Source organism: Rhinolophus ferrumequinum, chromosome 3 (genome assembly GCF_004115265.2).
Source record: "Rhinolophus ferrumequinum isolate MPI-CBG mRhiFer1 chromosome 3, mRhiFer1_v1.p, whole genome shotgun sequence".
NCBI classification, from domain to species: Eukaryota; Metazoa; Chordata; class Mammalia; order Chiroptera; family Rhinolophidae; genus Rhinolophus; species Rhinolophus ferrumequinum.
Window position 1 is genome coordinate 507,986 of NC_046286.1, and position 72,089 is coordinate 580,074.

General features: G+C 40.5%; 2 protein-coding genes and 2 pseudogenes across 3 annotated transcripts; all 4 read right to left on the minus strand.

Moving 5' to 3' along the window:
- Positions 1-344: 344 nt before the first annotated feature.
- On the minus strand, positions 345-20,201 carry LOC117018408 (zinc finger protein 311). The gene is made up of 9 exons (XM_033099348.1): positions 20,170-20,201; positions 17,733-17,812; positions 16,390-16,577; positions 10,584-10,719; positions 5,128-5,216; positions 4,762-4,859; positions 4,002-4,071; positions 1,138-1,284; positions 345-1,070 (listed from the first exon to the last, which is right to left on the minus strand). Exons 1-9 carry the CDS (start codon positions 20,199-20,201, stop codon positions 345-347), a joined length of 1,566 nt encoding a protein of 521 aa, XP_032955239.1.
- Positions 20,202-31,684: 11,483 nt separating this feature from the next.
- Positions 31,685-33,789, minus strand: UBD (ubiquitin D). The gene is made up of 2 exons (XM_033102422.1): positions 33,635-33,789; positions 31,685-32,301 (listed from the first exon to the last, which is right to left on the minus strand). The coding sequence occupies exons 1-2, from the start codon at positions 33,650-33,652 to the stop codon at positions 31,831-31,833; spliced, it is 489 nt and encodes a 162-aa protein (XP_032958313.1). The 5' UTR covers positions 33,653-33,789; the 3' UTR covers positions 31,685-31,830.
- A 4,376-nt stretch (positions 33,790-38,165) lies between these two features.
- On the minus strand, positions 38,166-40,246 carry LOC117018430 (60S ribosomal protein L37-like; annotated as a pseudogene).
- Positions 40,247-45,086: 4,840 nt separating this feature from the next.
- Positions 45,087-46,634, minus strand: LOC117020160 (tubulin beta chain-like; annotated as a pseudogene). The gene has a single exon (XR_004422634.1). The product of XR_004422634.1 is annotated as a tubulin beta chain-like (transcript).
- Positions 46,635-72,089: the final 25,455 nt, after the last annotated feature.

Here is a 72,089-nt window from a genome sequence, read left to right on the forward strand (position 1 = left end):
AGAAGGAGAAATGAGACAGTGTAAATACCAGAATCATTACTCTCAGGTGTTGGTGGCCACAAAATTGAAAAGGTCTAATGAAAAGGTCTGAGAAATAGTTACTGGAGAGAGGGATTTCCCAGTCTTATCAAGTTTGTGGATTCCCCATATTCTATGTTTTCTTTTCTTATGTCCAGTAAGAGTTGAGCTCACTCTGAAGGCTTTCCCACACTGCTCACATTCATAAGGTTTCTCCCCAGTGTGAACTCGCTTATATCCAGTTAGAGCTGAGCACTGACTGAAAGACGTGCCACACTCACTGCAGGTGTAGGGCTTTTCACCAGTGTGGGTTCTTTGGTGGATGGTCAGGCGTGCTGATCTTGGAAAGTTTTCCCACAATCCCCACACCGATAGGGCTTCTTCCCCATGTGTTCTCGTTCATGAGCCCTGAGTTTACAGTTGTAACGGAAGGCTTTCCCACACTCTTTACACTTGTAAGGCTTCTCTTCCATGTGGATCCTTCTATGTTTGCTGAGCTCTACCTTGCTGCTAAAGGCTTCCCCACACTGAGGACACCCATAGCACTTCTCCTGAGAGTGGATTCTTTGGTGTTTGCTTAGGTCTGAGCTCCGGCTGAAGGCCCTCCCACACTCAGTGCACTCATAAGACCGCTCCCCAGTGTGGATTCTTGTGTGCTTGGTGAGGTCTGAACTCCTACTGAAGGCCTTCCCACACTCCTCACATTCATACGGCTTCTCCCCCGTGTGCATAACCTGATGCACGCCGAGGCATGTCCTGGTTTTGAAGTCCTTCCCACAGTCCCTGCACTTGTGAGGCCTCTCCCCACTGTGGGAGATTCTGTGTCGGCAAAGAGCTGATCTACTACTGAAGGCCTTCCCACACTGGGTACAGTTAAAGGGTTTCTCCCCCGTGTGGAGTATCTGGTGCACAGAAAGCTGACTTTTGGTCTTCAGTGCTTTCCCACACTCATTACACACATAGGCCTTCTCACTGGAGTGAATTCGTTCATGGACAATTAGGTCGGAATGACAACGGAAGTTTCTGCCATATTTGGCACATTCACTGAGCTTCTGCTCTGTGAAAGCTCTAATTATGTGGTATACCTTTTGAGTTTGGATTGAAGTTTTTTCTAAGTACCTTCTTGTTCTTTACTTTCTTGGTCACTTTCTCGAAGGTCACTTTCTCACAGCTTTCTTTCTCTTCTCTCAGTTTCTCCCTCATAGGCATTTGCCACTGATTATCAAATTTGACATCTTGTACAGAAACTTCTCTAACCTCAGGAACCTGGGAAACAACTTTTAGGAGACTTTTAAATTTCACCCAGCAGACTTCTCCATTTTCAAAAACCTTCTGTTCTGAACTTGCCTTCTCATTCTCAGGCCATGTCTTGTCAATTGATACTTAAACAAGAAAATAGAAAATAAAAATGTCAGACGTGCAGAGGAAAGGAAATAAGTGAGACGGGAGAGGTGAAGCAGCCTGGAGTAAATGACTTTCCCATGCTGGAGAAATTGCTAACATTACGGCAAACATCAGGATAGGTTGAAGTAATGAAAAGTACTAAGATATTTCCAACTCAGTAAACTTTGTAAGTCTTTACAAATGTACTTGTCCTCTAGAATCTCCTAGTTAGGTGAATGGCAACTTCATACACCCAGTCACTTAAGACAGGAAGCTGGAAATCATCTTCAATTCCTTCTCATAGTTACTCAACTAACATTTTACAAATTCTACTGTGAAATGCGCTGCAGAGGGGTGCTGGAGTACCAGTGAAGTCCCCTTTTAGGGACCCATCTGCTTCGCTCCCCAGAGTGGGCCCAGGACAGCCACACTTCTGCAGTGGAACTCTGCCATCTAGTTAGCGCAGATTAGATATGGGTAACACCTGACCAGAACCAGGTCAGGTTCTCTCTTCTTGGAATTTGGGCTCACAATGTGAGAGCAGGTTAGGCTGGGTTCTTAAGATAGCTAGATCTCCAGCACTTCCATCTGAGACAGGTAGTGGTGGGTGACATACTGTATGGGGGAAGGAATGTTCCGCCATCTGGACTCAGAAGCAAAAGTCAATCTGCCAAGAAAGAATAATGAAGCAGACCTGCCCAGTAGCAGAGAAGACAGCTCCAGAGGAGGACGTGGTGCCATTCCAGTCCCTCCCTGAGCCTGACGTACACCAGCCCTTAGGCTCCATGACATACCCTGACGAAATAAATTCTTGTTCTTTGGCTTACGCTAGCTTGAGTTAATTTCTGCTATTGGCAATCAGAGTCCATATCAGTCTCTTATCTCTTAACCCTATCCCTCCTCTTCATTTCCACTGCCAGTGCATTCTCCGTAACTTCAGTACCCCTCAAATGTCCTTTAGTCTGGCTCCCCTTGAATCCATCCTCTATGCTGCTTCCAGATTATTCTTTCTAAAAATCAAATCTAATAATGTCACTCTCTAGCTTAAAATACTTCCATGGTACTCCATAGTTAACCAACAGACAGGAAGTAAAGCACACATTCAAGAGCCCCAGTTCTGCAGTAGGACGGTCTGGGTTTGAATCTTAGCTCTGACACTGAATAGTGTGCCAACTTGGCAGGATGCCACCACTGTCTCTGTGCCTCCGTAGCTTTATCTATAATGGAATATAGACCACCGGTGATAATTAAATGAGTCAATGTATGTGAAGCACTTGCAACACTGAAGTACTTAATCAGTTTTAGCTATTATTATAAGAATAATGTTTAAGGTCGGTAGTTTATAAAAAAACTCCTTCAGTCATGATCTTGCCTCTGTCTACTGCTCCTATACTTTCCCCACTGGTTACCCCAAGTCCTTTGTTCTGGTCACACTGAAATATTCATATTCACAGTTCATATTCTTTTACTTCTCAATACTCTCTTACATGTTATTCCCTCTACCTGGGCTGCCCCTCCCCTAAATCATCTTATTTATGCCACATGACTTAGTTCAGTTGTTATTCCTTCTGTAGTCTTGTGGTCCCCAGGTCAGATTTAGATGCTTCTCTTCTATGTTTGTATATACGAGTATATATCTCTATAGTACAGCATACTGTACTCTATAATCACTTATTTACTTACCTGACTTCCACCTAGAAAATAAGCTTCTAAAGGGCAGAGCCCATGTCTTATCTGACTCTATATCTTTAATACCTTGCACAGTGTTGTTGCTTCGTATACAACAGTTGCTCAATAAATGTTTGTTGGATGGGAGGAAAGGAGGAAGGAAGGAAGGGTAGGTATCGTGATAGGGTAGCTGGAGTTGGCCTATAAACAAAGGACAAATATTTTGAAGGACAAATAGAGCCAACAGTTGTTGAATGAAGCACTGGTAATCTTTCATGACTGACTAGACAAGATGGCCAGGAAGAATGGAAAAAGAAAGTGAGAAAAAGGTAGAACCAGATATAGCAATAGGGAGAGCTTAGTGAAAAGACAGCCCTGTGGGGAGAGATGAGTTTGACTTTAGGTATGTTACTTTCTAGATGACAATGGGATATCCAAATAAAACCCAGGAATTAGAAACATGAGACTGCTGCACAGGAAAGAGGTAAAGGTTAACATTATCAATGTGGCGGGTATCTACATCAGAGCTAAAAGTTGAAGGCATGAGAAAAACTAACTTTTCAATAAGAGAGAATAGAGAAAGACAAGGGTCAAAGGCCTAGGACTCTAAATGGCAAAGGTCCTGAAACAAAAATGGAGGCAAAAAAAGCAATGTTCTCTGACCATCTGAGTGACTGACACACAGAAGGGAGATGAATTCTCTGAGCTTTTTGTGAGGACCAAATTGCAAAAAGCCTATTAGGTTGCAAAGACCCAATTAGATAGTGACAGAATAATTATCCAAACAGTTTGCTGTTTGTTTTCTCCTCAAGATGTCCTAAATGAATTTCCTTCTGGGCCCTTCAGGATGGATGCCCCACCACTGAGAATATTAGATAACCATTTTGTCACATGGAACATAAGAGGGGACTGAAAGCTTCTCTAACACTCACCTGGGCAGGAGCAGCTCGGGAACTCCCTGTCCTATGTGTCCTCAGCACAGGGCTCTGCCCCTCGCTCCAGCTAGGAGATTAAAGGAGGTTTGGGCAATGGGAATCCTGGCTGTAGAGAAGGAATAAGACAGTGTATAGAGCCACACAGAACTGTCCTATCACTGGCCTTGACCCCTCTGTTTGCACACGGAAACAAGAAGGAAATGTCCATTTGGGTAGAGAAAAGGGTTTAGGGACTTTCTGAGAAGTCTTAGAAGGGCAAAGAAGGAGATTCTGGGAAAAGGTCACTTGGTTGTATGTCCCTGTTCTTGTTGGGAGGATGGGAGTGAGCAGCGGGCTGGTGTCTGTTATGGGCTGCCAGGAACGAGTTCACAACTAGGAGCTGAAAACTGAACACCTACAGGAAAACAAGGCTCAAGGAGGAAGAAGCCAGGGAGAACGGGAGCTAAGTAACTTTTTACCCAGGAGGAGTCTCATTCCAAAGAATCAGAAGATAGCAGCTCGGTTAGCCAGATGGAGGCAAATCAAAACTCTGGTTTTGGGGGGAAGTTCTGACGATAAAGAATGAGGGCTATGGCTTTCAATATGAGACCCTATATAATCAATAAATAAAAGCAATTAAGAGAGAAAGGAAAGGAGAAAGTACTAAGCCAAGTCAGGGGAGCCCATACCAAGCGAGGCCATGTTTCCGTAATTTTCCAACATTACATCTTTATATAGGTGCCTCTGTGCGGGGTCAGGCTCTGCCACTTCCCGTTACTGAAGCTCACAGCTACATCCTCGAATGTCACTGGCTCCTGAAACAGTATGTTCCTGCCGTTCTGCAGAAAACCCCATAGTTCTCCCAGGAAACAGAGGCTGAAGAAAGGAATTCGTAGGGAAACAGTTGACAGACATGAAAGGTGGGCACCATTTGGTATATATTTGGGGATGAGGTGAAAGAGAGCACAGGCTTTCAATAGCAAAAAATAATGAAACAGGAAATGACCTACAAATGATTTGTCACCCAACAAAATGTTCCTGATGAGAAGGAGCACCTGGATTTGGGAGGGAATGCCATGAAAATAAGGCCATATTTAGAAGGCAGGACCTATTTTCAGGAAGGATGGAGGGGGCCTTCGCTCACATGGGCCTGGCTCATCGGTGTGACAGTTACTCCTGGCAGGTTTCCTCGGCTTCCATCTTCGGCAAAGGCAGGGTATCGAGTTGGTAGAGCTGAGAGAAGAGAAATAAGCCAGGAGTCAATTCAGCACAGTATTGATGAAACCTGCTTTTATCCTCTCTTCCCCAAATGTAGAAGCTTCTGAAGCCCTCACTTGGGGTTAAATCTACTGTTACAGTATCCTCCTCCTCCTCCATTATTCTCTAGTCCCAGTTTCCAGTTTGGGCATATGCTCTGGCCAGCAGCCAAGCCTCCTGGTAAGTGCATGCTTCCTGTCTCTCTCCTACTGCAGCCTTTCTCTGGTCGGTCTTCATCCTACATCCTTCATCCTCTTATCCCACCCCTCAAAGGTCCCTATCACTGACTTCCACCTTGTATGATAACATGTCTCCCTGTACTTGAAGGTTTAAGTCATTTCCTCCAGAAAGACTTGGGGTGGGGATGGGGGGAAAGGAAAGCAGGGAACGTGAGAAAAGAACTATCCAGGGATAGTCCCAAAGCTTATTTTTTTAGGTAACTTAATGGCTGGTCTGCTTCCAGTTAGTTTATTAGAAAAAGTCATTTTCCTTGTTCTCATTGGAGAATTACTTTCCCTTTTTGATCTGAGTCTTGCCCTATTAATTCCCTAGTATTAAGCCATCCTCCACATACCAATGTAGTATAACACCGACAGCTTTTCAAAATGCAAACTAAACTTTCTCAGAGTATATAAGTGTCTGGGTATCATTCACATGGGCCAGGCAAGAAGTACTGTTTCATATTACTAATTAATGGGGCCCTATTTATTTGATGCAGGCCAGCTCAATCTTTCTGTACCTTCAAGTTTACGGTGAAGCTTCAAGTTTATCTTTCTTGATAGTTCATCAACATATCCCCTAGTCCAAGTCTGAAAGATTTCTTTCTGGTCTGAAGATACCAGCAGGGTCAGTCACCTATTGGTAAGACTCTAGATTCACCCCTTGGTCTCAGGCTCCCAAAACTATCACTTCAACTTTACCAAAACCCCAATTTAGGAGGAAACTGGCTTCTTCCCACAGAAATCTCCCAAGAAGACTATTTTTTGATCTAGACTACCCTTAGCTTTTGACCAAGACCAAGGCTGTGTTTCAATCATTGTGGATTCCATACAGTTTTTCCACTGCCTTACTCTGTTTCAAAAAGTTCCATAACTCACCTGGACAGCACAGGGCTCAGAGAAGATACGTGTTTTGCTCTGTAATGTTACATAACAGTTCTTTCCCTTATAACATCAACAAACTTAAACATCCCAATTGGTGTTTTTTTCTCAATCAACATTTTATTACGGGCATTTAAAAATATACAGCAAAGTTGAAAGAACTATACAGTACACAACTATACACTAACCACTTACATTCCACAATTAACATTTTGTAATATTTGCTTTATCATATCTGCCCACCTAACGACATGTCTCCGTCCATTAGTCCTTTTCATTTTTGTTGTCTTCCAAAATAAAGTGAAGACATCAGCACATTTCACCCCTAGATGCTTCATCATAATATCGTTAACTAGTGTCAGTATTTGTTTACATTCTTGTTTTTGGAATAAAATTTACATACAGTAAAATGTATAAGTCTTAAATGTACCATTGGATAAATTTGGACAAAGCATAACCCTATTTAACCTCAAACCCTCCAAATACATCCCAGTTGGATTTTTACCATATCCTCTTCACAAATTTGGAAGATTTTGTCAACTCACAAAGGTTTCTTTTTTCTTTTTTTTTTAAAAGTTCACTACATGAATAAATGGTTTTAATTGTGGTAAAAAACACATAAAATTTACTATCTTAACCATTTTCAAGTGTACAGTTCAATAGTGTTAAAAATACTCACAATGTTGGGTATTAGAGCTTCAGAGCTTTTTCATCTTGCAAAACTGAAACTCTATACCCATCATACAACAACTCCCCAGCCCCTGGCAACCACCATAGTGTTTCTTAAGCTTTATATTTTAGCTTCAGAATTTGAAAGGTCAGTTTCTGCACTCAAGTTAAAAATGAACTTGGGAGACAGGCTACATGCTCAAATAATAACATGAAATTGTATTAGTCAACTCAGGCCACCGTAACAAAATACCACAGACTGGGTGGGTAAAACACCAGAGATTAATTTCTTACAGTTCTGGGAGCTGGAAGTCTGAGATCAGGGTTCTGGTACGAGCTCTCTTCCTGGCTTGACTTCGCTCTTTGTTCTCACATTGGGGAGAGTGAGAGCTCTATCTGTCTCTTCCTCTTCTGCTAAGAACACTAATCTCATCACGGGGATCCTACCTTATAATTTTGTCTAAACCTAATTACTTCTCAAAGGCCCCAAAGAAAGGCTCTAAATATCATCACACTGAAGGTTAGGGCTGCAACATATGAATTTTGATGGGACACAAACATTCAGTCTATAACAAAACTATTTGTAAAAGCAGTGTATAAATATTATCTGGAACAAGATTAATTCATTTATATTACATATTATGTAATTATAAACTTTATGGTCCTGAAAATCACCTATGGGAAGATAATTCAAAGTCTTTTGAGAGAAGAGCACCGGGAGACTCAGGTCAGATGTGAACCATAAGAGTATATATATTTTTATATTTAAAAAAATGAAATAAAATGAACATCCAATTTAAATAACATTCAGTATTTTCTACCTCTCCTAAATTTGTAATAAATATGTTCTAGATCATTAATTTTCATTTGATTCCTTATACAGTAGAAATTTCAGGATTTCTCCTCTGGAAGTTCCAATGATATACTTAGAAATACATTTTCTTTTTCTTTTAATTTGCAGGTAAAATCTACTAAAAAGCCTGCTTTTGGGATGCCAATGTGCCTAGTCCTCTCTCCAAAAGTCTATGCCTTTCATTCTGATTTTATGACTCCAGAATTGCTTATACCACCGCCTGGATCCCACCTTCACCAGCCACCTCCATACAAATCTTATCACTTCTTTCTTCACATATGCCCTGCCACCAAAGAGCATTCCTAAAGCCGACCCTCACATTTCCCTATCTTTTTATTTTTATTTTTAAGTTTCATGACAAAACTTTTGCTCCTTTTTTAACCACTGCTTTATCTTCTATTTCTCAGGTATCTATACTACAATTTTAAAACCTCAGGGTTCCAAAAAGGTTTACATAAATAAAATTAGACACATACTCAAATTTTACATGCTGGTAAAATTGTGGTAGGATAGGAGTTACTGAATTACATCATAAGTAAATACATATGCAAACTATTTATCATATATATGAAATTGTGCATATAATAACTGATGAATGCATTCAATTTCTTTAATAAATTGCTTTGTAGAATCTTTTATGAATCTTTATTTTTTCCAAATTTGATGTAAAATGAGGGCAGAAACTGAGTAATTTAGTTCTTCTATACTGATCCGAGCCTAGTATAGAAATAACAGAAGATTCAACAATAAGCCGACTGCCAGGCCCCGGGAAGCAGCCCCCACCCATTCTGTGTTCCTGTTCCATTCTTAGCTGCCACGACTCCTCACATAACCTGTGTGCCTCACCTTTTTCCCACAGAAGATGGATGTCAGGGGTCCAAAGCAGCTGGCCCAGTGGTCCTGGACTCCCGTTTGACACAACCTATTGCAGAGCACAGAATAAGTTCAGTGAGGTTACAGAAGGAAAGAAGGAAAATATATGGGGAGCTGCAGCCAACTATAGAGTGTCCATGGAAATCAACTCCCAGAAATAGCTCAGGGGAAGAGAAAATCAAGGACTCAGTCCCTGACATACTTTATGAAAAACAGAAATGGTATCCAATTACTTTCTATAACTAAAAGGTCTTAATATCACCAGGCCATCCAGGAAAAATAACATCCAGAAAAACAAGACTTCCACAAGGTCAGTCCAGGCCCACCAGCTCTCTCCCTTTCCTCTTTTCCTGGACTCATCTCTCTTCTTCCTCCTTGTGATATACTGCAGGTCCTCTTCTTACCTGCTGCATCTTTTTATCCAGCTTTCTTTTATGGTCTTCCACCACTGTCCTGGTTTCTTCTCTGCTGGTTGGATCTAGTCCCCAATGTCAGTTCTGGCTTTGCCTAGACAAAAAAAATTTGAAGCGGCTCTTGTGGATGCCAGCCTCCTTTGGGGAACACAAGCCAAAGGGCCACTGCTGACCCACAGGGTGGCTTGGCTATTTGGCTTGATATCTCCAACATTGTCCTGGATTTGGGGTTCAGTAGCAGCATTAAGCTAACTATGATCTCACACCTTGTTTTCTTGCATATTCAACTAAGTGGACCAAAACAAAAAAAAAACAAACAAAAAAAATCACTGAGGATGTGAGGCATCTATGGGAGAGAAGGGAGCACTGGAAGACAAATTGAAAATGTTAATATATCCAGAATACAACCTCCAATGCCACCATCCCGGTTCAAACCACCATCACCTGCCCTCCCCATCCCCCTTATCGCTGTAGCCTTCTAACTCATCTCTCTGCTTCTATCCTTACCTTTCGTCTGTCTCTTCTCAATACAGCAGAGTAGTTCATTTAAAACTTAAGTTGGGCCATTTCATTGCTTTGCTTAAAACCCTCCAGTGGTTCCATCTTAATCAAAATAAACAATGGTATACAAGGCCCTATAGAATGTACCCATAACTTCTAACCATCTATGTTGCTTATTCAAAACAAAAGCTGCAGTCCTTACAGGGGCATACATGTCTATAGGACGTGCCTATTGCCTCTCCTACTATACCCCTCCTCCCCCCCCACCCCCCACCCCCGCATCCTCTTCAGTCACACAAAGCTTTCTCTTCCCACCTTAGGCACATTTCCATCTCAGGGCCTTTGCACTGGCTGTTCCCTCCACCTCAAGCTATCCTCATGGTAAAATAACTTGTTGCCTTCAAGTGTTTGCTTGTATGTCATCTTCCCAAGGAGACCTACTCTATTTTAAATAGTTGCCCTATTTAAAATTGCAACCTACCCTTCCTTCCAATCCCGATATTCTTCACCTGGCTTTACATTTCCTCTATTTTTTCCTATATCTCTGTATCACTTTCCAACAAGGTGCATAAGGTACTCCTACATTACGTCTATTGTTTGTCCATCGTCGGTCTTCCACTCACTAAAACGTTGGCTTCTAGGCTCTTGAGGATTTTTGCCTATTTTTACACTGCCGCATCCCCAACATCTAAAACAGTGCCTGCACTGTTAGGCGCTCCGTTAGGAACTGGCTGGATGCATGAATACACGGTTGGATGCCGAAGAGAAAAATAAACGAAAAGGAATGGATGAGTGGGTGAAGAGTCGCCGGGAGCAAGAAGAGCAGGAGGGGGTCGAGAACACCAGACGGCCGGCCCTGTCGGGGAGGAGCACCTAGAAATGACAAAGGAGAGAAATCTAGGCGGGCTCCACTTCCCGGTGCGCCAACAGTCACTTCCGGAGACCGTCCAGGACGCGCCTCGCCTCCGGCCGGAGTTCCCGAGATGCGCCCCCGCTTCAGCTTCCAGGAGTTTGCGCAGGTTGTGAGGCGTAGAGGGCGGCTGTGGCGGAAACTGCTCACGGAGGGATGTCTTGATTGGAATGGACAGAAATTTTGTGATGTAAATGCTGGGGTGGCAAAAAAATGTATTCGCATGACTTGTACTCATCTTTTGTTATCGGTATATATTGAGTCTTATAATTTTAATATACTTTTTACCTTTCTTAAAATGTGTATACATTTGTTGTCACCGTCTGTATATGAATAAGCTACTTTTAAATATTAACTAAACACAAAATAATTAAATGCTTTTCTAATTAAAAAATTCATTATAAAAAATGTAAGCCTCACAAAAGCTGAGAGAAGAGTATAATGAGCCCCCATATACTCATCACTTGGACTTAACAATAAATAAGATTCTGCCACATTTGTTTCATGTTGCCTCCCTTTTTCTTCCTGAAATATTGTAAACTAAAAGCCAAATGTTATTTCAATTTTATGCTCTTCAGAATGCATCTCTTAAAAAATACGGAAAATTTCTAACAGAAACATGCCATTATCCCATCTAAAAAATTAAAATAATTCCTGGTTACCATCTAACACATAGAGTTCATACTCAAGTGGACTCAAAATATAAAATAAGCTTCTTTTTTTGAATCAAGATCTAGCGTCTGTGTGCTTTATTTGGTCATTTCTCTTCATGTTCTTCAAATGTGGAATTGTTCATCCTTATCCCCCACTGAATAAATTGGGTCATTTTTCCTGAATGTTCCATATGCTGGATTTGTCTATTTGTGTCCTCATTTATTTTTATTTTATTTTTTGTATTAGTTTCAAGTGCACAAAACAACATAATTATTAGACAATTACACCCCTCCCAAAATGATAACCCCCCTCCAAGTCTACTACCCATCTGACATCATATATAGCTATTACTATACCACTGACCATATTCCCGATGCTGTACTTTACATCATATATATATATATATATATATATATATAAAATATATATTTATATGTTATATTATAAAATACATAGATAATAAATATATAATATATATTATATATTTATATATATATTTGCTTAAAACCCTCCATTAGCTTCAGGCGTACTGTCCAGTGGCCAGGCATCTACACAATCTATGAAGTGATCCCCCTGATAAGTCATGTGTTCATCCAACACCCTATGTAATCTGTACAACACTATTGATTATATTCCGCATACTGTATTTCACATCCCTGTGACCATTTTGTGTATTTGTGTCCTCATTTAATTTGTTTCTCTAGCCTGTATTTTCTGTTAACTAGATGTTAGCTCTTCAGGTTTGATTAAAGTTTGGTTTACCTTTATAGGTAAGAATTCTTAGGTGGTGCTATGTGCTTCTTTTTGCTTTATATCTGAAAGCATACAATGTCTAATTGGTTCACTCTTTGTGATGCTAACATTGATCGATGAGTTCAGCACTTGATAGTTGAATCCCTCCCTGTGAAGTTCCCCATCAATCTTTATTTTGGTGGTTTCATCCACTGATGATCTTTGCCTGAATCAACCATTTCATTAGAGGTTGCAAAATCGTGATTTTTCTAATTCAATAATATTTTTCACATTTATGAGCTAGAATTCCTTTGTAAAGAAGGATTTTCTTTCATCAATCTATCTATTCAGGGTTATTTGGTTACCCTGAAATATAGTCCATACAAGAAAGACAATAAATGCTTACATTTCAAATTTAATCATCAATATTCAGAGTAAGTAGTTATGCCCTAGGTACTGTGACTAATGATGTGTTAGCCATCCAAAGTTCATAGCCTGTGTAGCACCCTTCCATATTATACCAGGGTTGGTTTATGTGAGCAATTGAATATGGCAGAAGTGATGTTATGTTACTTCTAATACTAAATATTAGGTTATAAAAGAAACTGTGGCTTCTATCTTGGTCTCGTTTTCTCTCCCTCTCTCTCAGATCACTCACTCTGGGGGAAGCCAGCTGCCATGTTGTAAGGAGTTGCCCATATGAAGAGGAACTGAGGCCTCCTGCCAAAAGCCATATAAGTGAGTAGAAGTGGATCTTCCAGCACTCAGTCAAAACTTCAGATGACTACAGCCCAGATCAATGTCCTGGCTGAAACTTTACATTAGCACCAGAATCAATAACTAAGCTGCTCTCAGATTCCTGATCTGCAGAAACTGTGCAAGTTAATAAATATTTGATGTTTGATTCTGAGGTAAAGAGTGAAGATAGGGAAAATACAAACAAGTCACTTTAACCAAGCTGTTGAATTATTATTAACATTATGAAGGTTGAGGCATAAGGAAATAATTGTTTTTCTTGTCTTAACTAGCCTGGGAACTTAAGCTTTTGAACTATCCAGCCCTATGTAAATTCCTGGACATTTATTTACCTACAGACAAACCTCTGACTAACCCCTAAAGGACTGGGGACGTGACCAAACCTCCTAGTGCCTATCCTCCAGACCACCATCATCCAGACCACCTGACTGATAACCATCCTGGACCAATCCTAGGGCTAAGAATGCAGGACTGATTATTCTCAAGAATGTACTTTTTTTTAACTTTTCTTTCTTCTTTGGAACACTTCTGGGTTTTGCCTAGCTATGTTTCCAGTTTGCAACCTCTAAGACCCATGAATAAATCTTTGTCGTTTATTTCTAGCCAGAGCCTCTAGACTCTTTTTGAATTGATTCGACAATTCTAAATTTGGGGGTAATTTGTTACACAACAATTGATAACTAATATTTTTTCTTTTCTCCTTTTGATCATCATTATGAACTCATAGATTTTAAATAAACATTCAAGGAGTTGTAAACAATTACAGTCATTATTATTAGGTTGGTGCAAAAGTAATTGTGGTTTAAAAGGATAAAAATAATTGTAAAAACTGCAATTACTTTTGCACCAACCTAATACTATTATTGGTTTGTTTGTTTGTTTGTTTGTTTGTTTTTGATGCTGAAATGATTCTTTCATTGGCGACTAGAAGTACCTTTATTTTGTCTCCTGTGTCCTTTGCATCTAGCTATAAGAGTCTAATGGCTTTTGGTTTTCTGCAGGACAAGATGTTTCAGGTTCATTTTGTTTATTTCCTGATCCATTTCTCCAATGAAATCAGGCATTTTTCCAAGGAGTTTTGGTTCCTTTCAGTGAGGAGAATGATTGCATATCTTTGTGAATGGTCATGGTTAACCTCTTTTAAATTTATCAAAATAAAATCAAATTTACTTAATTATGAGATTGAATCCAGACTATCCCACTTAATACCTGTGTGCTTGACCCCCTAAGCAAGGTATACCTCATGCCCCAGTTGTTTTATCTGCAAAATGGGTCCAGGGGAAATACTTAATTTTCAGTATTGTTATGAGGATTAAATGAGATAATACATAGAAATCATTTAGCACCTTCCCTGACATCAAAGACAAAGGAGGTAGAAAGTACTTGGCACATCAGTTATAAAGTGTTGTTATGGAAATTGCACCAATCTTACATTCAGAAGACCTGATTCCTGGCTTTGCCACTCACTAGGTTGATATTTTGGGCAGATCACTTAACTCCTTTGGATCTGTAAAATGGTGACAATAAATCCTTCACTCACAAGCTCATTGTGAGGATGAAAACACAATATATTGTATACAAAAGTGCCTGCTGGCTCATAATCATTGCTAATGAATGATCATTATACACAAAATTCCTTCAATCCTCCAATTTAATAAAAATTTATCTTCCTCTTCTAAAGGAAATTTGAGTTTGATTAGACTGATCCCTGAGGATACTAAGTCCCTAATTCTGTAATAGAGTTCAGTGAATACAGTGCAAAGGCACTGTGCAAGGGGCTGCAGAAAAGAGGCTATGCATGGTCACCTGCCACCCAGGCTGAGTGGGTAGAGTCTTTCTTCCTGATATCACTCTACCTAACAATTCTAATGTCCAATTCACATATATTCATAGGGTACATTTATGAGAGACTTTGCTATAAACTTTGCTGAGATTAACATACTTTACTTCCACAGCAGACCCTTAATATACTACTTTAATAATCCAGTCCAATTGAAATGTGATTTATTTACACTATTTTTGATTAACCCCAATTGCTTATAAATGAGCACCTAAAACAATTAATTCTGGAATTTTGCCAGGGATCCACATTAAGCTCTTCAACCTGTTAATTCCACCATTCACCTTTTTTACTTTTTGAAAATTTGGATATTTACCAGTCTTCGGCATCGATCTCACTCCTTAAAAGTGGACTTCAAGGGTCTTGCAGCCAATCTCTCTGGCATTCAGAATCCTTCAAGCGATTTTATCTGGGTATGAAGACTCGCACTCACTTAAGGTAAGTAGTTATTCTTTCACCATTTCCTTATATGTCCTGAAATTTAATTTCCTCACGTTAATGTTGGTTCTACCATTCCCAACTGAAGGTCATGATCCTTGATGGAGAAGTCAAAGCCTGAGTGGTATTAAGTAGTCCTACAGCCCCTCTGCCATCTGTTGAAATTACCAAATTCATCTCTGGGGCTTTTGAAAAAAAAAAAAAGCAACATTTCAGGTATACAAAGGAATAATAAAAAAGAACACTTGACATCCAGTTTAAGACATAAATATTACAGATACAATTAAATCCCCTTGTCTATTCCTTCCTTTCCTCTCAGGTTAACTATGATGTTGATATTGATGTTATTATTCCCATGCGAGTTTATATACTTGAGTACATATATAGGTAGCCACAAATAGTATATAGTATAATTTACATGTTTTACTAATTTTATCCAAATTGTTTCACTCTACATATCTTTAAAGTTTGAAAGGCTTGGTTTAAGTTTAATATTTTTTGGCACAAATGCTTCATAGGGGTTACTATGTACTTTATACTCGACTTTATGATTTTAAGATTTATCCTTAATGAAAAATGTAGTCCTAGCTCATTCATTTTCATTGTTACAGGGTGTTTTTTCATTTTCCTTCCAATAATCTTCTTAATTATCTTGATTATTTTTCCAGTTCCAGTCAGAACTTTACTAAACATTTGTTTTTTGTCTTTGACTTTATGGATTTTACTTTGTTTATATTGGCTGCCTTTTGGAAATAAGTTTCTTGGCGTTTTCCCTTCTAAAAAGATAATACCCTATAATTTGATGCTAGAGGGTTCATATTTTAGTGAAGGAAAGAACAACCTAAAAAGTACTTCCTTAAACTTTTAAATATATATTATGTGCTTAACTTTATTACTTATATATTTGAATATTTTCATTCAAGTTTCTGATGGTAGTGATTATATTGAAATATAACATAATTAAAATATATTATAGAAAATACCATATATTGGAAATATAACATTTTAGACAATACAGCATACATTATATATAATACATGCTCACGGGACTTCATAATCCTAAAAATCATAACGAAATTAAATGTATGTGACCCATAGTTCTCTTTTAAATAAAGCTACTTATAAGAGGCAAATGCTGATATTAGTCAGAGATGTTTTGCAGCAATTTTTTTTCAGACCCATTTAAATTCATTCATTTAACGAGTGTTTCTTCAGTAACTGTTCTAAGAGCTTGGGATACATGAATGAACAAAACAGTTCAAGATCTCTGCCCCGTGGAGCTTGCATTCAAGTAATCATGACTAACTCGTGCTTCCATTTTCTTTGTTATCTCTCTTCATATACTGAAGATAAAATTTCATATTCAAGCTAACATGTTCTCCAACACTCCCAAACTCGCTAAGCTCCGACTCCCGGCCAGCTCTCAGGGTTTGCACAGTCCTCCCAGAAGGGTGAGCAGCGCGTTCCCATGGAGACGGGGAATGGAAAGGCGCTGTGTGCGTTGTGGGGCTCTGTCTCCGGTCTTTGAGTCGCGGCTGGGATTTCTTCCATTTCGCTGGGGCCGCGGAACGGGGGCGCGCCTTCGGTCCCCTTCCGCCCTACAGCAAGGAAGGCAGGACTAGCTGAGGCCGTGGGGCATGGTTGTGAGACCGTCCGGGTCCTGGTGGGAGCCCCTGTCGGCCTTTGCGGGAGAAGCAGGGCCTGCGGCAGTGGGTACAGTGGGATCCAGCCTGCATAAGCATCTTTTTTTTTTTTTAATCTCTCCAAGTCTGTTTTTCTTTCTTCCCCTTGCTTCTTCTTTAAGTCATCCTTCAATATTAAAAATTTAAAATTGTATTTGGCAAACAGTTGACTGTAGTGGTCAGGCTTCATTCTCAGTGCTTTATTATTATTATTATTATTATTGGGGAAGGGGAACAGGACTTTACTGGGGAACAGTGTGTACTTCCAGGCCTTTTTTTCCAAGTCAAGTTGTCCTTTCAATCTTAGTTGTGGAGGGTGCTGTTCAGCTTCAAGTTGTTGTCCTTTCAGTCTTAGTTGTGGAGGGCGCAGCTCAGTTCCAGGTCCAGTTGCCCTTTTTCTAGTTGCAGGGGGCGCAGCCCACCATCCCTTACAGGAGTCGAACCAGCAACCTTGTGGTTGAGAGCCCACTGGTACATGTGGGAATCCAACCGGCAGCCTTCGGAGTCAGGAGAATGGAGCTCTAACCGCCTGAGCCACTGGGCCGGCCCCTCTCAGTAATTTTTATGTATTAACTCATTTAATTCTCAGACAACCCAGTGAGGTAGGTACTATTACTAACCTAATTTGTAGAGAGGCAATTTGAATCCTAGCGAGAATAATAAACTTGCCCATGGTCACATAGCTATTACGTTGAGGATAGGAAGCCCAAGCTGTCTGGTGCCAGCATCTGTGCTCTTACCGACAACACCAGACTATTCTTACCAACCCTAAAATTCTGATCAGAGCTTTCACTTTCTTCCTCTGTGCCAATAGGTTTTCTCTTCTGGCTGCTCTGTTCTTCTGTGATTTTTAATTGTTGATGTCGTACTGCTCCCATTCATGGCCTCCTGCCCTCCTCCTCCTCCCACTCCTTTGGGCTCCCCCTCCTCTCCCTGCCCTTTGCTTGCAGACCAATACCTGAAATGCAGAGTGGAGCCCCTGCACTTTACTGGTCTCTAAAGCCATACTGCTAATGGGCAAAAAAATAAATAAATAAAAAAGACGGAGCAGATACTTGAAATGTCAGTCACCTCGAAGAATGCTGTGGTGCTCACAGCATTTGGCTCCCTTGAGGAGGCCTGTTCTCAGCAGCAGGACCGGGATGTCCCACCTGGAGAGAGACAGGACTGGGTGAGAGTACATGACTCACCTAGCACAGATGAAGAGCAAAATCTAGGTGGAGAACAGGTAAGAGGAGGCAATGTCTCTACTGGCCAGGGGAGAGAAACAATGAAATGTGGTTTTCTTAAGGGCTAAGAAAGGTAGTGCTACCATAGGCAGAAAGAACAGAGCCGCAGGAGGGAGGGGAGGGGGAGAAAGAAAAGATGAGAGGGGAAACAAAGAAGAGAGGAGATAGGATCGTTCCTAAGAAAAGGTGCAGCTACAACTAATTGTAATGGATTATAACACTGTTAGCATTTTGGGGAGGGAAATATCTCCACCCCCTGTGCCGCTATGACAGTCCCTTCAAGGGGAATCCCACCCCCCCACGGGAAGGAGTGCTCATCAACAGTAGGGATGCCCTGGGAACACCTGCAATACCACCCCTGAATATTTTACACCCTCATCCAAATATAATCCTCAATTTCTTTGTTCTTCTGGGCAGTTGCCTTTTTCCTGGCTTTCCCACTCTCATATCATCTTGAATAAATAAATTATCTTTTCTCTTTTAATAAAATCCTCAGTTTGCTTGGCTTTACTTGTATGTATTAATATTTTGGTACATCCTGGAATTTCTTCTCATGACATTTACCAAGAACCCTTTCGATCTCCGGTATCCGTAGTGGCAAAACTCCTCAATTGATATACTTCCTTAACCTCTTTGATACTCACTATGTTAATAGTCTTTATAGTTGCATGCTTTTATAGGAAGTGATATATGAATCCTCTGTCTTTATCTAAAATTAAATGAGAATTTAATTTTTCCCTTTGTCTGCAGTTCAGTGAGATTGCTCCTTCATAACTTTTCTTGGATTTAAATTTTAATATCTGAATAATTCCTTTTTTTGTCCCTTTTGATGACCTTCCTACATCTAGTTTCCATCCAGTTCCCAGGAAGGATAGAACTTGGCATGTGAGAAGATTTTGGCGTCAGCCCTTGATTCACCAGTTATCCAACACTGGCCCATAGTTGGTTCATTCAGCCTGAAAATGCCATCCCCTTTTCCTGGGTCCTACAAAAAACAGGTGGGGAACTGCTAATCATCCTTCTACTTATGAAGAGAGTTCTGGCAGTCCAGTAGAAAATGAGCTGGAGCATGTCTTCCAAAGGATGATATCAAGAACTGATCATTTTTAATGTTATACATATGAATATTTTAAAAATAGACCTAAGTGAACATTGGGCTGTGCTCCAAGTGACTGAAAGCCACTCCTTAGCTTTTCCTGAAGTAGCTCCACTCTACTGTGGCTCTGGAGACTGGCCATCTTATTCCCTAGTGTGGGAGTCAGCAAACTATGGCCTGTAGGCTAAAGGGGACTCACCACCTTTCTTTGTATGAGAACTAAGAGCGGTTTTCACATGTCTGAAAAAAATCAAAAAAATTATAATATCTTGTGATGTGAAAAAGTGCAAATTATAAAATTTCTAATTTCAGTGTCCATAAATTTTGTTGGAACACAGACATGCTCATTTCGTTTTTTCTTTTTTCTTTTACTGGGGAATATTGGGGAAGAGAGTGTGTGGGGACAGAGCCCCAAAAAGCAGTTTCCAGGCTCTCGGCCTCACATAGAAAGGTGCTGGCTCAGGTAGTAAATGGCCATCGACTGTGATCAAATGGCCATCAGCTGTGACTAGTTGGCCGTCAGCTGTAACCAGTGAGCCATTGGCCACTAATATAACTGCCGTGGCTAGGCTGGCAGAAAAATGGGGGCTAGCAAGAAGATGGTGGCTGAGCCTGCAAGCGGCGCAGTGAGGGTTGAGAATTGTGTTGCTCCTGATTCCTGTGTCTCCAACCCAGCTGCCAGTGAGAGTATAGTGGTGTGACACCCCTACCTATGGTTCCATGGGTGTTCCTTTTTGGCCTCACCATATCCTGCATTCTTATGTGGGGAGCGGGACCAGAGACCCCGCAGGACACCCCGCACGACAGTGTGTTTTTCCAGGACCCATCAGCTCCAAGTCAAGTTGTTGTTTTCAATCTAGTTGTGGAGGGCACAGCTCACTGGTGCAGGTGGGACTCCAACTGGCGACCTTGGTATTATGAGTACTGCGCTCTAACCAACTGAGCCGACCAGCTTCCCCACCCATGCTCATTTCTTTATGTATTGCTTTCAGGCTACAATAGCAGAGCTGAGTAGAGACTGTAATGGCCTGTAAAGCTGTACACATTTATTATCTGGCCCTTTATAGAAAATGTTTGCAGACCATCCTCACCCTAGGATAATCCATAGCCCATTCTTAGAAGTTGCTATGGAGCTTGAATTCTCCGGTCTCAGCTGTTCCAGGTTGCATAACTCTGTTCTTACCATCTCCCACTCTCAAAGCTCTCTCTGGACATGGTGATCAATCAAGAAGGGGACAAGGAGGCCAGTTTCTAAGGCTATAGCTTGGGGCAGTGCTTAAGGTCTTCCTGGCTCAAAACCTACAAGTCCTCAGAACTTGCTTGCATCCAAAACCTGTATCTACTCATGTATCATAAGAAAGCTCTCGATGGGTCTGCAGACTGTTTTCCTACCTACAGCAAACAGCAGAAACTCTCTTCCCAGGTCATCCTCATGCTGACAGTTCTCTCCACAGGCGGCTTGAGAAGGCTTGTGTCTTACCTGGCTTGACAGATTAATTTAGACAGGGGTCGCCTACTTAGGACTCTGGAGCAGGGCTGTAATGGAGAAAACCTAAGCCTCTGGGTGAAGAACAAGAGAGACATGTTGTCTCATCTTCTACTAGGGGCTTCCATTAATGGGACATAGGGTGAGAACAGAAATGAGAAGGAGGAATGAGGAGAGGTGAAGAGCTACATGGAACTTCATGTGTGATCATAGTGTATCCTCATAACAGTGCTTAAGATACCAAAGTTCAGAGAGGTGAAGTCAATTTTACTTGTGTGAACCATAGTTCATATAGTTCTAGAGGCAGAGCCAAACCTGAACTCCTATTTCTCTGCTTCCAAGGTTTATGCTCTCTTTACTGATTTCATAGTATTTGGTATTTGCAGAGGGTGAGCTGTTCACCACTGTTTTAGGTCTTTTTCTTCCCAATTTATAGTTGAATTTGGGAAACAACCCTCAGCTGGTGATATGTATTATTTGGAAAACGTGCAGACAGATTAAGAAAAGTTAAATGTTTCTCCATGAGTTGAGTAACAGGAAAAGTGTAATCTGAATGGGAATACCAAAAATACTGAGTGAGAATACCAAAAACGACCATGATTTGATGGAGTCACCCCAGGCGGATGAGTTAGAGTGGAGAAAATGTGTGTGTGTGTGTGTGTGTGAAGGGGTGAGGGTGTTGTGGGGAAGAGAGGGATGAGAGGTTTGAGAATATGCTATAATAGAAAAATCAGATTTGAACTACCTCAGGGCAACGGGCATGGATTTTTTACTAACCTTTGGTAATGAGGGCCTGCTTACTCTACTTTTAATGAAGGAATTAGCTATATAGAAGCCTGTGAGACACTGAGATTGAAAAATGCTTAGCAAGTTTTCCTATTTCTCCCTTTCATTCAGTGAGAGAAATGGAACATAGTGACACGCATAGAAGAACAGTTGTACCTAAAAACTTTTAGCTCTTCACTGTTGCAAGACACTAGTTTTAAAGATCAGCCTGTGGCTTATTGAGAAGAACTGAACCTAGCATAGATGTTTGAGGGCTGAGCCAATAAATAGATGCCATGGTTTCCCTGTTGAAGATAAATCAGGCTGAGCTGTAGTGAAGGCCATGGGAGGATAGTCGGCTGGAGGCGTATCACCTTGGCAATCTCAGACTTTTTGTGGCATTGCACATTTTGAATACTGGTACTGTAAACCAATGGTCATTAGTGCCAATTCAATGCCAACAGGAAAACCCAATTTGGGATGTAGTGAAGAAACTATTCATGCAAACAGCTCAAATATGATACATGCTGTGAGAAGAGCATGGCTGTGGAACAGCACTGCTGTGAGGCGGCCTTGGGCAAGGTGGCCCTCAGGTGAGGCCCCTCTCCTGCTAGACAGCTCTGATCTGGTCTGGTCTGCTTTACTCTGAAGCAGTCGGTGAGACATCTTCAGTGTTACAGCTCCAACCAGGGCTGAAATGTAGTCTTTGGTAGAAAAGGAAAGTGTGCTCTCTGAGCCAGAGGGAAACTGACTTATATAGAAGCCACCCCTCTCCCTCAATCCCTGATTGGTCCACCCTCATTCAAATGAGGACTCCAAATACTCACAGTGATGATGCTAATGAGGCTTTAGCTGCACAGCTCTGATTGTTTGGGGAAAGTCTCAGCCCCATTGGTTGAAATACAATTTTTAGGAACTCCTTTATAAGGGCTGGCTCAAATGGCAGGAACATAGTGCAGGCAGGCAGTTCAGTGTAGGAAGCAGGCAGATAAATGCAAGCTTCTCCCTGAAGCAAGGCTTAGGTGAGAAGTCCCCGTTTAGAAATGGCTACAAAGTGTGCTCTCTCTCTCTCTCTCTCTCTCTCTCTCTCTCTCTCTCTCTCTCTCTCTAATCTGAGCTCAGTTAGCCACCAGGAACCAGGAGTCCTTGGTAGGTATGTTTTCTCAGGGTCCACTGTACTTTTTGTGGTGCTCTTGAAGGGACAATAAATATCCAATGTTTTATTTTCTGTTTAAGCCAAGTTCAGCAATAAATTAAAAAGATCATACACCATGATAAAGTGATATTTATTCCTGGGATGCAAGGTTGGTTCAATATCCACCAATCAATTAACATGATACCCCACATAAACAAAAAGAAGGATAAAAATCATATGATTATACCAACTGATGCAGAAAATCATTTGACAAAATTCAGCAGCCATTTATGATAACAACTGGCAGTATAGTGGGAATAGAGGAAACATACCTCAACATAATAAAAGCTATATGTGACAAACTCACAGCTGACATCCTACTCAATAGAAGCAAGCTAAAAATGTTTTTTTTAATACAAGCAACAAGACAAGCATGTCCACTTTCACCACTTTTATTCAACACACTATTGGAAGTTCTAGTCACAGCAATCAGACAGGAAAAATATATGTAAGGCATCAAAATTGGAAAGGAGGACTAATATCCTGGCTCTGTGAGCATGATCAAGCTTCTTCTGGCAAAACACTGCAAGCGAACATTGCCTGACGGCCACTCCCTCCAAAATATCTCATCCCTCTTCAGGTCTTGGTTAGAATAGGCCAGCTGTCCAAAGACATTTTTGAATCAATCAGAGAAAATTGAGGATGTCACAAAAATGGCGGCATGAGGTGAGCCTCTGTAAATCTCCCCTGGAATTTACAACAAATTGAACAACTGTAACTCCACGACGGACTTCTACTTCCTGTGCAGCAGACAGGCAAGACTCGGAGGCTCACTATTGAAATCACCTAAAGGTGGGCAAATTGTGCGAGCAGAGGAGGAGGGAAGGGGCCGCGCAGGCGCAGGACGCAGATCTAGCTCGGTGTTTTGAGCTCATGGCATCCTGGAACTACACTTTTCTAGGATGAGTTTACAAATTTAATTGTCAGAACTCACACATGCAAAAAAGGAAACTAGGCCACTTTCTTACTTCATTACAAGAATAAACTCAAAATGGATTAAAGACTTAAATGTAAGACCTGAAACCAGAAAGTTCCTAGAAGGATAAAGTCTCAGACATTACCCTTAGTAATTTTTTTATTGATATATTTCCTCAGGCAATGGAAACAAAAGAAAACATAAACAAATGGGACTCCATCAAACTAAAAAGTTTTTGCACAGCAAAAGAAACCATCAACAAATCAAAAAGACATCCTACTGAATGGGAGATATTCACCAATGATATATCCAATAAGTGTTTAATATCTAAAGTTTATAAAGAACTCACACAACTTAACACTAAAAAAACTAACAATCCAATTTAGAAATGGATAGAGGACTTGAACAGACATTTATCCAAAGAGGACATACAGATGGCCAATAGACATATGAAATTTGCAACAATATGTATGAATCTTTTAATTATTATGCTAAGTGAAATAAGTCAGACAGGAAAAGTCGAGAACCATATGACTTCACTAATAATGTGGGATATAAAACTGAAAGCAACAAAGGAACAAGACAAACAAAGAGACACATGAAAAAATGCTCAGTGTCATTAATCATCAGAGAACTGCAAATTAAAACCACAATGAGATATCACCTCACACCTGTCAGAATGGCTATTATCAATAAATTTACAAACAAATGTTGCCAAGGATGTGGAGAAAAGGGAAACTTCATACACTGTTGGTGGGATTGCAAATTGGTGCAGCTGCTATAGAAAAACAGTATGGAGGTTCCTCAAAAAATTAAGAACAGGACAGAGGGGTGGTTCAGTTGGTTAGAGTGTGAGCTCTGGGCAACGGGGCTGCCGGTTTGATTCCCATATGGGCCAGGGAGCTGCGCCTTCCGCCACTAGAATGAAGTCAATTAGCGGCCACTCAGCTCCCAGGTGGCCAGATGGCTCAGTTGATTGGAGTGTGTCCTCTCAATCACAAGGTTGCCGGTTCGACTCCTCCAGGGGATGGTGGACTGCATCCCTGCAACTAACAACGGCAAGTGGACCTGGACTTGAGCTGTGCCCTCCACAACTAAGATTGAAAGGACAACAACTTGACTTGGAAAAGTCCCGGAAGTATACACTGTTCCCCAATAAAGTCCTGTTCCCCTTCCCCAATAAAAATTTTAAAAAAATCTTAAAAAAAAAATTAAGACTAGAACTATCTTATGACCCAGCAATTCCACTTCCGGGTATCGATCCAAAGAAATCCAAAACACTAATTTGAAAAGATATATGTACCCCTGTGTTCATTGCAGCATTATTCACAATAGCCAAGATATGGAAGCAACCTGTGTTCATCAACAGACGACTGGATAAAGATGTGGTACATATACAAGTATACAGTGGAATATTACTTGGTCATAAAAAAAGAAATCTTACCATTTGTGACTACATGGATAGACCTGGAAGGTATTACATAAGTGAAACAAGTCAGACAAAGACAAATACCATATAATCTCACTTATATATGAAATCTAAAGAACAAAATAAACAAATGAAATAGAAGCAGACTCATAGATTCAGGGAACAAGGTGATGGTTTCCAGATGGGATAGGTGTTGGGGGGTGGGGTGAAGCAGGTGAAGGGATTAAGAAGTACAAATTTGAGTTACAAAATAGTTATGGGGATGTAAAGTAAAGCACAGGGAATATAGTCAATAATATGATAATAACTATGTATAGTGCCAGGTGGGTACTAGACTCGTCAGGGGGATCACTTCTTAAATTATATAAATGTCTAACCATTATGCTGCATGCCTGAAATTGATACAAAATAATATTGAATGTCAACTGTGATTGAAAAATTTTAAAAAGAGTGAAAAAAAGGTGAAGGGGAATAAGTGGCCCAAATTTCCAGGTATAAAACAAATAAGTCATGGAGATGTAATGTACAGCATGGGGAATATTGTCAATAAAATTGTGATAGTGTGGTATGATGTCAGATGGGTTGCTGGACTTATCAAGGTGATCACTTCTTTAGGCATATAAATGTTGAATCACTATAGTATACACCTGAAACTAATGTAATATTGTATATTATCTATGTTTTAATAAAAATCTTTTTACAGAATGTACTCCACACAAAAACAAGCAAATTAAAATAAGTATATGAAAGAGTTCTTACAGAGATAGAATTGACCAGATATATACGAGAGAGATGATGAAAAGAAAATTTAGAGAAATAGTTCGTAAGTAAAGAAGTGTACAACAGTACTGTTTTATAATGAGAAAAATATGTCTGTGAACACATTAGTGTAAATCTTTCGACTGTTTTCTGAAGATGTATCTCTTACTCTGAGACTGTATTGCTTCCTACTTTTCTCATGAACTTTCTTGTTAACACATGTTGAGTCAATGTTATAATTTCACGTGTTTGAGTGGTTTTTTTTTGATGCTATTACTCAGTAAAATAAGAAACCTTCAGTCCTATATTGGTTTCCAAATTGATTTTGCAGATTTTATTAGCCTGAGTAACCTAGAAGTCTGAGGACTACTGATTTACGCGACTTGAATCTGGGAATCAGAAATGTTAAATACTGGAAGTGGATTTGGGAGAGCATGATTGGTTTAAAAGCAATAAATTTGAGGTGTAGGTATAATATATATCCAAGTGGAGATGTCCAGTGAATTTGAAATGTGGGTTAGACACACAAGTGAAGGTGATCAGCAGACAGCTGGATCATTGAAGAGAATACTACCCTTTTGGAGACATAGATTAAGGAATTATGCATGAGTAGGGATTGGGAGCCTTCAGGGTGCTATGAAAATAACAGTAGAATGAGAAAATAAAAATACAGGGTGATTAAGTTTTGCAACAGAAAGAGCAAAAGGAGCCAAAGCAGGAGTCCATCCTGGGTAGTTGTCTTTGACTGCTCCCTGTGTATTTCTAAGGCCAAGGAGACTCTCCAAAGTACAGTGCTACAAAGCCTGGCGCCGGACCACTGCCAACTTGTCTCCTGTGGCTTCCCAGGTTTCTGTTAAAATTGTACTCCTTTTTCTCTTTTCTTCCTAGCCTAGTCCCTTTTGATTTATGACTGATTTGGGCAGTTTTCTTAATTTTAGATTTGTCATCTCCCCAAAACATTGCTTCCTAAATCATACCTTTGTCTCTAGGCAAAACCTGTAGTTTGTTTACATCTATTCTTAGAGCCCTAAATTTCTGGGACACCACACTCTGGCCCAGACCCCAACATCTCAAGTTCCACTCCTCAGAGATGCTGGAGTGAGGTGGGAGTAGGTAGGTGAATTGAACATAAAAAATATGATGGAAGCAGTACCAAGTCCAGACCCTACCTAGTAGATAAGTAGTCCTGCATGAATTACAGAAACAGGAGGACAATCAGAATAGACCAAATGATCATAGCAAAGAGAAGAAAAACAGTCAAGGAAGCATTAAAGGCAAAGTGAATTTTGTTAGCATGTGAAAAAAAACACAAAAGAAACCAAAAGAAGAGATATAGGAGGCCTATTGGGAAAAAGAATAAGAATTTTATTAACAAAAGCAAATTTTTCCAGAAACATTTTATGTAAATTAGGTCACTAGCTACATTTAATTAAGTTATAGAGAAAGAAGAAAATGAAGCATTTCATCAAAAAATAAGACAACTGAGATCTAGTATTAGTAATTATGTTTTTTTCCCAACACCACACAGCTATTGTACAAGAGTATGTTCAACTTTATATTATATCATTTTTACATTCTACATTTGTATCATAAAACTTAACAGTGAAAAAAATAATTACAATTGAAATTTATAAAATATTTGTTTCTCTTCAATTTGATGACTAGTAGATAGGAACTCATCTGATCCAAATGGATGGACAACATAGTTTCTGGACTGTGTGAGATAATTACGAATATAGATTCTATCTCCAACTTGAACGCAGCAGGACTAATAAATTCATGGCATTCCACTGGTAGACATGCACAACAAATGTTCAATCGACTAAACAGTTCTGCTATCCAGTCCATATTTAAAACACTTTGTCCAAGTAAATGTGTATGCGACCTATTTCAAACATAGTTACTTTATACCTTATAGAAATGTTCATATGAATGAGTAGTAAAAATAAAGAAGTACTTATTCACTGGAAAAATTAATTGAAATTGATTGCAAATGCCTACCTATATATATTATATTTGTAAATGAACCAAGAAGCTTGCTTTCCATCATTCACCAATTCCGCTGTCATGTTAGCCACACCAACAATATCCCCACCTGCAAACACCCATAGTTCACTGTTTTGCATAGTTTCTGGTATGCATAGTTTCTGGGAAACCACATTTGTTAAATTTTATAGGGCTCAAGGCTTCTTTCACTGAAAAAAAAAAAGTGAAAGACAACAGGCAATGAATAATCTGTACATCACATAACAATTTGAAAAGAAAAAATATTTAATTATTGTTTTAGGGATTCAAACAACTGTTTTTAATGAACTATATAAATGGAAAGTTAATGAAGTATCTGAGTGAAAACATTCAAAGTATTAATAAACTCAAAATACACTTCACATGTACGAATTAAAGACCACAGATTTGGGCAATGTTTCAGATATGGTATTTAAGAAGAACAAATCCATGAAAAAGAAAAGTACATCCCTTTAAATATTTCAATGAATATAAAATCCATTTAAATCCCTTTAAGTGGCTTTAAAATGTATTTTCTAAAACTTGCAATTTAATGGAGGCAGGAAGAGAGTTATATTTAGCGATCAATTTCTGTTTTGTTTATGTTATAGAAGTCAACAAATGCAAATATTACCACTAGTTCCTTAACATTGTTTTAAATATACTTAAATAGATGCTAAATATGTTATGTTCCAATGAATCTAAATATGTGGAACAAAGAAGAGGTTGAGTTCCTTTAAGAAAAATATCTAAAGTAAACGTTGACTGGACACATGATCCTTCCTATATTTGGAAGAGATAAAAGAATGTAAATTAGAGACAGAATTGCTCAAGAAAAGAACTGAAGAAAGGTAGACAATACCATATATAATGGAACAAATTGAGCCTCTGTTTAGTATAGAATGTTCTCTCTAGGTATTCATCTCTTGAATTTTAAGTTCAACATCTCAGGACAGATTAAGGGAGCTATTCCTTACTCCAATTCAAAAGAGAACATAAAAACTAAACTAAAAGAGAAAAGATTGGAAGATTCTGGAAGTTAGTTGTTGAATACATAAACGTCAAATATAAAATAAAATAACCAAATGTAAAAAAAATGTCATTCTAACACCTAAAACCAGTTTCTTCTGAGCAGTAATAGAAGTAAAAATACAACTTGGTTCATATTTGTAGCTTTCTACTTAAAGAATATTAGAATTTTAGAAAACAATTAAGGGACTATTGTTGATTGTGTTTTCCCCACAAGACTGTAGGTTCTGTGAGAATAGGAATATGCCCATGTTACTCACCTATGTACCACAGAGTAGTTGGAACTTAGGAGACTCTCAATTTAATGGATGGATGAATGAGAAGATTATCAATGCAATTATACTCAGGTTTTTATTTTAAAATCTGCTACTGTTTGTAGCTCTGATGTGATTTCACTTTTCATTGAAAGGGCTCATCAGCTTCAAGTCAAGTCGTTTTTCAGTGTTCTTTCCTCTACCCAGACGACTCTTATTTAAAGGTTGGTTCACATGTGCTGGCCTGTGTTGATCATGACCATCACACTAGATTATAAACAGGAGGGGCACGGACATTGGAAGCAGCCTGGAAGAGAGCCTCACCATAGATGAGCTCTCAGTAGTCAGCAGTATAATGGGTTGTATCAATACAAGTAGAGCACCTGAAATAAAGAAGGTGATAGTTCTGATCTCCCAAAGTATCGGTGACACCAAGCCTGGAATATTGCACTTACTTATAGGCACTACACAGTTCAGAGAAGGAAGACCGAGGCTCAGAGTAAAATCTGTCTTCAAATACCTGAAGGGCGATCATGTGGGAGGAAGATTAGATTTCTACTTTGGCCCGTAGGAATACAACCAGGACCAAGGAAGCAGTTGAAAGAGCACTGATGTGGAAATCAGACAGGCCTGAGTACAAGTCCCACAAGGCTACTCACTAGCTATGGCCTTGGAACAATGTAGCCTTTCTGAGCCTAAGGTCGTTCACCTATAAGATGGAGATTCTACTACCTTCCTCATAGAATCTGTTAAATACAGCCACTGAAGTATAGGAATATCAGGCTATCTCTCTAAACTAAGGGTCTAGATTTGTAAATGCGATTACAGTCGATAGCTGAGCGTTGTGCGGACTTCCATCCCCTCCCCCACACACTCCACATGCCCGGGTTTTCCTTTGCTTGTAAGGGGTAATGTCACCCTTTTGTATTTCGTCCTTCCAAGCACTGGGAGTCTTCCTCACACAGCACAGAGGAGCGCTTCCTCCTGCTGGGCTTCTCTGACTGGCCCTCCCTGCAGCCGGTCCTCTTTGTCCTTCTCCTCTGCCATCTGCCGACTCTGACCGACAGCTCGGCCCTGCGCCACCTGCGCCCGCACACGCCGCTGCACCACTTCCGCGGCCCCCTGGCCCTGGCGGAGGCGGCTTCGCCTTGAGCGTGGCGCGCCGCTGCTGGCCGCCCTGCGCGGCCCCGGCCCTGCGGCTGCGAGGCCCCGCGGAGCGCGTCGCTGGCGCCGGGCTCGGCGCGGTGCGGCCTGCGGGTGCCGGCGCTGGGTGGCGCCACGGCCGTGTGCCGCCCGCAGCGCGACCCGGACGCGGCTCGACGCAGCTCTGGGGGGCGCTGGCCGGCGCCGCCGCTTCTGGCGCTTCTGGCGCTGGCGCTCGGCTCGCCCGCCAGGCGGATCGCTTCGTCAGCGAGCTGCCCGCGCAGCTCCAGCTGGCCTGTGGCGGCGGCGGCTGCCGAGACGCCAGCGAGCGCTAGATGATCGCCGCCGCGTGCTCCTCCGCTGGTGCCGTCCGCGGCCATCCTGGACTCCAGTGGCGCCGTGGCCCGCGCCGTGTGGGGCATGCGGTCCAGCGGGGACCGGAGGAAAGCGGTGGACACGCGTGGGTCCCCACCTGACAGCCGGCTGCCTGTTCTTGTGTCTCCACGGTGTCTGCCACCAGGAGTCTCCCAAATTGACAAGACTCTACCTCACAGGAGACCCCATCCAGGAAAAGGAGCCACGGTCTCTGATATCGGGAAATCGTCCCAACCTAATGCCCACCTAGTCAGAGGACTTGGGCCCACCGCAGAGCACTTGACCCGTAAGTTGAAGGAGGAACGCCCATCCGCGTGCTTTGTGCTGGGTGGGGTTCAGTTGGGAAACTCTTCTTCAAGGAGGTGGTTCTTGGCAAGTTTTAAAGATACGAAGGGACTAGACTAGTGGAGAAGAAGGTGGACATGTCTCAGCTTGTGAGAAAAACGTGTCTGTGACCAGTAAGGGGACATGAGAGAGGGACAGTAAGACACAGAAGTAATTGAAGGGAGTGAGATGGAGAAAGCGACTCGAGTTCCCAAGAAAGAACCTGGTGCTAAAGGAAGCAGAAAGGAAAAAGCTCTGTCAGCCAGAACCTGGGCAGAGTGTTGGGGTCAATCCAGACACCAAGCCCCACCTCCCTCACCCAAACAGATGCCCCCAACTTACAGAAGACCTGCCAGGCCCTAAGGCAGGCAGCACAGACACTGGTCCACAATCCCCCACCTTTCAGAAAGTCCTTTCTCTTCTGAAGCAATCTGCCCCCCAAAATCCCCCACTACAGACACAAATCTCTAGATTCCCAGGGAAAATATATTTCCATGCCTACCATAATCCCCAGAAATGAGAACAATTTTCACTGGGTATGGGACAAGTAAGAGGGGGCACGGTGCCAGGTTTCATTTCATACCAACCAGCTTTAAATAAGGCGAGGGAAAGTAGTTTAATTGAATTTCTAAATTCTTTATTGACTAGATTGTAATCATGTAATTAATTCACTTCGTAGTAAACCGTTTCATTGTTCTCTATAAGGAGAAATTCAATTTGGTTCAACAATTACCATGTGATACGATAGATGAAGCACTGGTTTAAACATAGATGGAAACACAGAAATTAGTACAACGTGGATCCCAGCCTAAAACTTCCTATGTTGTCGGATGAGAAAGGAAATAGGAGTTTTTCTATATGTCAGAGGAAACCAAGGAAGGACTGAATTGCAAGCTGGCTTTGAATGCTATCTCTAATGTGCCTTAAATTTTTATTTTCTGTTTTCAGTAATATACACAATCCTGCCACTTAATCAATTATGTTAGAATCAAAGAATCATAGAGTTAAAAAGTATTCTGCAGTCTGACTCCCCACTCTAAATCTACTCTTTCTATATACCTCTTTCTCAATAATTTTGAGAAATCATCAAAGGTTGTGGTTGGTGAGTAAGAGCGAAAAGGAAATAAGCTCCTTTGCTCCAGAGATCACCCCATCCGCAGGGTGGTCACCCTCCAATGCAGTAGGGTGTCAAGAAGAGTAAATGGCCCGTTCTGATGTTATAATCTGCCATGATCTTCCCATCTTCCAGTCTCTTTCCATTGCAAGTCACAATCTGTTTCTCAGGGGTTATAGCAGTTTTGGTCTCAATCATCTTTTTCACCTCGGGCACTGAACTGGACCTTCGCACCTGGAGGAGGTGCCTCTGCCCCTCATCACCTGACTCCACCAGAAACAGGGGCAGCTCCTCATCACTGGGCCTCACCACCTTCAGGGTGAGGTGGATGGTGGTCTCCTTGTCAATGCCATAAGATGATAGCTTTCTCTGGGGCTTTAGGGTCTTCGAGCCCAGCTGGAGGACCTGGTCCTGCACAGGAACCTTGGTCTCAGACCGCACATGTTCCTGGATCTTCTTCACTCTGTCATGCAAGTTGGCAGTGAAGGTCATTGGTCCCCATTCCTGAGAATGGACATTCACCTGGACAATGAGGGCCAAGAGACAGTTACCAGGAATGCCTGCCCCGTTGTGTACCCCTTGTTCCCCCTCCTTAGTTTCTCCTGCACTTCACTGCCTGTCTGGTCCTCTGGCTGATTTTTAACAAGCTGTGTCCCTCCCTCTCTTGGAGCTTCTCTTTTTGAATTTCCAGGTTATAACACAGACAAGAAAGGCAGTCTTATTCCTTATAACCATACCTCTCATTCATCCCCAAAACATCATTAATAATTTCCCACCATATTTGCCTGCCTCCTACCTGGATAAACTTTGTCAAATGTCAAAAATTAAATACAACTACAGAGTACTCAAAGGTGTACGCCAGATTCTAAAAATAAATCCCAAAGATAATTTCCAAGATTTGGCACCTAAGGGGAAACTCGCGGGACTGCCCTCCATGTCCACGTCAGAAACAAACATGTTCTCTGTACTGTTTGTTTCTGTTTTAATGTCTCACTGCTTTATAATAATAACTTATTAGGTTGGTGCAAAAGTAATTGCCGTTTAAATTAAAAAAAAAAATTGCAAAAACCACAATTACTTTTGCACCAACCTAATACATAGTACAGTGACACTGTGTTCAATGTTACTTGTTCTTCTGTATTTCCCCTGTTTTTATATCTATCTATTGTAGAATACGATTTAGTCCTTTAATTAAAACAGGGCCTCACTCACAGAAGGTAAGGACTATATCTAAATTTTACTTCAGTAATCTGAAAAATGGAGAAGCTAACCCCTATGTTGTCACTTGAAAGCCTGGCAGGACCTCCCTCATGCTCCATTCAAACATATCTTCCCAATTTACATGTCACAGACATTTCTTCACTGGACTGTCACTCCTGCGCTAAGCATTGCCTTCATTCCAGGTTCTCTACATAGTGTTTATATTCTTATATAAGGTAATGTGTCAGGTCATTAACAACTCAGGATAAATGAGTTGTGTGAACGCCCCTTTTGGGAGGAGAAGGAAGTTCAAGTTTAAGTCATGAGCCCCTAAACAGGATGAGGAAAAAGGCTTAAGACAATATTTCCAGTTTCGAGTCTTGCCAGGCCTGTTGAGCACAAAGCGTACTCCCACTTCCTACCATTGATCCCTCACAACAGCCGGTCCAAGATCTGACCCAAAAGAGAACTCAGGAGCCAAATGACCAGCTTCTCTTCACAGAATGTTCCCTCACATTCTGTAGATATCAATGCCTATCTCATCCCCTCAAGAAGCCACCATGTCTCCCTGGGCACTCCCTCATCCATTCCTGAGACCCCCATCCCTTCGAGGTACTTTCTCTTTCCCTACCCCCATTGTCAAATCCCAACTTACACAGAGGGTCGAAGGCATCTCTGCACTGAAGGGAGCAGCAGGAACCAGAGACCAAGAAAACAGAGGATGAGGAGAACTGCGCCCGCTTATATACAAGGAGGCTGAGCTGGAAATCCCCTGCCTGTGTCTAGCTTCCTGTGCTCTTTGTTCTTGCATGGACTCATGGATTTTCTTTCACTTTCGCTGGAGTGAGTCAAAAAAACAAAACAAACTTTCTGATCAAGCGCTTCTCCTGTCAGCCAATCCATTTGCCCTCCTTCTTCCAAATATGGGATGGTCCTTCTCTGTTGAGAATTTTTCCCCGGTCAACAACCCACCACTTCCTGTCCTGGCTATGACTGACCAGCCTGCAGCCTTGGGCCTCAATGGCTTAAAGACCTTTGATGCTTGGTGGTCTTCTCCTACTGCTTTTAAGAGCCCTCATCAGTCAGGTTTTTTCCTGAGAGCAGGGCCGCCCAGGAGAGGACAGTCAGGGTTGATGTGGAGTGAGCAGCCTGTTCACACTATCCTGGCAGGATGTGTGAAGCATGACTTGAGAAAACATAGGATAAATAACCCTGGATCAGTCCCACTGACGGGAGCCACTTACTATATTACCTTGGGCAAGTCTGTCCACCATTTTAGATATTGGTTTTCTGGTTTATCAAATGAGATGAGTGGAAAGAATTCCTAAGTGTCTTCCAGCCTCACAAACCTTTGTTTATAAAACCTCCTTTACAAAGACCTTTCGATTCCCGGGTCTTGAGCTCTCTATCACTGTTCCTATCCTGTCCTGGGAACTGCAAACTGAATCCACCATGACTTGAGAACATTCCAAAGCCAACAATCAAAGGCTGACTCCCACTGTCCACACGCTAAAACAATCACACACTCACCCTCACACCACAGTGCCTCTGTTTGCCCAGCTTCACTCCCGGATACTCCTCACTACCGTGATCTCAGACATACCTACAGGTGCTGCTCACTCCCCAGCTCCTGAGATCTGGACGGGGACAAAGCAGTGCATGAGCTGTGCTTCTTCAGGGAATTCACTCAGTCACTCTTGATCCTCCTACTATTCCAGACTAATCACTTCCCTATCCCCAACTCTCAGGACATTGCCAAAAAACCCATTTAAAAAAGCACTTATTAAAAGTTCTCCAGATTTTTCAAAGTAAAAAGCCCGTAAAAATGCCAAGTTATCACCTTTGTTTGCTGCGTTTTCACTGAGGCCTTCACTCACGGATGGATCACAGATGATCCCGTATTATTCCAGGGGTTCCCATCTGGCAGAACTTGGATTCACAGAAGTGTCTACGTAAAGTAATGGGATCCAAGAGCATATTCCAATATTTCAAAAAGCCTATCCTGAACTATGTTCTTCTATGTGAAACTCTTATTAGATAATCAGTTAATCAAATTGGAAAAGCTGATTATTATTTGAACGCATTTTGTGGGGTTAGGCATGCTTCTTTAAACACACAGGATGAGTATGAAGGGGGAAGTGTGCTGTTGGAATAGGCAGGAAACCTTTGTTCCTTCTATTCTCCTTTCAGATACCTCTCCAGGTTCCTACTGTCCCGTGTTTAGAAACCAAGATTGGGACCTTTGGCTGCAGCACAGCAGAAAAGGACGGGTCTGCACCCACTGTCCAATAGGATTTGGGTATTCTGAAACATCACCAGTAACTAGGCAGAAAATGTCATATCAGGTTGAGGGTGATAAACCGGAAGCCCTGCAGCAGGAAAGGGATGGGGGATGGGCCTGGGAAAAGAGAAAGTAAAAGCTGTATGTGCCCTGACTTAAGTAAACTGCTTTCACATTTCAAATTTTATCTGCGCCCCTTACGCTCTCAGATCTTCACGTCATTTCTGGGAAAGAAGAAAGAGAGTAGATGGTTAAAGCTGTTTAGAATTAAATCACTCTCTTCTTGTACCTTTTCCTTGTTTTCCATTCTTGCCTCAGTAGCCTACACCATCTTGGGGCCAGTTCATTCTCAGGGGAAGCAGAGACCCTTAGCCAGAAGCTCCAGGAAGGAGAGCCCAGGAATGACATTTCCCAGTAATAGTATATGTCTGTTGATGCCCTCAGATCTATACTTACAGCCCAGATCTGAGCTGCAGAGCTGTACATCTAGGGGCTTCCATGCATGATTCCCTGAACTCCCTGCATACCCTTGAATATGCCAAGCTCTCTGCCACCAGGTCACTGAGCACACCTTTCCCTCCAACTCTGCCCCCAACTCCATGAAATTTATAAGAGTATGCAATGTAAGTAGCAGCTCTTCTGTCTTTTCATACTCTCTCTGGAAGCCTCTCGGAGCACTTTTCTCCAGCAATAGGATTATCTGCTTACTTGTCCTTTACCCCCATTAAAGAGTAGGAATCTTGAGGGTCAGGATTGTGTCTCCATTAACTTGTATCTTCAGCACTACTTGGACAAGCTGTCTGGCACTGTAAATAATAAATATTTACTAAATGAATGCATGAATAAGTAAGTGAATAAAAATGGAAACTGTTTAGTGAGTATTTATTATATTTCAGGAATTGCACAAGACATTATTAAATGGAAACTCATTAACTGTTCTAGCATTCTAATGAGGTAAATGTCAGTATCCTTATTGATTAGAAAGAAGCTAACTCACCCACAGTCGTTTTAGTAGTAGTTGCTAAGCGAACTAGTTGGGGGAAGGAATACAGAGAGCCAAAGGAAAGCAGAGGGTACGAGGGGCCTTAGGATGAATGAGAGCAAAGGGAGTTTCAGGGCCTATATGTACGCAGGTGTATCCCTGGGTGGCACACCCACACTGGACCAGCCTGTATATCCCTATTTGGCAGAGGTGAGCAAAGAGCCTGTGATTGCAGGGCCAGAGCCTGGAGGGAGGTCACAGCCTGCTGCAAACATAGATGAGAACTGCTCCCCCAGGACTGTGAGTGTTCAAAGTGCGAATGCCATGCAACTCCACGTGCAAATAGAGGAACCGCCCACTGGAGCTGGGGATTTCCAGCATAGAGTTACTCCAAGGGCAAGCCTGTGATCCCTCCAGGAAAAAATAATTCAGGGGATTCCCTACCCAGAGAGGACCTGGATTCTGAGAAACAGTGTCCTTTCAAGTAACAAAATAAAAAATCTGGACTCTGATCTTCCCTCTCCTCTCTCTCCTCCTTTCCTATGTGAAATTCCCTCCCAGCCCAAAGCCAGGGTGAGGAATGTCCAAGACATCTGGTGCCCCTTAACTGACCACAGGTAGGATTTCTTCTTGGAACCTGACCTCTTCCTTGCTTCTTACCACATTATCAATCTGTTTTCCCCTCTGGGTCGTGATAGGAAATTGTTTCAGAGGCAGAACTGAAAGATCTCTTTTCATTTGCCTTTTTATCAAATCCAGGAAACCAGCCAAGATCAAATATCACGCTATGGAGATATTGCCAGGTTATTAAACAAATGTCTCAGATAGCTACAAACCTCCCAACTCGGCCCTAGTGATAGGGTGCTATTGGACTAGTCACTGCCCCCAGTTGAGTCCTCCCTGGAGCAGAGGCCCCTTTCGCATCTCTCTAATAATGTCAATGAAAGAGTTTGTAAAATTACTATGAGATCTAGAATATTGCTTCAGCAATGCCAGCCAAACCCAATCAAAAAGTTACTGTGAATTCTCATTTATTGAAGGTTGGAAAGGAAAACAAACATAAAAACAATAAAACCTTGTCCACTCTCAAAGGACAATCTAAAATACCTATCCAGATTCAAAATGGACATGCCAAACTAAAGCAACTCAAATACCCTTTAGTAATGGGGAAACACATAACTGAATTGTAGAGTATCGTTAGCAGTAAAAATGGATGGATTATACCTACACGCAACAATATGGATCAATATACTAGCAACCTATTGAATGAAAAAAAACAAGACCAAGAAGACTACATAAAGTACGACACGCTTTATAAGTCTTCAACACATGCAAAACTACAGAGGGAAAGAGATACGCTACTTTCAAATTCAGAGTATGTTCACTTTTTAAAATAAATGAAACCTAGTCTAAATGCAGATACGAGTTACTTGAAGATTTTCAACAGGGAAAGAGGCATTTAGGAACCCTCTGACATCTCTTGTCATTTTCAGAGTCTAAAGTTTAACTATGAGAAATTAATGTTTGGTGAAAGCAATTTATTGAATGGTACTAATGTACGTTACTTATTATTTAATTTAGAGATGTAACATATTCACTCTATTAAAGGTAATGTTATGGTCTACAACATAAATGTTCTAAACAGAAACAAACACAAGCAAAACTGAACAATATAGTGTTTAGGACCATATACGTATGTATGCAAAAAAGCCGTTATAAAAATGTAAAAAAATGAGTGTTCATTTTGACACAATTATGCTTTAGAGTTTATGTAAGTTATATATATTCATTTGCAATATCAAAGTTTATGACAAAAATATAATTTAAAAAATTTTCATCTACATACCCGATAACCAAACAATTCCACGTTAGGAATTTTTTTTTTAATACAAAAAATTTTTGTGCAACTAATCGTTGAAATCCTTAAGAGGAACTGGATGCTGCAACAGCTGCCCTTTTGGGTTTAGGTGTTGTTCTTTCATGGAATCCGTGCCTGAATCTGCTGTATACAATTTTCAGGTATCTCATTCGACCAGTCCCAGTGGTATTTCATCTTTTAGCCTTGGCATTCCAGTTATACTCTCTCTTCCGCTTGGCAGCGTAGCCACATTTGCCGCGGGTAGACTTCTGAAGGTGGTACGCCTTAGAGCCACAGCAGCGGCATAATGTGTGCATCACATTGCAATGCTTTCCGTAGGATGAACTTCATCATCACACTTCTGTGGCCGAGACCAAAGAGCCACATTAGGAATTTATTCAATTAATATACCCATATATGTATGAAATAAGCTACGTACAAGATAATTCAGGTGGCATTATTTATAACAAAAAATGAAAACAACATTTATCAATAAGGAACTAAATAAATGAAGGTGTAGATAGTGAAATTAACTGAAAAAAAACAAGTTTCAAAGTATAGTATAATATTCTAGTGTTTAGAAAATAAAAAATATATATATACAAACACTGAAATATGCATATGATATCTCTGGGAGGAAATGTTACTCCTGGGGAGGGACACTGAATGTCTGAGTAACAAGAATGGGAAAGAGCCTTACTTTTCATCACATGCCTTGTCTTATTTTTGTTATTTATTTTTTTTAGTTTTTCGTCCTGTTATGTTTTACTTATTTAATAGTTAGTCAGATAGATAGATGGATAGATAGAGAGTGTGGAAAGGTGTATGTATCTGTTTTATGCTGTCATTGGCTCAGGACAGAACTGGCTATAAAATACCCACCAATGAGATCCAGTTTCAGTGATCATCACTAGTTGCCAAGTGTGAATCATTTATGTCAAGGAGATGGGAAGAAGTCTGTCTTATGTACATCCCACTCATGAAATTTTGAACTTTTAAGCTAACCACAAAACCACTTCCTGGACTTCTTCCCTAGCATGGAAATCAGACCATTTGCAAAGAGCCTTTTCACACTTGCATACTGTACTAACCAAACCCTGTTAACCCATCCAGATCCCTTCATTTGCATGGAAGACCTACATGAAAACCACAGTTGCAGTTTTTCGCTTTATAAACCCTGACTTTTTTTGTTCTCTTTAAAGTGCAATTTGGGTTGCTACCTGAATCTTCACCTTTCAGATTGCAGTCCTTTTGCTCACATGCTGTTTTTATTATTATTATTATTATTATCATTATTATTATTATACCTTAAATGTTTTTGGGTGTTGGTGGCAGGTGGGTGGCACAGTCAAATGACAATGAAGAGCTAGTAGTTATAATATGTTAACTATTGTGTCCCTGTGCTTTCCCTACTCCTGAAAACGGACCATCCACTAATATTTTACATACCACAAAACTTGGAAAGATTGATAATCTATACTATAATATTATTGGAAAGCAATGGAATCTAAAATTAGCTAAAATCAGATGCCAAACCTAACCAAAACAAAAATAAATGTAACTCAGGGACAATCACTGAGCCTAGTTCTGGGTCTGATAGCAATGTGTGAAAATTGTCTAAGCCAAAACAATAAATGGAATAACTAATGCACTCATAGCTGTAGGATGGTGTGTGGGCCAGTAGCCCAAGCCCACTTTGCAAAAGTCAGGCCAAGCTCTGCTTCCTACTTCTCATGTAAGTTATTTAACTGCCCTGAAGTTTAGTACTTCTTCTGAAAGTTGGAAATATCTTTAGGATTAGGCTGTACTACCATTAGCAGACACCTAAAAATATGTGGCTTTAAAAAGATAAAAGTATACTTTACTCCACATCAAAATCAAGAGGTAGAAGATTCAGGTATAGTATGTAGTTCTGCTCCATAAAAACTCAGGGCCAGGCTCCTTTGAACTCTGCTAGACTTAGGATCCGACCCACATTTTTGTGGTCCAGAATGGTAGCTAGTGCTCCACCCATTACACAATTCCAGGAATCAGGATGGCAGAAGTGATGAAAGAAGATGGTCAAAAAGAGGGCTTCAACTCCATTTTAACAAAGGCTCCAGGAAACAGCCAGACAAAATTTCTCTTACATCTCACTTCCTAGCATCTCACGGATACATCAAGCTGCAAAGGAGGTAGTGAAATACAGTCTTCACTCTGAGTAGGCATAACCTAACTGAACTAGTATGGATGAGGGGCAAACTACTAGTAGAGAACAATGAGTGGTTTATCATACAATAGGAAAAACAGTGTCTACATCACATGCCTGTTGTAATGATTAAATGAGATTTCTTATGTGGTTAGGCAATTCTAGTCTACAGAATTAAGTCCAGAAAGTGGATGTAAAAATCAGGCAGCTTTTAACACAGAATAACCTCAAAAAATGTAACGTGTGAAAAAACGGAATGGGAAAAAAAATGGCCTGAGATGATTCGAAGATTGGGAGTTATAAAGGAATTTTTGTGCATCAAATGAAGATTAAACAATGTCCCAAGTGCTCTTCCAACCTTAGGATTCTACAATTCACTGTTCTACACTGTTGTCTGAAATAGAGGGAAAAAAATAAAAGAACCTGAGAATTTACAACAAAGAGAATAGCCTACATTAGACTAACTTTCCTACAAATAACAATGATAAAAGTGAAATATATATACATTTCTGTAAAAATGAAACACATATTTTTAAAAATCAACTGTTTGAAGTCAGTAGGAAGTGTGCAAAAAAACAAGGAGCAACTAGAGGGGATGTGACCCTTGATTAAAGGAGCCATCCTAACAAGACAAACAACATAGACACAGACAACAGTTTAGTGGTTACCAGAGGGTAAAGGGGGAGGGGAGGTGGTAGAAGAGGATAAAAGGGGGCAAATATATGGTGATGGGGGGAGAATTGACTCTGGGTGGTGAGCACACAACATGATATATACATGATGTATTAAAGAAATGTACACTTTAAACCTATGTAATCTTACTAACCATTGTCACCCCAATAAATTTAATTTAAAAATGCAAGAAAAGGAAAAAAGAACCATCCTAGGTAAGATCTCCATTCATACAGCTTTTCTCTGAGGGGCACTCCTCAGTCTATGCATGGTAGATAAAGCTCAAGCAGAAAGCTGCTGTCTTATTAGTCTCTGGGGATAGGGCTAAAGGCTTCTAGAGCATCTGAAAATTAAGGGGGAGATATCCCAGAAATAATGGAGCTACAAAAGGACAAACCTGAAAACTAGATGAGAATTCCTCTGAATCTTTGCCTGACCACTAACCTACAGATGTACAAGGCAAGTTCTTAAAGAGTCCAGGAAGAAAACAACATCTGGAAGAGCCAAACAGAAATTTCAACCACTTCCCACCACAAAGGACACAGATAAGTAAGGGCAGCATGAAAAATACTTTGGGCTTTCTATTGAAACCCTAAAAAGAGTTTAGAAATAAAAATTACAACCTAGGTCTAAAGGGTTCACCCTAGAACTAGGGAAAATCTGAAATGACTTATTCTAACAAAACCTAAAACTAGTCTTCTAGAAGTTCAAAGTGATCAGTTGGTAATATATATGCTTGTTAAATAATATTCAATACTCTTTAGAGGAAGATAATGGAATATGAAGTCTTTATAACATATTCACACCATCAGGTATAAAATAAAAGAGTTACCAATCATGTGAGTGAACAGAAGTATTAGAAAGTTAAGAAAAATCCTCAATAAAAAGCCCAAATATTATCCAAATGTTAGAATTATCAGATGAAGATTTAAAAAATAATGATATTATTTTATATAATGGGGTAATATTTATATAATGGATAAATAAATGTTGAGTTTCAGGAGAGATGTACAAACTTGAGGGGGGAAAAAGCCAAACATATATCCTAAAACTGAAAAATACCATATTTGACACCAAAATTTTATTGGGTAGGATTAACAGTATATTGCATAAAACAGAATAAATGTAAAGTACTTTTATGTAGATTAATGAAGATCATCTATAAACTAGACCAGAGAAATATTGCAAAAGAATAAAGAGACCCAATGACTCACAATGTAATTATATTAAGTGGTCCAACATTTGAGTCATTGGGGTCTCAAAGAGAAAAGTGAAATATCTTGGAGCCCAGGTTTTAAAAATAAGAGTTTGGTTTATTTTAACTGAGTAAACACAATAGAAGCTGCAAATGTTGGAAGATACAGAGTCCATAGATTAAGTCCAAGCAAATTAATAAAACAATGATTCTTAGGGAAACAAAATAAGAATAAAAAATTGTTACAGTGTGTTATATAAAATGTCTGGTTTTTACCAAAGTACTATGAAATATGCAATGAAACAAGATCGTATGTCCCAGTATCATTAAAAAATATTTCATGAGAACTGACTATAGGTGGTACTGATGTTGAATTCAGCAGACAAAGATTTCAAAGTGTCTATTATAAATTGTAAAAGAATTTTTAAAATTATTTTTAAAGAATTAAAAGGAAAATATGATCACTATGACACAATATATAGGGAATATTGATGAAGAAATTTAAAGTATGAAAAAAAAACACAACTGGAAATCCTACAGTTAAAAAATAAAAAACTGAAACAAAATATTAACCACACAGGCTCAAAAACAGACTTGAGGTGGTAGAAGAAAGAAAAAATATATGAAAAAATATAGTCAAAACCTTCTGAAATTTGATGACAATTATTAATGTATAGATCCAAGGAGCCTGATAAATTCCAAGTAGGACAAAAACAAACAAATCAACATCTAGATATATGAGGTTAGACAATTAAGTTCTTGAACTCATCCGAGAAAAAGTGCTACAGCTCATTGCTGAATATCAATACAGTCACTTTTGAAGTCCTCCCCTCGGGAAGTTATGCACTGATGGCAGTTCCTAGTCCACTCTTCAAAGGAGTTTTGGAATTCCTTTTCTGGAATTACCATCTGTCATCATATTATCCTTGATGTCCTGGATGTCATCAAAATATCTTCCTTTCAATATTTCCTTTATCTTTCAGTAAAGAAAGAGGTTATTGGGGGCCAGATCAGGTGAGTAGGGAGGGTGTTCCAATACAGTTATTTGTTTACTGGCTAAAATCTGCCTCACAGACAGTGCTGTGTGAGCTGGTGCATTGTCGTGATGCAGGAGCCATGAATTATTGGCAAAAAGTGCAGGTCATCTAACTTTTTCACACAGCCCTTTCAGGACTTCCAAATAGTAAACTTGGTTAACTGTCCAGTTGGTACAAATTCATAATGAATAATCTCTTTGATATCAAAAGAGGTTAGCAACATTGTTGTAACAAATTTGCAAACTTAATTGTCAGACCCTGTATTCTGATTAAACTGATGGAAACCATAGACAAAGGAAAAATTTAGACAACAGTAATAAAAAATGTAAAATCAAATGCATGTATAGTGGAATAACATAATGATTAACAATGAACTTCACAATGAAATGACATTCAAAGTGCTGAAAGAAAAATGTTTGTCAACCAAATATTCTATATCTGATAAAACGTCATCAAAAGTGAAATTGAAGGGGCAGCCGGATGCCTCAGTTGGTTAGAGTGCAACCTCTGAAGAACAGGGTTGCTGGTTTGATTCCCACATGGTCCAGTGAGCTGCGCTCTCCACAACTAGATTGAAGACAATGAGTTGCTGCTGAGCTTCCAGAGGGACAGCCAGATGGCTCAGTTGGTTAGAGAGCGCGAGCTCTCAACAACAAGGTTGCCAGTTCAATTCCCACAAGGGATGGTAGGCTGCACCCCCTGCAACTAAAGATTTAAAACAGCAACTGGACTTGGAGCTGAGCTGCGCCCTCCACAACTAGATTTAAGGACAATGACTTGGAGCTGATAGGCCTGGAGAAACACGCTGCTCCCCAATATTCTCCAATAAAATTATTTTTAAATGTGAAATTGAAATACTTTATTAAGATCGCATCATAGAATTTGTGGAATGAGGTGAGACTCTTGAAATCTCCCCCAGGATTTACAACAAATTGAACAGCTATAATTCCACAAAGGACTCTCTGTGCAGCAGACAAGCAAGACTAAGAGACACACAATTGAAATCATATAAAGTGGGTAAATTGAGTGAGCAGGGGAGGATGAAAGGGGAAAGTGCGGACAGGCAGGAGATGCAGGCTGCATGCGGGCTACAGGCCCCAGACCAAAGCTTCCAGTTCCCTGCATTCCAGAGCTACCCCAGTCTTGGGAGAAGGAAGAATTCAGACTGCTAGTGCTCCCCTTATGGCCAACAGCCCCGCCTGAGGAATCAGCATATAAACAGCTGAACCCCATAATCACAGTAGAGACCTCAGAGCAAAGACTGAGGGAAGAAGGGTGAGAGGATGGAAGGCTTAGGCACAGAGCCTAGCCGACCCCTCCCAACATCCCAGAGCTCACCCCACCCCCACCTTCCCAGTACCAGAAGCACAAAGGTAGCAGTGTCAGATGTAAAGAACAGAATATTTGCAGTTCTGAGAACTCAGGCCCACAGCGACAGACTCTTGAACCACAGACTCAATAGCCCAACTACTTCCGGTGAGGGGAGAGAGCCTTGGGTGGAGGACTGGCTGTGTTGATGGTTGCCACCATTGCTCTGGGTCACCTCTCACAACACACAGTGCCACTGTCCCACTTCTGCAGGAGTAAAACAGAGCTGCTGAAACATATAGACACTGAAACTGGAAGAGTTTTGGAACTTCAGAAACTCTCCACATCTCCCCATGGAGGCGGTGCCCCGTGACCCAGGTGAACTGTTCACAGAGGAGAAGCATGGCTTCCAGGGAATCCCCCCCATTATGTGAGAAGCTGAAACAGAGTAGGAAAATATGACACTACAGTGTAAGAGAGAAAAGAGAAAAAGAGGTTGCAGTCGGAGAGAAAATAAAACATTCTACCAACACCTACTGGAAAACAAAAGACAGACCTCTTTCTTTTTTTTTTTTTTTTTTTTTTGACACTGAAAATGCTTTAATGGTGGTGTCTGTACAGCGTGATGTCAAGACAGAAGAAGAGCAGGTGCACACAGTGAGACACGGCTATCAGAGGACAGGTTGTGAGTGAATAAAGAGTTCTCCCAGCCTCCACGCTTCTGCATCCCTGGCGGCCCTAGGCTACCTCCTCCTCTGCCTCCTCCTCAAACTCGCCCTCCTCCTCGGCCGTGGCGTCCTGGTACTGCTGGTACTCGGACACCAGGTTGTTCATGTTGCTCTCGGCCTCGGTGAACTCCATCTCGTCCATGCCCTCGCCTGTGTACCAGTGCAGGAAGGCCTTGCGCCGGAACATGGCGGTGAACTGCTCCGAGATGCGCTTGAACAGCTCCTGGATGGCCGTGCTGTTGCCGATGAAGGTGGCCGACATCTTCAGGCCAAGCGGTGGGATGTCGCACACGGCCGTCTTCACGTTGTTGGGGATCCACTCCACGAAGTAGCTGCTGTTCTTGTTCTGCACGTTGAGCATCTGCTCGTCCACCTCCTTCATGGACATGCGGCCCCGGAACACGGCGGCCACAGTCAGGTAGCGGCCATTGCGGGGGTCACAGGCGGCCATCATGTTCTTGGCATCGAACATCTGCTGGGTGAGCTCGGGTACCGTCAGGGCGCGGTACTGCTGGCTGCCCTGGCTGGTGAGCGGGTGAAGCCGGGCATGAAGAAGTGCAGGAGCAGGAAGGGCACCATGTTGACAGCCAGCTTGCACAGGTCAGCATTGAGCTGGCCCGGGAAGCGGAGGCAGGTGGTGACCCCGCTCATGGTGGCCGACACCAGGTGATTCAGGTCACCATAAGTGGGTGTGGTCAGCTTGAGGGTTCTGAAGCAGATATCGTAGAGGGCCTCATTGTCCATGCAGTAGGTCTCGTCTGTATTCTCCACCAGCTGGTGGACGGAGAGGGTGGCGTTGTAGGGCTCCACCACGGTGTCCGACACCTTGGGCGACGGCACCACGCTGAAGGTGTTCATGATCCTGTCGGGGTGCTCCTCCCTGATCTTGCTGATAAGGAGAGTGCCCATCCCAGACCCAGTCCCCCCACCCAGGGAATGGGTCAGCTGGAAGCCCTGCAAGCAGTCGCAGCTCTCAGCCTCCTTCCTTACGACGTCCAGCACTGAGTCGACCAGCTCTGTACCTTCCGTGTAGTGCCCCTTGGCCCAGTTGTTTCCAGCACCACTCTGACCGAAAACGAAGTTGTCTGGCCTGAAGATCTGCCCAAACGGCCCCGAGCGCATGGAGTCCATGGTGCCTGGCTCCAAGTCCACAAGCACGGCGCAGGGCACGTACTTGCCACCAGTGGCCTCATTGTAGTATACCTTGATCCGCTCCAGCTGCAGGTCGCTGTCCCCGTGGTAAGTGCCGGTAGGATCGATGCCATGCTCGTCGCTGATCACCTCCCAGAACTTGGCGCCGATCTGGTTGCCGCACTGGCCGGCCTGCAGGTGCACGATCTCCCTAATGGCGGCGGCAGCGCAGGCTGGAAAACAGAGGACACAGCCACAAAGCGGGAGCGCAGAATGCTGAAAGACCTCTTTCTATCAACCTGTTGCAGAAGCCACTCCTGCAGATGCTTAGGAAGAGAAATAATAATTCATTAATTGCCATGAATAACCAAGGTAACAAGATAGCTCAGAAAGAAAATGAAAAGTCTGCAGAAAAATTAACTTAAAGGCATGGAAATATGTGACTTAAATGACAGAGAATTTAAGATTGCAGTTCTGAAAAAACTCAACGAGATGCAAGAAAACACAGACAGGCAGTTTAACGAACTCAGAAACACAATCACAGAACAAAATGAACATTTTACTAAAGAGATTGAAATTTTAAAAAAGAACCAAATAGAATTTCTGGAGATGAAGAACTCAATAAAAGAAATGAAGAATGAAATAGCCAGCTTAGGTAGTAGAGTTGACCAGATGGAGGAAAGAATCAGTGACATCGAAGATAGAAATCTGGAAATGACATGCATGGAAAAAGAAAGACACTTGCAACTTAAAAGAAACGAAAGAACTCTTCAAGAACTTTCTGACTCCATCAGACAGAGCAATATAAGAATAATGGGCATACCAGTAGAAGAAAGGGGAAGGGAACAGAGAATATATTCAAACAAATAGCTAATGAGAACTTCCCAAACTTGTGGAAAGAACTGGATCCTTGAATCCAAGAAGTAAATAGAACACCTAATTGCCTCAATCCCAATAGGTCTTCTCCAAGGCACATTGCATGGAAGCTGTCAAAAATTAACAACAAAGGATAATCCTCATGGCAGCCAGGGAAAAGACAGTAACCTACAAAGGAACGCCCATTAGATTATCATCAGATTTTTCAGGAGAAACTCTACAAGCCAGGAGTGAGTGGAATCAAATACTCAAACTATTGAAAGAGAGAAATTATGAGCCAAGAATAATATATCCAGCAAAGATATCCTTTAGTTATGAAGGAGGAATAAAGACTTTTCCAGACATACAGAAGCAGAGGAAATTTTCTAAAACATGACCTGTACTACAAGAAATATTGAAGGAGGCTATTCAACCAGTATAAACAGGGATAATTTGTGACAACCAAAACATAAAGGGGAGAGTAAAGTCCTGAACAGGAAGGGAATGGAGAAAGGAAGCATGCGGAAGAAAATAGAATACTCTAAATATGAAACTTTCTTTTACACAAACTTAATGATAACCACTCAAAAAAAATCCAGAACTGAAATATATAATATAATAAAAGAAGAAACAAAGGGGAAAGTCATAGAATACCACCACACTGAAATAAAAGACATCAGCAAAAAGGCACAGAAACAATGGAGACACAGTCTTACAAGAAAACCAAAGATAGAATGATGGGAAACCCTCATATATAATAATCGCCCAAGTGTAAATGGACTAAACTCACCAATAAAAAGGTACAGAGTACCAGATAGAATCAAAAAACTAAACTTAACCATATGCTGTGTCCAAGACACATCTCAGCCACAAGGACAAACATAGACTCAAAATGAAAGGGTGGAAATTGTCACTCCAAGCAAATGGTATCCAGAGAAAAGCAGTTGTGGCCATAGTGATATCAGATGGAAACCAGACTTCAGGATAAAAAGGTAACAAGAGACAAAGAAGGACATTGCATAATGATTAAGGGACTCTACAGCAAGAAGACATAACACTCAACAATATTTATGTCCCCAACCAGGGAGTTCTGAAATATACTAAACAACTACTAATAGAACTAAAGGGAGAAATTGACCAAAATACAATTATAGTAGGGGACCTAAAAACATCATTGACAACTAGAGATAGATCATCCAAACAGAAAATAAATAATGAAATAGCAGCCCTAAATGACACATTAGATGAAATGGACATAATTGACATTTATAGAGCACTTCATCCTAGAACATCAGACTATACATTCCTTTCTAGTATACATGCAACACTATGAAAGATAGACCATATATTGGAAAGTAAAACTAGCATCAGTAAATTTAAAAAGATTGAAATCATACCAAACATATTGTCTGATCACAAGGCTTTGAAATTGGATATCAACTGCAAAAAGAAAGCAGGAAAAACCACAAACGTGTGGAGATTAAACAACATACTTTTAAAGGATGACTGGGTCAAAGAAGAAAAGAAGAGGCGAGATCAAAAGATCCATAGAAACAAATAGGAATAAAAATACATCTTACCAAAATTTTTGGGATGCAGCAAAAGCAGTTTTAAGAGGGAAATTTATATCATTACAGGCCTATCTCCAGAAATAAGGAAAATCCCAGGTACATAAGCTCACGGTACAGCTTACAGAACTAGAAAAAGAAGAACAAATGTAGTCTAATGTCAGCAGAAGAAAGGAAATAACAAAAATCCGAGCAGAACTAAATGAAATAGAGAACAAAAAGACAATAGAAAAAATTAATCTGACAAAGAGCTGGTAATTTGAAAAGATTAACAAAATTGACAAAGCCTTGGCTAGACTAAGATAAAAAGAGAGAAGACACTAATTAACAAAATCAGAAATGAAAAAGGGGGAGTTATCACGGACACCACAGAAATACAAAGGATCATCGAAGAATACTATGAAGGACTATATGCCACAAAATTCAATAACCTAGAAGAAATGGACAAGTTCTTAGAAACATATAGCCTTCCCAGGCTGAACCATGAAGAACTGGAAAATCTAAGCAGACCGATCACCAGTAAGGAAATTGAATCATTCATCCAAAACCTTCCCAAAAGCAAAAGTCCGGGACCAGATGACTTCACTAGTGAATTCTACCAAACCTTCCAAGAGGATCTAATAGCAATCCTGCTCAAACTCTTCCAAAAAATTGAAGAAGAGACAGTACTCCCTAACTCATTTTATGAGACCAACATTACCCTGATACCAAAACCTGGTGGGACAACACAAAACAAGAAAACTACAGACGAATATCTCTGATGAATACTGATGCAAAAATCCTAAACAAAATTCTAGCAAATCGAATACAACAATGCATTAAAAAGATTGTTCATCACAACCCAGTGGGGTTCATCCCTGGAGCAGAAGGATGGTTCAACATCTGCAAATCCATCAATGTGATACATCACATAAAAAATAAAGCACAAAAATCATATGATTATATCAATTGATGCAGAAAAAGCATTTAACAAGATACAACATCCATTTATGATTAAAACACTTAATAAAATAGGTATAGAAGGAAAATACCTTAACATAATAAAGGCCATATATGACAAGCCCTCGGCTAATCTCATAATTAATGGTGAAAAACTGAAGCCCTTTGCTCTACGTTCAGGAACACGACAGGGCTGTTCCCTATCACCTCTGCTTTTCAACATAGTGTTGGAAGTCCTTGCTAGAGCAATCAGGCAAGAGAAAGAAATAAAAGGCATACACATTGGCAATGAAGAAGTTAAATTATCACTCTTTGCAGATGACATGATGCTATATATAGAAAACCCTAAAGACTGCACCAAAAAGCTATTAGAAACAATCAACGAATACAGTAAAGTTGCTGGGTACAAAATTAACGTACAAAAGTCCATTGCATTCCTATATACTAACAATGAAATCTCATAAAAAGAAATACAAAATACAATTCCTTTTGCAATTGCAGCAGAAAGAATAAAATACCTAGGAATAAACTTAACCAAGGATGTGAAGGACCTATATGCTGAAAACTATAAGACATTTTTTAAAGAAACTGAAGAAGACACAAAGAAATGGAAAGACATTCCATGCTCATGGATTGGAAGAATCAACATAGTTAAAATGGCCATATTACCCAAAGCAATATACAGATTTAATGCAATCCCCATCAAAATCCCAATGGCATTTTTTAAAGAAATAGAACGAAAAATCATCAGATTTGTTTGGAACCACAAAAGACCCCGAATAGCAAAAGCAATTTTAAGAAAAAAGAACAATACTGGAGGTATCACACTCCCTGACATTAGCTTGTACTACAGGGCTACAATAATCAAAATAGCATGGTATTGGCAGAAAAACAGACACATAGACCAATGGAACAGAACTGAGAACCCAGAAATAAAACCACATAAATATGGACAGACAATTTTTGACAAAGAAGCTAAAAACATACAATGGAGGAAAGACAGCCTCTTCAATAAATGGTGCTGGGAGAATTGGAAAGCCACGTGCAAAAGAATGAAACTGGACTGCTATCTGTCACCATGTACCAAAATTAATTCAAAATGGATCAAAGACTTAAGCATAAGATCTGACACAATAAACTGCATAGAAGAAAACATAGGTACTAAACTTACGGACCTTGGGTTCAAAGAGCATTTTATGAATTTGACTCCAAAGGCAATGGAAGTAAAAGCTAAAATAAACGAATGGGAGTATATGAAACTTAAAAGCTTTTACACAGCAAAAGAAACCATCGACAAAATAAAGAGGCAACTAACTGAATGGGAGAAGATTTTTGCAAACAGTGTCTCCGATAAGGGGCTAATATCCAAAATATACAAGGAAATCATGAAACTCAACAACAAAAAAAAACAAACAACCCAATTGCAAAATGGGCAGAGGATCTGAAGAGACATTTCTCCAAAGAGGACATACAAATGGCAAATAGACTTATGAAAAAATGTTCAACATCACTAATCATCAGAGAAATGCAAATAAAAACCACAATGAGATACCACCTCACCCCAGTCAGAATGGCTATCATCAACAAGACAAATAGTAACAAGTGTTGGAGAGGCTGTGGAGAAAAAAGAACCCTCATACACTGTTGGTGGGAATGCAGACTGGTGCAGCCGTTATGGAAGGCAGTGTGGAGGTTCCTCAAAAAATTACGAATAGAATTACCGTATGACCCAGCAATCCCTCTCCTGGGTATCTAACCAAAAATCTGAAAACATTTATCCATAAAGACATGTGTGCTCCAATGTTCATTGCAGCTTTATTTACGGTGGCCAAGACATAGAAACAACCAAAACGTCCTTCGATAGATGAATGGATAAAGAAGTTGTGGTATATATACACAATGGAATACTATTCGGCGGTAAGAAACGATGATATAGGAACATTTGTGACAAAATGAATGGCTCTTGAGAGTATGATGCTAAGCGAAATAAGTCCGACAGAAAAAGCAGAGAACCATATGATTTCACTGATATGTGGTATATAAACCAAAAACAATAAAAGAACAAGACAAACAAATGAGAAACAAAAACTCATAGACACAGACAATAGTTTAGTGGTTACCAGAGGGTAAGGGGGGTGGGCGGTGGGAGATGAGGGTAAGGGGTATCAAATATATGATGATGGAAGGAGAACTGACTCTGGATGGTGAACACACAATGGGATTTATAGATGATGTAATACAGAATTGTACACCTGAAATCTATGTAATTTTACTAACAATTGTCACCCCAATAAATTAAAAAAAAAAAAAAGAAAATATATGTGACTTTAAATGTGTTCTAGATCAAAGTTTGATGCAGTGGAGATCACAGACTATGATGTCTTCAATTGTCTGATGAGGAAATGCTATACATTTCAACTTATAAATAAAATATGTCATTTTAAAAAAAAAAAAAGAAAGAGCAACATAAGATAATGGGTATACCAGAAGGAGAAGAGAGGGGGAAGAGAACACAGAGTCTATTTAAACAAGTCAACAAGAACTTTCCAAATCTATGGAAAGAACTGTATCCTCGAATCCAAGAAGTGAGCAGAACACCTAATTATCTCAATCCTAACAGGCATCCTCTAAGGCATAATATATATATTTTATATATACCAATTTGTCACTATTGCCCTAAGAACTCATTTCCCTAGAAGGTGTGTCCCCACTAGGGCTAGGTTAGGATTTTTGAAGTTTGGTATGGGAAATCCATCTGGGAGTCTGGTCGCAGCTCTTTGGAATATTAGAAGATGAGACCAGGCTGCTGGGCAGAAAAGAATCAGGTCCAGGGAGCCAGAAGTGAGGGTTCCAGAGATATTTTCCCCATGCCCTTCTTTAACAGGGAAAGGGGGGGTTCCATTTTGCATCAGCAAGAGGAGGAATGGGGGTAAAGCAGAAGCCTATATCTATATTTTTATATATATATATATATATATATATATATATATATATATATATATATATATGTATATATTTATTTATTTAATTTATATATATTATATATATTTATATATATATTTAAACATATTCATATTTAATCTTCAAAATAACTATAAAGTAGAAACTATTATTATCCTAATTTTATTACTTGTTTGTTTTCTTCAAGATTTTTATTAAAATACAGCTAACATACAATATTATACCAGTTTCAGGTGTACACAGTAGTTATCCAACATTTATATACTGAAAGAAGTGATCACTATTAAGTCCAGCAATTATCTGACATCACACAATGTTATCCCAATATTATGGACTATATTCCCCATGCTGTACATTACATCCCCATGACTTATTTGTTTTATACCTGGAAATTGGAACCTCTTATTCCCCTTTGCCTTTTCCCTCACCTTTAAAATTTTTCAATTACAGTTGACATTCAATAGTACTTTTTATTAATTTCAGGTGTACAGCATAGTGGTTAGACATCTCTAATATTTAAGAAGTGACTTAAAAATTATAAAAAAAAGAAGTGAACCCCCTGACTAGTTGAGTACCCACCTGACAATATATAGTTATTACATTATTAACTATATTCCCTATGCTTTACTTTACATCCCTGTGACTATTTTGTAACTACCAATTTGTACTTCTTAATCCTTTCACCTTTTTCACCCAGTCCCCCAAACCCTTTCCCATCTATCCCACCAATAAATCTAGTATCCATCTGAAACCATACAGTTATTACAGTACTATTGACTATCTTCCTTATGCTATATCCTATATCCCCACGGCTACTTTGTAACAACCAATTTGTACTTCTTAATCTCTTCCCCTTCTTTTTACCCACACCCCCAACCTCTCTCCCATCTGTCAACCATCAAAATGTCTGTATCTATTTTGTTTCTATTTTGTTGTTAATTTTGTTCTTAGAATCCACATATAAGTGAAATCACATTGCATCTGTCTTTCGATGTCTGACATACTCCACTCAGCACAATACAATCATGGTCCATCTATGCACCACAGATGGCAAAAAAAACCCTCCCATCTATGGCCAAGCAATATTCCACTGTGTATATGTACCACCTCCTCATTATCCATTGAAGGACATGCAGGCTGCCTCCACATCTTGCCCAGTGTAGACAATGTTGCAATGAACATATGGATGCAAATATTTTCTCCAAGTGGCATTTTGGGTTTCATCAATAATAACCCAGAAGTCGGATTACTGGGTCTTTCTTTATCACTTGTTGTAGACTTTGTTTTAAAGTCCATTTTATCTAGTATAAGTATTGCTACCACAGATTGTTATTTGTTTTGTTTCCATTTTCATGAAATATCTTTTCCCCATCCTATTACTTTCAGTCTGTATGTGTCTTGATCTGAAGTCAGTCTTTTGTAGGCAGCGTATGCAAGGGTCTTATTTTCTTATTCAGTCAGCCTCCCTATCTTTTACTTGCAGCATTTAATCTATTTAAAGTAATTGGTGATAGATATGTAGCTATTTCCATTTTATTACTCATATTTTTTATTTTCTCTTTCATCTTAAAGAAGTCCCTCTAAGATTCCTTGTAATACTGGTTTGGTGGTGAGAAACTCCTTTAGCTTTTTCTTGTCTGGGAAACTCATTATCTGTCCTTTGATTCTAAATGAGACCTCTGCTAGTAGAGTAAACTTAGTTGCAGATCCTTGCTTTGCATCACTTTGAATATTTCCTGCCAATCTCTTCTGGCCTGCAAATTTTCTGTTGAGAAATCAGCTGACAGTTTAATGGGAGTTCCTTGTAGGTAACTAACTGATTTTTTCTTGCTGTTTTTAAGATTCTCTCTTTGTCTTTAACCTTTGTCATTTTAATTATGATGTGTCTAGGTGTTGGCCTCTTTGGGTTCATCTTGTTTGGGACTCTCTGTGATTCCTGAGTTTGTACATCTGTTTCTTTCACCAGGTTAGGAAAGTTTTCAGTAATTATTTCTTCAAATAGGTTTTCAATTCTTTGCTGTCTCTCTCTCTTCTCTTTCTGGTACCCCTACGATGCAAATGTTGGTATACTTGATGTTCTCCCAGAGGCACCTTAAACTCTCTTCATAGTTTTGGATTCTTCTTTCTTTTTGCTGTTCTGATTGGGTGTTTTCTGCTACCTTACCTTCTAAATCACTGATTCGACCCTCTGCTACATCTAATCTACTGTTGAGTCCCTCCAAAGTATTTTTCATTTCAGTTATTCTGTTCTTCATTTTTTGACTGGTTCTTTTCTGTGTTTTCTGTCTCCATTTTTATGTTTCCTATTGTTTTGTTGAAGTTCTCTCTGATATCATTGAGCATCCCTATAACCAGTGTTTGGAACTCTGTGTCTGGTAGATTGGTTGTCTCCATTTTGTTTAGTTCTTTTTCTGGAGCTTGTTCTATTCTCTTACTTGGGAAATTTTTCTTTGTCTTCCCATTTTAGCTTCCTCTTTGTGTTTGTTTCTATGTAGGGCTGCTATGCCTCTTGGTTTTAGTAGAGTGGTTTTATGTAGTAGGTTCTTGTGGGACCCAGTAGTGCAGTCTCCCTGGTCACCTGAGCCAGGTGCTCCAGCTGTCTCTTTTGTGTGGGTTGTGTGTGCCCTCCTGTTGTAGTTGAGTCTTGATTGCTGTTTGCACTTCAGTGGGAGGGACTAACCCTCAGGCTGATTGGTTGTGAGGACTAGCTGTGATTACATTGACAGAGCTGTTGTGGAGGGGCTGCCCCTACAGCTCAGGGTTCACTTTAGCAGGGCTCTGGTGCCTTCCCAGACTTTGGGTGTGGCCAGGTGATACTCCTGCCCAGTTTGAAGCTGGTCACTGGGTCTGCCAGCACCAGGGCCTTCTCAGAGTGTACCTGCTGCAAGCCAAGTTCAGCCACCGTCCGTGCTTTGCCCAGGGCCGGACATGAGCCACAAAACAATCTACCACCTGCACTGTGCTTGGAGGTGCCTTAAGAGGCCAAACCACTAGTGCCAGGCTTAGGGCTGCACAGCCAGAGGTACAGGACATGCCAAAGCCAGATGCTGCTTGTTTGGGTTTTGTGAATATTTGAGAGATTTTAGGAAAGTTTGGAGCATGAGCCAAGGAAGGCTGTTTACATAAAAAAAAAAAAAAAAAGCCACTGGAAGCAGCTTGGTTGAGCCAAAAAGTTGGGTGGGATGTGATCTCAGGGATACATTAGGGCAGGACAGATGAAAGGTGATATCCAGCTTGATGGAGACACAGATATGGCATCTATTTGTGTCTGTATGTAGGGAGGGGGATGTCTCAACAAAGAAACAATGGCTTCCACCAGCCCCCATCCTGAAGCTAGACAATTCAGTTCCTCCCTGTATGTCTCTGGTGCCTTTTGAACTGCTGCCCAGCATGGGCACTCAGAGTGAGTGCATTTCTCAACGAGTAAGTCCATGTGTGATCCCTTTAAGATGAGCACCTGGGAGTGCAGCCGCCCTCTGACTTACTCAGCAACAATCTCTGCTGCTGTTCGCAGCCAGAAGTTACAGGGACGTCTCTCCCTGGTATTGAAACTCTGGGCTGTGGAGGGTATGGGACACCTTGCTCCTGGGGGGAGGACTTTTACACCATGATATACCTCCCAATGTTTAATGGTCACACATGGATATGGGACCAGCCTGTTCCATATCTCTGCCCCTCTTACCCCTCTTGATGTGACTTCTGTATTTCTGTATTTGTAGGACTCCAGTTCACTAAGACTTAAGACAATTCTCAATAATGGTGTTCTGTGATTTTGTTGTAATTGATGTGGTCCTGAGAAGAGGTGAGCACAGTATTTATCTACTCTACCATCTTGACCAGAATTCCAAGACATTACAGTGAAGCTGTCAAAAATTAATGACAGAATTCTCAAGGCAGACAGGGAAAAGAAGATGATAACCTACAGAGTAAAGCCCATTAGATTATCATCAGATTTTTCATTAAAAATTCTACAAGCCAGGAGGAGGTGGAATCAAATATTTTAACTATTGAAAGACAGAAATTACCAGCCAAGAATAATATAACCAGAAAAGTTATCCTTTAGATATAAAAAAGAAATAAAGACTTTTCCAGATATACAGAAGCTGAGGGAATTTTTCACCACAAAGCCTGCATTATAGGAAATACAAAAGATTATTCTACCTGAAACAAAAAGACAATAGAATACAAAACTGAGTAAGATTACTAACAGACAGACAGGAGGAAGAAATGACAACCCCTACGTGGAATAGGGCACTGTATGTTTAAAAGTAGTATAAAGGGTAGGGGCCAGCCTGGTGGCTTAGGCGGTTGGAGCTCCATGCTCCTAACGCTGAAGGCTGCCAGTTCGATTCCCACATGGGCCAGTGTCAGATGGCTCAGTTGGTTGGAGCTCAGGCTCTCAACCACAAAGTTGCTGGTTTGACTCCTTGACTCCCGCAAGGGATGGTGGGCTGCTCCCCCTGCAACTAACAACAGCAACTGGACCTGGAGCTGAGCTGCACCCTCCACGACTAAGATTGAAAAGGACAACACTTTGACTTGGATAAAGTCCTAGAAGTACACACTATTCCCCAATAAAGCCCTGTCCCCCCCCCCCAAACAAATAATAATAATATAAAGGGTAAAGGAGATAAAAACATAATAAAAGAAAAAAAGAAGAATTTGCTACTGCAATTCAGGTGTAAACTCATAGCATCAATAGTGACAACAAAAACATAAAAGGGAAGGGGGTGCAGGTCTAAATTTGCAATGGGGAATGGAGATAAGATGCATGCTGAAGAAAAAGCATTACTGTATATATGAAACTTTCTTTTACATAAAGTTAATGGTAACCACTCAAAAAATCTAGAACTGAGACACATAAAATAAAATAATAAAATGAAATAAAATAAAATAGGAAACACAGGGAAAAAATCATAGAATACCAACAAACTAAAATAACAGACAGAAACACAAAGGCAAAGAAACAATGGACACACCAAACTACCAGAAAACAACAGATAAAATGGATGTAGAAAATCCTCATATATCAAAAACCACCCTAAATGTGAATGGACTAAACTCACCAATAAAATGGCACAGAGTAGCAGATTGGATCAAAAAACGAAACCCAACCCTAAGCTTCCTCCAAGAGGTACGTCTTAGCTACAAGGACAAATATAGATTTAAAGTGAAAGGCTGGAAAACGATACTCCAAGTAAATGACATCCAGAGAAAACTGGGTGTAACCATGCTCATATCTCACGAAACAGACTTCAAGATAAAAGAGGTAACAAGAGACAAAGATGGATATTTCATAATTGTAGCGGACCAGCCGTTACGAGTCAAACAGTTCCTGACAAGGGGAGTGGGAATGAAAAAGAGACACTCACACAATTGATGATGCGGCCGGTCTTCAGTGATCCTGAAGCTCAGAGTTTACTTTCCTTTACCAATATATACCACCTGTGTACGTGCAGCTTAACAATCACGAGTGAGCATTTCCTCATTGAAAGTAAAATTTGCAATTTTTACATATGAACTACAGACTCACTGAAACTCTCCCAAAGTCATTATGTCAAGGACAAAGCCCACCAATTACCCTGATAATCATCAGTGATCTGTGTCCAGGAACTGGCCGTTCCCACCTCATTCCTTAGCAGCTTGCAAGCACCCTCCAGGTGTAAGCAGAGACAACGCCTTAAGAGCTAAAACTGAGCCAGTCTGCAAGGTTACAGAATAAACAAGAAATCATGGCTCCCCACATCTCCCCCTTTTTTATTTTATAGGAGCAAAACCCATCCGGCTAGGATGGCGAGGTGACAGCGCCTGGCTTAGGTGTCTCGGGACGCCGACTTCAACTTACCCGTCCTTGGAACTTATATTTTATAATACAAGCCCTGTCTTAGGTGTTGAAGCGGTGCCTAAGTACAACCCGTCTTTGACTATCCTGTCCCTCTGAATGCTCGGGGAGGAAGGCTCAGGGCTTTGTCTTAAGTTTAAGCTGATGGATGTCAGCTCGCAAGTCTAATATCCTGCTGATGAAACATTTGGTGAGAATGGGGAGAAGGCACAGAACCAAACAGACACAGATGCCCAATGTAAGAAAAATCATAACAGAATGGGTAATATGAGGCATAGATGGCATAGCATTCCTAAGAACATCAATAAACTCAGAAGCAGCCTGGGCTGCATCAAATTTCAAGGGTTCAGCTTCTCTCATATTTTGAATTTCATCATGAAGCCGAAACATATCTAAAGACACATTAGCATCATGCCAAATTCCTTGAAGATGTAAACGAACCCGATTCCAATCATATTGACTATTATTATACCTTTTAGAAGTAACACATATCCAATGATATTCTGAATGACATTCTAAATAAGATTTAACTTTTATACTCTGAATCACATCTCCCATATACTGAACCGTATCATAGAGGGCATTCACCTTTTGTTCTAATTTCTCATTAATAAGTTCTTGGGTCCCTAAAGCCAAAGTAACATTTTTTGAAAGAGTATTAACATAGTGAGCATTTTGAATGGTTTGGGATAAGGCTACAGCTGCAGTAGCAGCAGTGGCAATGATAGTGACCAATGCCATAACTCCTGCTATGAGAAGTCCAACGAACCATTTCTGTCTACTCAAAGCAGACTTAATTTCTTTGAAAATCTGTAAACTTCTTTCAGCATACCAAGGTCCAGAGATATTAACAGGAAGCATAACAAAAGAAGGTTGCTTAAGTACCATAACTTGAGTTCCTAAAGGCACCCATGAAATACAATTTGTTAAAGAACAATTATTACAAGATACATGGAATTGATTTCCTACAAAGTACACATTAATATTTCCAATCAACAAAGCATAAGGAGAAGGAACACAAGCGGATACATTAACAGTTTTAGTAACTGTTGACCAGTCTCTGGTCCCATCCTGCAAGACAGTCATAGGAGTACAGGGAGTACCTGATTTACAAAACTCAATCATTTGAACAACTTCATCCATTACTCCCATAAGTCTCCACAAAGTACTTTGCTGATATTGCGTATCAGAAGTCCAAAGTCCAGAGATCAAGTCTCGAGCCCATCCTGACTGGTTACTCCACGACCAGTCAATAATGCATCTCTCCGTCCCAGGGATGTTATAACGGAATGAAACATTGCCAGGGCAGTCTTTCCAGGGAACAGTCTCTGTATTTAACTTTGGATTTTTGTTGCAAGATGGACGCGATGGGGGGATAGGCAAATCGACCTTCCGTCGTCCGGACCGATCTCCTAACAAATTAATGCGAACAGTCCATCCTACTAAAGAATCATTGGCATGCATAAGAACAGAAGAGCTATGTAAACACCCAGAAACAGACCTATTCTTAGCAATACAAATAGGGATACCAATGCCTTTGCCAATGTAAGTAAAGTTCTTTTCCAATCTTGGCTTCATGTGCCCATCAGAAGGCAATCCCAAAGCATTAGTATCATTGACATAAACTGGAATCTCCGGACCATCCCACACAGCAGGGTGGAGAATAGGTGGATCAGGTACGTAGGCCCAATATGTTTGGTCCTCCTCTGCGTTGCTTTGGAGCATCAGCATCATCAGCAGGTAGAGGGTCCACATGTCGCACCAATCTTTCTGGCAGCCACTGAGGGCCTTCTGCATCCTGTGGAAAAACACAAACATGCCCTCGGCCCCATATGAGGAATGGATCTGGGCCTTGCCAAGAGCCTGTAAGTGGGTCTTTCCATTTGACCAAAGCCTGAGGGGCAGCAGAAGGATGCCAGAAACGTTCAGCTGCACTCTTACCATAGGCATCCAAAGTCAAAAAATTTTGAATAAAAAGAGAATGAGACAAGTAATTATGGGGCATTAGGGGATATAACTCCCCCTTTTTTATTTTTTGTAAAATGACTTTTAATGTGCCATGAGTACGTTTAACAATCCCTTGCCCCTGGGGATTGTAAGGAATGCCAGTAACATGATTAATTAAAAATTGTTGACAAAATAAAGCAAATTTTTTACTGGTGTAGCCGGAGCCATTATCTGTTTTAAGTTTTTTAGGAGTAGCAGAAGGGTGTGGTAACCCTGGCTGGAGGGCACCCATAACTTTTATAGTTTTATTTACTTTCTCAAGTCCTGTAACAATCTCCATTTTTCTGATTTTTTCTTGATTACAAAAATAGGCGAATTCCAGGGTGAATTAGATTCAATCACATGGCCTTTTTTAAGCTGCTCCTGTACAAGCGCTTGAGCGGCTAATTTTTTTTTTTTTTTTTTGAGTTAGGGGCCATTGATCTATCCACACAGGCGTATCAGATTTTCAAGTTATTGCCTTTGCAGTTTTTTGGTGGAGTACAGGTAAATCTATGACCCCTGGGGAAAATATCCTAAACCTGTTCTTTGTAAGTTAGGATTGGGTGAAATGGGTTCCTGTCGTCCCTGTCCTTCAATTTCTAAGCCCTGTCCTGGGAGGAGCCCTTGATCAAACATTTGCTGAGTCACTTGAAGGCTTGGGCTAAAGAGATAAACTCCCATATCACTCATAATATCTTGTCCCCAGAGATTGACTGGGAGGCCAGGGATAATATACCGTTGGAAAGTTCCCTGATGACCTTCCTCATCCTGCCAAGATAAAAGATTACTACTTTGTTGAGGAGAATGAGATTGGCCTATGCCTTGTAGATCTGTATTAGTAAGATGCGTCGGCCAGTTAGAAGGCCAATGTTCAGCAGATATGCAGGACACATCAGCTCCAGTATCTAAAATTTCTTGAAAACTTTTTCCATTTATTTTAAGTAGCAACACTGGCCGATCTCTCTTTATTTCCTGAATCCAATAAGCATCTGAGGAGCCAAATCCTCGATCTCCTCGTTTCTGATCTTGTCTATTCTTCCCCACCTTAATGTGAGGCAAAATAATTAACTGAGCAATTTGGGTACCAGCAGGTATAGCAGAAACGTTCAATGGTGAGTGTGTCATAATTTTAATTTCACCAGTAAAATCCTCATCAATAACTCCTGGGGAAACATGAATTCCTTTTATGATTGTACTACTTCTCCCTAACAATAAACCTACAGTTTTTGGGGGTAGGGGCCCAAAAACACCTGTGGGCAATGCTTGCATTCCCATTTCAGGAGTTAATACGATGTCGGTGGTGGAACACAGGTCCAATCCTGCGCTGCCTGAGGTGGCCCTGAATAAATCTGTGATATGTTTTCTTTCAGGGACCCGTTCCCTTTTTGTCCCTGTATCTGCTCCGGAATTTGCAGTGCCCCATAACATTGGGGCTGGCCCCTCACCCAGTTTTCCTGGATCGGCTTTCCATCCTTATCTGTCTTAAACTTGCATTCATTAGCCCAATGCTTTCCTCTCCTACATTTAGGGCATATATCTGGCGGCTTTTTTGTGGGAGCTGCTGAATTCTCGGGCTCGGCTTTGCGAGGGCATTGAGCCGCTCGATGTCCCAATTTTCCACAAGTAAAACAAGCCCCAAAACAACTCCCTGCATGGAGTTTTGCCTGTTGATACATTACTTCTTTTATAGATTTTCCTTGCAAAGCTGCGGCTAAAGCTATGCCTTGAGAATAAGAAGGACCCACATCGGCATATAGGCGAATGAAATCAGACAAAGTTCCCTTTTTTCTAAATGGTCTGATAACTGCTTGACAGGCAGAGTTAGCATTCTCATAAGCAAGCTGTTTAATAAAAGCCTGAGTGGCCACCGTTGAACCAAAAGTCCGTCCTGCAGCTGTACTAAGGCGAGACACAAATTTCTGAAAAGGCTCATCTGCCCCCTGCCTTATTTGAGTAACCTGTTCTTCCTTACGGGAGGAATCAGGCAACATTCGCCAGGCGTCCTTAGCTGCTGCGGCAATTTGACTATAGGCACCAGGCATATAGCCCATCTGATTTCTTAACTCAGCGTATAAGCCTTCTCCTGCTAACATATCGAAAGTAACAGGAATTTGTCTCAATGTATTCTCATTAGCCTTTGTTTTACAATTTTTATAAAATTCTGATTTCCATAAAAGATAATCGCCTCCGGAAAGGCAAGCATGAGCAATTTTCTTCCAGTCCTCTGGAGGAGTAGCCTCACTGGACAAAGCATCTAAAATTGCCATGGTAAAAGGGGCAATAGGACCGTACTGTGCGCAAGCTTTCTTTAATTCCTTTACTTGCTTCCACTGAAAAGGTCTCCATTCTCTAAACACATTTCCTGCCTGATCAGTTCTTTCAATAAGAGGATAAATGCCAAAACGTCCTGTAGATTCTCCTTGCTTGTGAGCTTCCTCACAAGCTAGCTGAAGCGGAGAATGTACAAATGAGTCTGATCCTGGTTTAACATATCCTGGCGGGGGTTTTGTTAGCATATCCCAGACCGGCGGCTGCGGTGGTGGCAGCGGAGGGTCCCACATACGAGGTCCCTCTGGAGGTGGTGCAGTGGGGTTAATTACAGGGGATTTGCCACCCCCTGGATTTTCTGGATCTCTATAAGGAATCTGGGGAGGCCTGGGACAATTTTCCCCTTCCCCAGTAATCTTGAGTTTTACTAATTGTCCTTGAAGCATCTTTATTTGTTCTGTAAGCGTAAAGATAGGATCTACAAACCGCCTGCTTTCTTGAGCTGCAGCCATTACGGAATATTTCTCCCTGTCATATTTAGCTGTAGCTTCTTCTAAATCTTTCTGATCTTGAGGGCCTAAATTTTTCCATTGATCATCTGAAGGTCCCTGGCTAGCAGGTTTTTTATTATGCATAGGAGCTTCCTCTGCACAGTCAACCCCCTCCCTTTCTCCCAGCTCTTTATTATGCTTAGCAAGTCCCTCTGCATATCTGACTTTCTCCCCCTCCTCCCTCTCCTCCGGAGAGGCGGCAGATGGAAGAATTTTTTCATTTCCAGCCTGTTTCACTTTTTCTAGTCTACAGCTCTCACTTTTAAGATTTAAACAGTCTCTTATCAAAGTCCATAACCCGAATGTTTTTATAGGGACCCGCTGAGGTCCTTGGGCAATATAATAGTCCTGTAATTGTTCTCCAACCTTTTTCCCAGTTTCCAAGCTGACGGTACCTTTATTTGGAAACTTAGGGCAAACTTCCTTTACAAATTCTAAAAATTTATCTAATTGTTCTTTGCTCACCCTGCTGCCACGGGCGGCAAGTGATCTCTTAAGTCCTCTAACATACAGGTCCTTGCTGCTAGCGTGACCCATTTCTTTGTTCCCTAACTCGGCCCTTCTTTCACACAAATTTCACTCAGATGCCCGTCTGGCCGTGCCCCTCTCGGGACCAAATCTGTCGTAGCTAGAGGCGTTTCGGTATAACCCCCCGAACTGGTGGGACGGAACCCCAATCGCCGTTATGCCATATGACAGAACCGGAACCTCAGATTAGGGCCCAAACAAGCTCCGTAACACGAAGTCGTGGAGCTACCATTCACTCACACACACATTCGACCGAGGGGACTGTGCCTCACTCACCGCGCATCCATGAACTAAGCCCCACAATCTGAGCCGGATCCTAACCACGCGGTGTTCCTCACCGTTACCCCTATATTCAGGTCCCTGTTCGGGCGCCAAAATGTAGCGGACCAGCCGTTACGAGTCAAACAGTTCCTGACAAGGGGAGTGGGAATGAAAAAGAGACACTCACACAATTGATGCGGCTGGTCTTCAGTGATCCTGAAGCGCGGAGTTTACTTTCCTTTACCAATATATACCACCTGTGTACGTGCAGCTTAACAATCACGAGTGAGCATTTCCTCATTGAAAGTAAAATTTGCAACTTTTACATATGAACTACAGACTCACTGAAACTCTCCCAAAGTCATTATGTCAAGGACAAAGCACACCAATTACCCTGATAATCATCAGTGATCTGTGTCCGGGAACTGGCCGTTCCCACCTCATTCCTTAGCAGCTTGCAAGCACCCTCCAGGTGTAAGCAGAGACAACGCCTTAAGAGCTAAAACTGAGCCAGTCTGCAAGGTTACAGAATAAACAAGAAATCATGGCTCCCCACACATAATAATAAAGGGCACAATACAACAAAAAGACATAACACTTAACAATATATAAACTCCGAATCAGTGAGCACCATAATATATAAAGCAACTACTAATAGAACTAAAGGAAGACACTGACGAAAAAACAATCATAGTGGGGAACATAAGCACACCATTGACAGCTATGGATAGATCATCCAAACAGAAAATCAATAAGGAAATCAATCAGCCTTAAATGACACATTAGACATAATTCACAGTTACAGACCTTTCATCCTAGAAGACCAAAGTATACATTCTTTTCTAAAGTACATGGAACATTCTCAAGGATAGCCCATATGTTGGGACAAAAAACTAGCTTAACTGCAAAAAGAAAATGGGGAAAAACCACAAATATGTGGAGATTAAACAATATGCTATTAGAGAACAACTGGGTCAAAGAAGAAATATAAAGAGAGATCAAAAGATACATAGAAACAAATGAGAATGAAAATACAGCCTATCAAAATTACTGAAATGTGATGAAATCAGTATTAAGAGGAAAATTTATATCATCACGGGCCTATCTCAAGAAACAAGAAAAATTCCAAATAAACAACCTAACATTACATCTTAAAGAACTAGAAAAAAACAACAAATGAAACCCAAAGTCAGCAGAAAGAAGAAAAAAATAAAAATTAGAGTAGAATGAAATAAAATAGAGAACAAAAAGACAGTAGAAAAAATAATGAAACAAAGAACTTATTCTTTGGGGGGGGGGGGGGAACTGACAAATCCCCGGCTAGATTCACTAAGAAGAAAAAATAAAATGCACAAGTAACCAAAATCATAAAAGAAGAGAAGAAGTTACAACGGATACCACAGAAATACAAACGATCATCCAAGAATACTATGAATGATGATGTGTCACCAGACTCAATAAACCAGAAAAAAAATGGACAAATTCTTTATAATATGTAGCCTCCCTAGTGTGAATTATGAAAAACTGGAAAATATAAGTAGACCAATCAACAGAAAGGAAACTGAAAGAATCATTCAAAACCTCCATAAAAGCAAAAGTCCAGGAGCAGATGGCATAACTTGTGAAATTTAACAAACATTCAAATATGATTTAATACCTGTCCTCCTTAATGAGAGGACAGAGCCAGGAGTACGGTTTCCAGGCTCTCGCCCTCATGTGGAAAGATGCTCACTCAAGTAGTAAATGGCCGTCAACTGTGATTGGATGGCCATCAGCTGTGGCTAGTTGGCCATCAGCTGTGGCTAGTTGGGCTTCAGCTGTAACCAGTGAGCCATTGGCCACTAATATAACTGCCGTGGCTACACTAGCAGAAAAATGGGGGCTAGCAAGGGCAGAGTGTGGATTGTGGATTGCAGAGAGGCAGACTGCAGTTAGCAAGGGAGGTTGGTTGGCAGAGAAGCAGAAGGCAGGTTGCGGAATTGTGTGGCTCCTGCTTCCTGTGTCTCCAACCCAGCCGCCAGCAAGACTATAGTGGTATGACTCCCCTATCTATGGCTCCATGGGTATTCCTTTTTGGCCTCACCATGTCCTGCATTCTTATGTGGGGAACGGGACCACAGAACCCGCATGCCACCCACATGACACTTAAACTCTTCCAAAAAATTGAAAATGAGACAATACTTCCTAACTCATACTATGAAGCCAACATTACCCTGATACAAAAAGCTGATAAGGATAACACAAAAACAAAAGAAAACTACAGACCAATATCTCTGATGAATGCAGACACAAAAATCCTAAATCAAATACTAGCAAATCGTATACAACAATACATTTAAAAGATTACACATCACAATCAAGTGGGGTTATTTCCAGGGGCACAAGGATTGTTCAACTTACACAATCAATGTGATACACCACATAAAAAAAATATAGGATAAAAATCATATGATTATATCAATAGATGCAGAAAAAATATATGACAAGATACAACATCAATTTATGATTACAACACTTAAAAAAATGGGTATAAATGGAAAGTAAAAAGGCTGTATATGACATCATAAAGGCCTTATATGACAAACAATCAGCTAATATAATACTTAATGAGCCCAGGTGATGTCATAAAAATGGCGGCGTGAAGTAAGCCTCTTGAAATCTCCCCTGGAATTTATAACAAATTGAACAACTAGAACTCCGAAAGCACTCCCTGCACAGCAGACAGGCAAGACTAAGAGGCACACTACTGAAATCACCTAAAAGTGGGCAAATTGCATGAACGAGGAAGGAGGGAAAGGAGAAGTGTGGAGACATGGCCACGTGGTCGCAGGACGCAGACCTAGATTGGTGCTCTGAGCTTGCTGCATTCTGGACTAACGCAGCTGCGGGAGAGGGAAGAACTCGGACTGCTAGGACTCCGTTTATGGCCCAAGGGGCTGAGGGGACAGCATATAACTTGGATGAACCCAATGCTAACGGCAGTGACCTTGGAGCAAAGACTAAGGGCAGAAGGCTGAAAACAGTGGTTTAAGCCCTCACTGCTGAGCACAGAACGGAAGACTTAGGCACTGAGGCTAGCCGCCCCCTCCATATCCTCCCAGAGCTCACCCCGCCCCCACAAGCCCAGTGCTATAAGCAGAACCGTAGCAGTGTCAGATCAAAAGAACAGAATATTTGCAGTTCTGAGAACTGTGGTTCGCAGACACAGACTCACAGCCCAACTAGTTCCGGCAAAGGGGAAGGAGCTGTGAAAGGAGGACAGGCCATGGTGGTGGTGGTGGTGGTGGTGGTGGTGGCAGTGGTGGTCGCCGCCATTGCTCTGGGCCACATCCACAACTCACCCCACCCCTCTTCCCACCTATCTGGGGAGATGCCTGCAGGAGAAAACACAACTGCTGAAACACACAGGCTCTGAATCCGGTCCAGGAAGAGTTTTGGAACTTCAGAAGTTCAGCACATGCTCCCAAGGAGGTGACGTCGTATGACCAAGGCGAACTTTCCACAGAGGAGAAGCCCGCCTTCCAGGGAATCCCCCCATTGTGTGAGAAGCTGGAATAGTGCAGAGAAAACATAACATTACAGTGTGAGAGAGAATAAAAGGCTGCAGTTGGAGAGAAAATAAAACATTCTACAAAATCTACTAGAAAACAAAAGAAAGACCTCTTTCTATAAACCTGTTGCAGAACCCACTCTTGTAGATGTCTAGGAAGAGACATAATAAATCATTAATGGCCATGAATAACCAAGGCAAAAAGACAGCTAAGAAAGAAAATGAAAAGTCTCCAGAAAATGAACTTAAAGATTTGGAAATATGTGACTTCAATGACAGAGAATTCAAGATTGCAGTTCTGAAAAAACTCAACGAGATGCAAGAATACACAGGCAGGCAGTTTACTGAACTCAGAAATACAAGCAAAGAACAACATGAACATTTTATGAAAGAGATTGAAATTTTAAAAATGAACCAAATAGAATTTCTGGAGATGAAGAACTCAATAAAAGAAATGAAGAATGAAATAGCCAGCTTATGTAGTAGAGTTGACCAGATGGAGGAAAGAATCAGTGACATAGAAGATAGAAATCTGGAAATGACACGGATGGAAGAAGAAAGAGACTTGAGACTTAAAAGAAATGAAAGAACTCTACAAGTATTTTCTGACTCCTTTAGAAAGAGCAATATAAGAATAATGGGCATACCAGAAGGAGAAGAAAGAGAGAAGGGAACAGAGAGTATATTCAAACAAATAGTCGATGAGAACTTCCCAAACTTATGGAAAGAACTAGATCCTTGAATCCAAGAAGCAAATAGAACAACTAATTACCTCGATCCCAACAGGCCTTCTCCAAGGCAAATTATATTGAAGCTGTCAAAAATCGACAACAAAGAAAGAATCCTCAAGGCACCCAGGGAAAAGAAGACGGTAACCTACAAAGGAAAGCCCATGAGAATATCATCAGATTTTTTTAGCAGAAACTACACGCCAGGAAGGAGTGAAACCAAATATTCAAACTATTGAAAGAGAGATATTATGAGCCAAGAATAATATACCCAGCAAAGATATCCTTTAGATATGACGGAGGAATAAAGACCTTTCCAGACATACAGAGCTGAGGGAATTTTCTAATACACAACCTGAACTACAAGAAATACTAAAGCAGGTTATTCAACCAGCATCAATCGGGATAGTTGGTGACAACCAAAACATAAAAGAGGGGAGAGTAAAGGCCTGAACCGAATATAGGAATGGAGAAAGTAAGCATGGAGAAAATGGAATACTCTAAATATCAAACTTTCTTTTACAAAAACTTAATGGTAACCACTCAAAAAAAATCCAGAACTGAGATATATACTGTAATAAAAGAAGAAACACAGGGAAAAATCATAGAATACTACGACACGGAAATAATAGACAACAACAAAAAGGCAAAGAAACAATGGAGACCCAGTCTTACCAGAAAACTAAAGATAGAATGATAGGAAATCCTCACATATCAATAATCACCTTAAATGTAAATGGACTGAACTCACCAATAAAAAGGCACAGAGTAGAAGATTGGATCAAAAAACTAAACCCTACCATATGCTGCCTCCAAAAGACATATCTCAGCTACAAGGACAAACACAGACTCAAAGTGAAAGGGTGGAAATTGACACTCCAAGCAAATGGTATCCAGAGAAAATCAGGAGTAGGCATACTGATATCAGATGAAATAGACTTCAGGATAAAAAAGGTAACAAGAGACAAAGATGGACATTTCACAATGATAAAGGCGACTATACAACAAGAAGACATAACAGTCATCAATACTTATGCCCCAATCAGGGAGCACCGAAATATACCAAGGAACTACTAACAGAACTAAAGGAGGAAATTGACCAAAGCAGAATTATACTAGGGGACCTAACTACATCATTGACAGCTATGGATAGGTCATCCAAAAAAAAAAATAATAATAATGAAATAGTGAAAATAAATAAATGGCACATTAAATGAAATAGGCATAACTGACATTTATAGAGCACTTCATCCTAAAACATCAGACTATACATTTTTTTCTAGTGTACATGGAACATTCTCAAGGATAGACCATATATTGTGACATAAAACTAGCCTGAGCAAACTTAAGAAGATTGAAATCATACCAAGCATATTCTCTGATCACAAGGCTTTGAAATTGGATATTAACTGCCAAAAGAAAGCAGGAAAAACCACAAAGTGGATAATACGTGGATATTAAATACGTGGTTAAATACGTAGTTTATAATAAGTGGTTAAATACGTGGATATTAAACAATATACTTTTAGAATGTCCAGGTTAAAGAATAAATAAGACGAGAGATCAAAAGATACATAGAAACAAGTGAAAACGAAAATATATCCTATCAAAATTTTGGGGATGCAGAGAAAGCAGGGTATTTTACCCCCTTTCTTTCCACCCCACCACCACCACCACTCCGGTGGTACAAGCCATTGCTTCTCAGTCTAGTTGTGTAGGACACCGCTCCCTGGCCCATGCTAATATTATGAGCCTTGCGCTCACCCTGGCTCAGACAGTCTTCGGTCAGCGCAGCTCACGGCAGCTCATGAGAGCTCACGACCTGAAATCAGTTTTAAGACAGAAATTTATATCATTACAAGCCTATCTCAAGAAACAAGAAAAATCCCAAATAAATAACCTCACGTTACAGCTTAAAGAAGTAGAAAAAGAAGAACAAATGAAACCCAAGGTCAGCAGAAGAAAGGAAATAATAAAAATCAGAGCAGAACTAAATGAAATGAGAACAAAAACACAATAGAAAAAAAATTGTGACAAAGAGCTGGTTCTTTGAAAAGATTAATAAAACTGACAAACACTTGGCTAGACTCACTAAGATAAAAAGAGAAAAGACACTAATAGACAAAATTAGAAGTGAAAGAGGGAGTTATCACGAATGCCACGGAAATACAAAGGATCATCCAAGAATACTATGAAGGATCATATGCCACCAAATTCAATAACCAAGAAGAAATAGACACGTTATTAGAAACATATAGCTTTCCTAGGTTGGAAACATATAGCTTCCAATCATGAACAATTGGAAAATCTAAATACACCGATCACCAGGAAGGAAATTGAATCAGTCATCTGAAACCTTCCCAAAAGCAAAAGTCTGGGACCAGATGGCTTCACTAGTGAATTCTACCAAACCTTCAAAGAGGATCTAATACCTGTCCTACTCAAACTCTTCCAAAAAACTGAACAAGAGACAATACCCCCTAACTCATTTTATGAGGCCAACATTACCCTGATACCAAAACCTGGCAAGGATAACACACACAAAAAAAAGAAAACTACAGACCAATATCTCTGATGAATACAGATACAAAAATCCTAAACCAAACTCAAGCAAATCGAACACAACAATACACTAAAAAGATTATTCACCACCACAAAGTGGGGTTCATCCCAGGGGCACAAGGATCGTTCAACATATGCAAATCCATCAATGTGATACATCACATAAACAAAATAAAGGACAAAATTCATATGATCATACCAGTTAGTGCATAAAAAGTGTTTGACAAGATACAACATCCATTTATGACTAAAACACTTAATAAAATAGGTATAGAAGGAAAATAGCTTAACATAATAATGGCCATATATGACAAACCCTCAGCTACTATCATAATTCACGGTGAAAAACTGAAGCCCTTTGTTCTATGTTCAGGAACACGACAGGGCTGTCCCATATCACCTCTGCTTTTCAACATAGTGTTAGAAGTCCTCACCAAAGCAATCAGGAAAGACAAAGAAATAAAAGTCATCCAAATTGGGAATGAAGAAGTTAAACTGTCACTCTTTGAAGATGATATAATGCTATATATAGAAAACGCTAAAGACTCCACCAAAAATCTATTAGAAAAAATAAACGCATACAGTAAAGTTGCTGGCTACAAAATCAACGTACAAAAGTCCATTGCAACAGAATAGAGAGCCCAGAAATAAATCCATGCCTACATGAGCATTTAATCTACAACAATGGAAACAAGAATTTACAGTGGGGTAAAGACAGTCTATTTAATAAATGGTGCTGGGAAACCTGGACAGACACATGCAAAAAAATGAAGCTGGACCACCTCCTTACACCATATACAGAATAAATTTAAAATGGATTAAAGACTTAAATGTAAGATCTGAAACCATTAAATTCCTAGAAGAAAATATAGGAAGAAACTTTACAGACATTACCCAGAGTAAGAGTTTTACTGATATATCCCCTCGGGCAAGGGAAGTAAGACAAAAAATAAACATGTGGGATTACATAAAACTAAAAAGTTTTTTTCACAGCAAAGGAAACCACCAATAAAACAGAAAGGGATTCTATTGAATGAGAGAAGATATTTGCCAATGATATATCCTATAAGAGGTTAATATCCCAAATTTATAAAAAAAAAAAACTCATTCAACTCAACTCCAAAAAGC

Coding starts and splice junctions, on each gene's coding strand:
- LOC117018408 (XM_033099348.1), bottom strand. CDS start 20,201: ATGTCCAGAGAGAGCTTTGAGAGTGGGAGATG. Junction 10,720..16,389: donor ACCCTGAGAGCTGGCCGGGA/GTCGGAGCTTAG, acceptor ATTCCAATCAAG/ACATCCCTCCGTGAGCAGTT. Junction 1,071..1,137: donor AGAAAGTAAAGAACAAGAAG/GTACTTAGAAAA, acceptor TTCACAGAGCAG/AAGCTCAGTGAATGTGCCAA.